The sequence below is a fragment of the Rhinopithecus roxellana genome, chromosome 13 (genome assembly GCF_007565055.1).
Source record: "Rhinopithecus roxellana isolate Shanxi Qingling chromosome 13, ASM756505v1, whole genome shotgun sequence".
Lineage (NCBI taxonomy): Eukaryota > Metazoa > Chordata > Mammalia > Primates > Cercopithecidae > Rhinopithecus > Rhinopithecus roxellana.
The window spans coordinates 42,701,905-42,773,993 of record NC_044561.1 but is presented as its reverse complement, the minus strand read 5'-3'; the positions used below and the strand labels follow the sequence as shown (position 1 = coordinate 42,773,993).

General features: G+C 41.9%; 1 long non-coding RNA gene across 1 annotated transcript; it reads left to right on the top strand.

Annotated features, from left to right (window-relative positions):
• Positions 1 to 52,233: 52,233 nt before the first annotated feature.
• On the top strand, positions 52,234 to 65,016 carry LOC115892691. Its single transcript, XR_004052583.1, has 4 exons — positions 52,234 to 52,345; positions 53,419 to 53,520; positions 62,446 to 62,592; positions 64,656 to 65,016. It is a non-coding gene; the product is annotated as an uncharacterized LOC115892691 (long non-coding RNA).
• Positions 65,017 to 72,089: the final 7,073 nt, after the last annotated feature.

Genomic DNA, 72,089 nt, shown 5'->3' with positions numbered 1-72,089 from the left:
AGGCAGTTCATAGCAGTTGCTCTCCTTTGGTTTGTGTCAAACTACACTGCCTGGTTGATCTTCTCTCCAATGATTTCTGTGCTATCTCTTTCTTTGAGTTTACACCTTCCCCACTCAGAAATGTATGTCAATCTAAAAGTCCAGTCCCAGCCACTTTCTGTATTGGTAATTTCATCATCTCCCAGGACTTCATCCATGACTTGTACCTGTGTGACCCTAACTACAGACCTGCCTTCTCTCCTGGTTCTGCTTACTCACTCCCCCTGCATCCCTCCGGCCACCTCCAACAGAGGAAACCTTCCCCATGACCACAAAGGAATTTCCCTTTGCTTTACTCATTTATTATTTAATATAGTGACTGTATTAGTTTCCTAGGACTACAAAAAAAAAAAAAAAAAAAAAATACCAGGAACTGGGTAGTTTCAAACAATAGAAATTTATTTCCTCACAGTTCTGAAGTCCAGAAGTCCAAAGTCACAGCGTCAGCAGGGCTGTGCTGACTCAGAGGGCTGTGGAGAGGGTCCCTGTCAGGCCTCCCAGCACCTGGTGTTGCCTGAGGTCCTTGGCTCCTTGGCATCCTTCACTTGCAGAAGTCTCACTCCATCCAGTCCCTCCCTCTACCGACATGTGACTTTCACCCTGTGTGTCTTTGCATTTCTTCTCCTTTTCTAATAAAGACAACAGTCCTATTGGATGAAGGGCCCACCTTATTTCAGTATGGCCTCGTGGTAACTTAAATGATTATATCTACCACAACCCTGTTTGCAAACAAGGTCACATTCTGAAGCTCCAGAAAGGACATTTTGGGGGGAAGCTATTTAACCCACTATGATTACAAATTCTTCCAATTCTTTTTTGGCCCTCTCTCACACAGATTTTATATCTTTCCATCTCCTGCTTGACACACAGTAGACAACTGATACATATATGCGCAATGAGATTCTTAAAAAAAAAAAGCGTTTGTAAAGGAAGGAAACAAAAAGCAGACAGTCCCATCAGGGTAGCCAGGAGTGCCGGTGCTCCAGGCCCTGTGTGTCCCTGCAGCCCTGTCCCCAGCGATGCCAGCGTCCAGCTGGCAGCCACACCACCAGCTGCTGCCGTCCCAGCTGCAAGTAGCCTGGTCTGTGTCAGACCGGGCTGGGGGCCAGTAGGGGACAGGATCCAGGCAGTCTTGGACCAAGCACAGGGCGGCAGGCAAGCTGCTTCACCTGCATTTCAGATCCTCACGTTCGGGTGCCCTGGCTTATTGGGCATCTTCAAGTCCTATGTTTCCTTCCTCAAAAGGAAAAGGGGGAAATTTGTTAATGGACAAATGACTCATCAATTTCCCAAATGATTAGTAGGCTGAAAACATGTGCATGAAAAAATTGTCTCAAAAGTTACCCTTGATTACAACATTAATTCCAAACTAACTGAATTTTTATTGGATAAACTGTCACCTATGGTTGAAACTTCAGCAGCTAGATTCTGTTTGCAAAGTTGTATTGACTGTCCAAGGCTCATGTATGGGGGAGGTAATGAGAGTATTTACAGACTATTTCAGTGTGTGTAGTTCCTGAAAATACAATGCTGATGCTGAAAATATCGGCTGTCCAGAATTGGGCTCTATGAGCTACAGAAAATCCACAGCACACACTGCTCTGCAGTAGAGTAGAGTCAAAATGTGCTTTGAAAAGAAGCTATAAGCAGATACAGTAAATAAGCAAAAATGCACAGATCCTGTGTGCTCTTAGGGATGGTTTCAGGGTTCTGCATGTCTTTCATTTTGCCAGCAGTGCACAGCAGGGCTCGGGTTTGCACTCAGAGGAGCCTGGCTTTGGGTCCCTACTGCACAGCTGTGAGAACTTCCATAGTTAAAGACCTCTCTGTGGACCTGGATACTGTGTTTTTATAAAGATGAAGAATGCCATAACTGCAGTTCCAGGCCAAGTGAGGTGCTCCATGAATTTGAACATAGCTAAGCAATTCCGGACCTCTCTAGGTGTGCATTTCTCTATAAAGCCTGTAGATAGTGTGGAGTCTGAAGCCAGTGTCCGGGTCCATACCCCATATTCAACCTGGACCAAGTTATGTAACCTTAAGTCAGTCATATAACCTTGCTGTGCCTCAGTTTCCTCAACTGTAAAATGGAAATAGGAATAAAAATAACATAGTAAGATTGTTAGGAGAATTAAATGAATGAATATAAAGTTCTTAGCACAGTGCTTGACATTAATGTTTGCCATTGTCCTGCTGCTGCTGCTGCTGCTGCTGCTGCTGCTGCTGCTGCTGCTGCTGCTGCTGCTGCTGCTGCTGCTTATTCTCTTCTGTCTAAAGTGTTTGTATCCCAGAAACCAGAAGGTCAGGATACCGTGGCTTCAAAACAAATAGGCCGTTGTTTGTGTGATGCTTGTTAGGAAGTAAAAGAAAAGTAATTCTATTTAAGAATTGCTGAAATGCAAGGTGTGCTGAAGAAGTCATGGGGAAATCATCCAAAGTCCTTCAATTTCAACATAAAAGCATTCGAATGCTATTGAACCAATAATCTGTAGGATTTTAAAAGAAACAACTCTTGACTTATTTTATTAAAATGTTTATTTTTCTTAAATAGCAAAAGTATGATATAAAATGACAATAAAGCAGAATGAAAGGATCTTATTTTTTGCCTTAACCATCACAGCTAAATCAGAGTATGTATTTGCAGTTTTAGAGGATCTGCAAAGGGACATTTGGAAGCCAGTTGAGACCTATGGGAAAAAAAACAAATATCCCCAGAAAAAAAAAAAAAAGCTTTCTGTGAAAAAAAAAAGGTTAGTATTTACATTAAAATACTTGCAGCACATTTCAATTATTGAATAGCTAACAATTCTGTGGCATGCACATGTCAGGTTATACCTAAAAACTTCTCAACAACCCTATTAAGTATTGACTTTTGTTGGCCCCACTTTACAGATGAGAACACTGAGGCAGAGAGAGCTTCAGAAAGTGACCCAAGGTCATTTCTCGAAATTCTCTCTCTCTAGAAGGTAGAGATTTTGCCTTTTCTTAAACTTTCTTTCAGTTTCCTATAGTACGTACATGCATAAGAGCCAACAAATACTGTCGACTGAATGATACACCACTCACCACAGTCAGAACCCTTGAAACTAGGGATTTATTTAAGCAAAAAAAAAAAAAAAAAAAAAAACATTTTCAAATAATATGATCCCAGACTTAACCTTCTGAATATTTGACATATTTAGGGCATTTTATTGTGATTCGAGGGCAATATGTTTTGTTTTTTGAAACAATATTGTATAACTAGAAAAAAATCAAAATAGGTGAAATTGTCAGGGACAAAAATAATTTCTTAATTTTAATTTTACTTCATAGAGTCCCTTCCCACCAACCTCAAGGATAACATTACCATTCCAGACACAAAGTAGAAGCTTAATACGTGTTTATGGAGTGAATCTTGAATGAGCAACTTTTCCGTCAGTGTGGTGTTACTTCCTTTTAAATTCTTCTTAATGCTTTAATAAGACCTTTTGCTTTTCTATATTTTTTTCTACCACTTTAAAATAAAATTTCACATCAGCCTCTCCTCCCAATGCAAAGAGTGCCTGTGTTGGCCAATCAGGGGCAGCCTGGGATTTCACAGCTGACATCTCCTACGTGATGCTGTTCTGAGGGAAATTGAAATTTCAGATTCCCAGTATTTATTATTCCCAAAACAAAAGCTGTCTTCTTTTATTTTCATGAAATGATTTTATTGTTGCAACCACCTACAGCTTTACACTGCAGCATTTGGTAAAAAGCAGGACAATGCAAGTCATGGCGATGCTGACATGCCGAGCCCTTGAGAGGCGCGTTACAGCCTTTCCTGATGCGCTGAATCCATAGCCACGCCATGATCCTCAGACTTTACTTTCAGTTTTTTATCTAAAGGGACATACGCATTTGGTGAGCACAGAGTGTCAGCGTGTCATGGATAGCTTTTGTGTGTGAGGGCATGTTGTTTCAAACAGTAATCAATATGCTTCACCAATTTGTGATGATGGATCTAAAAACGGTAGAATTTCTGTGTGGAGAAGCATCGGGGTGTCTTTTTGAGCTGGATGCTGGAGCCCTGGAAAGGTTACATGGGGGGAAGGGACAGCAGGAATGACCATTGCTGAGCCAATCAGATCACCTACACGTGTCCACATGAGGATGCAAATATCACCTAGATCAGCCTCCCATCTCTATCACTGGCTCTGATTTCTCATTGGAGAATTATTTTATAGACGAAGAAAGCACCCAGGTGTGAAAAGTCACCTGAGCAGGGAGTGGTGGTGCAGAGACTCCACCTGGGATTTTGTGGTGACTGTGTCTGCGCTAGTCCTGTGTTCAGTTGAAAATTTCTCCATTACTGTCATTGAAGCACTTATACTGGGTAAGGCAATGCTTTTAAAGTTGCATTTTTAGAAGTATATGACCTGTTTTAAAAAGGCACAAAAGAGATAGAGACACACCAGATATAACTTAAATTATAATCAGTAGGCTTATTATACTGAAGGAATTACAAAGACTAACAGGGTTCTTTTAACTATTTATCTGAAAGAAGTTCATTGAAAACTGTACTTCTCAAAATGATTCATTTTGAAATAAACTTATAACTGAGCTTTACTTCAATGTCAAATAGTTAAAATATAATGCAAATAATATGTTGTATATCTGGAAATGTTTACCTGTAGTTTCCAAAAAAAAAAAAAAAACCAACATATTTCTATATAAATATTGTCTTAGTCTGTTTGGGCTGCATTAATAAGTTACCATGGACTGGGTGGCTTATAAACCACAGAAATGTGTTTCTGATAGCTCTGGAGGCTGGGAATTCTAAGATCAAGGAGGTGGGTAGATTTGGTGTCTCATGAGGGTTCTCTTCCTGGTTCATAGACAGCTGCCTTCTCATTTTCTCACATGGTAGAAGAAGTGAACGGTGTCTCTGGGGTCTCTTTTTATAAGGGCCCTAACCTCATTCATGAGGGCTCCACTCTGCTGACCTAGTCACCTTCCAAAGGGTCTACCTCCCCATAGCATCACATTCGGGTTTAGGTTTCAACATATGAATTTTGGGAGGTGGGGAAATAGATCTTCTATATACATATTTTTTTTATAGATGGAAATATGCTTAGACCAATGTTTCTTGACTTTTTGGGGGGATCATGTACATGTTGAGTAAGTAATAAAAACTATGGGGCAGTGGATCTTCAGAAGAACACACCAGTGCTGAAAGCTGCAAGAGTCCAGGCCTTTTGTGCTTCCCTTCAACCTAGTGACTATCCGCATTCCCTCACCCCCCGTTCCCACTTGTCCTTATCCAGATTAACCAGGGATTCGTACTCCATTAAAATGCCTGATACAGATGTTGGATCGTGTCTTTCTTTTTTTCAACCTAACTTGCATTTTGAAACCTTCAGCCACACTCTTTTCTCTGATCCCTTATTTGTCCTGGTTTCCTCTGCTGCTTTTTATGCACACATTTTTTTTTCTTCCTATGCCCATTGCATTGTACCAGTATCTTTCACTACAATTGTTCTTGTACCAGGAAAAGTAAAGGGTTTTTATAAAAAGGCTTCATCAAGTCATTTTCAAACTGCAGATGATACTAGGAAAGAAAGGCCATACTGAGATTCCCCCCCGCTAATTAGATAGTGAAATTTTTAGTTCTCAGCATTGTTATCTGTTTGAATTGAAACCCTATCATTGAAAAAGCCAAATGAACTTGAAATTGAGGAGGGCCATTTCCCAAAAGGGAACGCAGCCAGGCTGAATCCCTCGGTGGAGAGCCAGGGTGCAGGAGGCCCGGATGCACGTGACTCGTTTCCACAGTTCTGATTTCCAAGCGAAGTAATTTGTTCTTTTAAAAAATTATTCTGGGATTCAAGACTTTAAAAAAAAATCTGTATTGCCAAATGCTTACCATGCATGCCGAAATATTGAAGAAAGGTATATCTCAGCCTTGCAGGTAATTTTGAAATGATCCACAAGGATTTATTCAAGGTCAGTAAATTCTGTGTTGGCACTTTCTATGTCAGTCTGTGCCCCACACTGTGTCCCCATCAAGTCAATTCCTCTGATGCTGAATCTACTCTATTCCTTGCCTCTAAGTAAAAAACAAAAAACAAAAACAACAACAAAAAACAAGCAAACGAAAGAACAGTATGAAAATCGAAGTCTTAAGCATTTCCTCTTTTACTGAATTCGACACCATTCCATTGCTAAGTGAAGAAAACCTGAACATCCTATTGCTGGCCATGCCTCCCAGGGTTCTCCAGTAAACGTTTTCCATGAAAGCCTGAAGTCCATTTTTGATGCAAAACATGCAGAACCTCTGGGCTCCATGAGGTCTGATGCATGACTTTGATAGGACTCTGCACATGCTTAGTTTATGGTCCTGAACATGTGTATTTTCCTGAATGTCTTGTTCTTTGTTTACTGGCTTTGACTTGTTGATGTAAAATGAATCTACATATGTTTCTCTCGTTTTATCAAAATGTTTAAGTGTCTTTAGTTTTATATTGAGATTTTAAAAACAAAGCTTTTCTTGCTGGTAAGGATATGGATAGTTACTTTCTTGTCAAGAAAAATGGTGAAACTGGAAAACTAATTTCACGTATTTAAAATACACATTTGTTGCATAGTTATCATTGATCAGTTTATAAATTTTACACCTTTTTGCTGGTGGGAAAATATATTCATAGTGACTTCTATTTTAAATTCTGGATCTAAGATGAAGCTGCTTTTTACTAATAGTGGCTATACAGTATATGTACCCTTGTAAAATGGTTGTGCAGAAGGAGAATAGGAAGGACTATAGATACGTGATTTAAGATATTTCTGTTTTGAAGGTTTAAATTTAGGAGGCAGCACAAGGGTCAAACATTGTAAACTCTGTGTGTAAAGCGAGGATATTCAAGGTGACAGGGATCAGAACCTCTATGAAGGTTCAGTAAAATTATTTGTGCACATCAGGTTATTATATAGGATGTAACAATGCAGTTTTATGGCAAGATTTGTTAATTCATAACTCTCATATATGATCCGGATTTAAAAACTGGAGGACACACTCATAACAATTTAGAATGCAGCTTTTCTTGTGATTTAAATTGGACTTATTTTTCTTTAGTCTCCAACCCTTTCTTAGAAGAATGATAGTGGAGCAGAAACTATAAATGAGGGACAGTTATTTGAACCTAGTTACAGAAACGAAGTTATTGGCATGGGGATTCTGTAGGAGGGACTCTACATTGGATGGAAATGAATAACTGGAAGAAGAAAGGAGAAGCAAATAGGCTCGAGTATACATTTCACTGTGTGAACCCATAATTCTCTCTGATGGCTGCATGATTAATTCAAAGATTTATTGATTTTTCCCTTCTCTACTCCAGCCTGCTGACCTGGTTTTGTTGACAGGTTTGTGTGGATCAAGCCAATCTGACAGATGAAAGTGTGCTACCATATTAGTCCCCATGGTCTGGAACAAATATTTTATACCGTATCTTTATCAACAGTAACCGAACACATGTGAGGCATCCGTCAACACTCCTTCCCATGCCATGCCATGAAATAGACTCAGGGATGCCAGCCCAACAGCAGAAGCAGCTGGGATTATTCATTTTAATGAATGTGCATTGTGTGTGTGTGTGTGCACATGTGCGTGCGTGTGTGTGTATGGTGAGGTGGGAGTGTGGAAGTTATGGCATTTTTATTCTTGGTAACAAATATTAACTGACAGCTTTTAAAAATACCTTTATGGGCCTGGCGCTGTGGCTCACGCCTGTAATCCCAGCACTTTGGGAGGCCAAGGCGGGTGGATCACGAAGTCAGGAGATCGAGACCATCCTGACTAACACGGTGAAACCCTGTCTCTACTAAAAATACGAAAAATTAGCCAGGCGTGGTGGCGGGCGCCTGTAGTCCCAGCTACTTGGGAGGCTGAGGCAGGAGAATGGCGGGAACCCGGGAGGTGGAACTTGCAGTGAGCGGAGATCACACCACTGCACTCCAGCCTGGGCGACAGAACGAGACTCTGTCTCAGAAAACAAAACAAAAAACAAAAACCTTTATGATACCTGAGATTTGCTTCAAAACAATCCATTGCTAGGGGTGAAGGTGTAGCCTGAATTGATAATTTCTGAAGCTGGGTGATGGTACGTGGAGGTTTATTATACTCATTGTATCCTTCATGTGTGTTTAAAATATTCTATAATGAAAAGTTGAGGAAAAACACCTATAAGACAAATCATACTTTTTATCTGAAACTTCAGATTACATGTTTAAACATGAGCAATTGGCACATCACTGAGCCAGGAATAGGCAGATTATGAATGTTGTATTTTAAAAATTAATGCTACAATAACTGAAGTATTTTCCTGTTATGAGCTCTAAATTCTGCCCAAAGACTAGAATCACAAATAAAATGGTCCTTTAAGACCAGTGAATCATCTCCAAGTTGAGTGTATTCCTTCTCAGCTAATAAAATGAGATATTTTTGACCAGCATTTCTCAAATTGTGTCCATGGAGAGATTAGGAGGATAGGGAAAAGATTATGTGGATTCTGGTTCAAAAAATTTTAGGAAATAATACATTAAACAATAGCAGCCCAGTTCCATGCAGCACAAATGTCAAAGTGATTGTGGACATTTTTTAAAACCAATTAAATCAGTTAATTTTTATTTTTATTTTCTCTTTTTACATGTATTAGTCCATTCTCACATCGCTGCAAAGAAATACCTGAGGCTGAGTAATTTATAAGGAAAAGAAATTTAACTGGCTCACGGTTCTGCAGTCTATAGAGGAAGCATGGTGCCATCATCTGCTTCTGGGGAGGCCTCAGGGAGCCTTTACTCATGGTGAAAGTCAAAGTTGGAGCAGAAAGTTCGCATGGTAAAAACAGGAGCGAGAGAGAGTGAGGGAGGAGCTGCACACTTAAACAACCAGGTCTCATGAGAACTTACCATCTGCAAAAATAATTGTGGATAGTGCTAAATCATTCATGAGAAATCCTCCCCCATGATCTAATCACATCCCCAGACCCCACCTCCAACATTAGGAGTTACAACTCTACATGACATTTGGGCAGTGACACAGATCCAAACCATATCACCAGACCACCCAGTGATATTCTATAGAATATAATTTAGAAAAAACTACTTTCCAAGGTAAGGCCACTAGAGGCGATTTGCATGAAATTGGAGTTGTTTTAAGCCTTGGGTTCAACAATTCAGGGTTAAATATGAGTTAGATGTTTTCATAGGACCAAACACCATTATAGGTCTGAATAAATCTGAAATTTCTACTTTTATAAAGTCTAATATGTAGATACACTGGATTTCCTTGGATTCTAATTCTATTTTTTGTATTTTGGGGGGGGGGGCATCATTTTTATCTTTACTACCGTAAAACAAGACACCATCACAGCCAACTCCAAATGGTCAGGTGTGAAGTGGAAGGAAAGATGGAACAAGAGGGAGCCAACCATGTGTAGGTGCTCAGGTGGAGGGAACTGTGGTTGGTGGAAGACCCCTAAGTGGAGTGAGCTTGGATAGGTAGCCGGACAAGGGAAGGGATGGGACAGGGCCAGCCTGCATATGAAAGGCCTTCTTGACTAAGGCTTTTGATTTTTATGCAGGAATAATGGCAAACTGTTGAATTCTGGGCTGGGGATTGATGTGCCCACTGTTGCTGTGTGGAGAACAGTATGGGGTGGAGAGCAGACATACCATTAGATGAGTAGTAGGAGGCTGATGGAGACTGACTTGAGTGGTAGACATCGGGACAGAAAAAGAGAACAGATGTGAGAGATGTTTGGGGAAGCTTTGATATGTTGGCTGAGAGATTAGGTGTGGGGATGGAGAAAGACAGTCATCAAGGATGATTCAGGTTTCTTAAGGAATTTAGTGCATGTTGGTACCATCAATAGGTGTAGAAACTCTATTATTTAAGGTTATCAATCAGAAATTGAATAGCATTAATAATAGACAAAGCCCTATAGGCACTCTGTTCTTGGTGTATGGGTGTGTGTGGGGGATGTCCTATGAGCCACTTAAGCTCACTGTAAATATCTTTCTGAAGTCTTCCTTGAATGTACTATTCTGGCCTCCTACCTTTGCTCAAGCTGTTTTCTTGTTTGTTTTGCCTTCAGCTTCATCTTACTCATGCTAAGTCAGACCCAGTCACTGACTTCACACATTTTTTTATTGGCTGATTTCCAGTTAAAAGGAAGTGAATAGTTTTGGCCTTTGTAGCAAAAAGGGACACAGGGACCTCTCTTTCCAGCTTCGTGACTTTATAAACTCTGGATATAGCAGTTGATGGTCGATTTCTCACAGTAACTATTAGGCACTGTAATTTTGCTAAATTTACTTAAGCTAAACTAAAGACCATCAAGAGCACCTTCTACGGACTGATACTGTGTCTGTCTCTAAAACTCATATATGTTGAAGTCCTAATCCGCAGTGTGACTGTATTTGGAAGTGAGGCACTTCAAGAAGTAATTAAGATTAAATGAGGGTATCAGGGCAGTCCCTAACCCAATAGGACTGGTGTCCTTATAAGAAGTGGGAGAGACACCAGAGAGCTTGCTCTTTCTCTCTCTGCCATGTGAGGACACAGTGAGAAGGTGGCTGTCTGCACGTTTGGAAGAGAGCCCTCACCAGAAACACAGTAGCTGGAAACTTGATTTCAGACTGGCCTCCAGAACTGTGAAAATATAACTTTCTGTTGTCTAAGGCATCCTCTCTGTGGTATTTGTTGCAGCAGTCTAAGATGACTTAATACAGCACCCTTTTTGCTCTTTCGTCTGACCGTGGTTTCTTGGAGAACTGCTGTCTTATGTTCTTCTTACTTCCAGTGGTCATTCAGTTTCCATACAGTTTCCATGTAGTCTAATGTCAATTCATCTTTATAAATTTAAACTATTTTTCCATTTTGCCCATAGTCATCCTTTTTTTTTTTTTTTTTTTTTTTTTTTTTTTTTAAGGAATCTTGCTCTGTTGCCTAGGCTGGAGTGCAGTAGTGCAATCTCGGCTCACTGCAACCTCCGCCTCCCGGGTTCACACAATTCTCCTGCCTTAGCCTCCCGAGTAGCTGGGACTACAGGTGCAGCGCCACCACGCCTGGCTAATTTTTGTATTTTTACTAGAGACTGGGGTGAGTTTCACTCTGTTGGCCAGGCTGGTCTCGATCTCCTGACCTCGTGATCCACCTGCCTCAGCCTCCCAAAGTGTTGGGATTACAGGCATGAGCCACTGTGCCAGGCCTCTTTATTCATGTTAGTGTATGAAGACTTTTTATTTGTTCAGGCTAGTCTGTTCACCTTTTCTTCCTTAGAAGAAATTCTCTGTTCTCCTTATAAGTTTTACAAGTGTTCAAACTTTGGATCATGTCTTTTTCTATCTTTGATCTCTTTCTAAATATCCCTTTATTTAAAACTGTGCATAAATTTTCCCTAAAATCATGTGGTGAGGAAAATGAACTTTTACATTTCTTCAGGAAAGTAAACCTGGTCAAAGACTACAGTTTGGAGAAACTTTAGACACTCATGTATGTGACTAGAATGTGGATGTGAATGGTGTCTTTTTAAGCTTGTCTCAGGCTTTCATATGGCAAAGTAGTATTTTTAAGTTCTTTTTAGGTCCTACCTTTACCTTAGGATGCATTTTCTCATAATCTGATAAAGATATTTTTGATTGGAGACTATTTTCTGTTGTACAAGTTACATGGCAAATGTCAATTTGGCTTTTCTGTTTGAGTTGATTGTGTTCTGATTAGGAATGCTAAGTCACCTATGCAAAAGCAACTGAGAACTAACTTAAAAACATTAATTATTGGGGAAATATTTGTACACCTATGTTCATAGCAGCAGCATTTGCAATCGTCAAAAGATAGGAACAGCCCAAATATCCATCACCCAATGAATGAGTGATGTAAATGTAGTACATACATTCCCTGGAGGATTTGTCAGTCTTGGAAAGAAAGGGAATTCTGACATATGCCACAACAATCTTGAGAATATTACACTAAGTGAAATAAGCATGTCACAAAAAGACAAATACTGTGTGATTCCACTTATATGAGGTACGTAAAGTAGTCAATTGTTTGTTTTTTTTTTTTTTGAGACGGAGTCTCACTCTGTCGCCAGGCTGGAGTGCAATGGCGCAATCTCGGCTCTCGGCAAGCTCTGCCTCGTGGGTTCAAGCGATTCCCCTGCCTCAGCCTCCTGAGTAGCTGGGACTACAGGTGCCTGCCACCACACCCAGCTAATTTTTTGTATTTTAGTAGCGATGGGACTTCACCATGTTGGCCAGGATGGTCTTGATAAGTAGTCAAATTTATAGAGGCAGAAAGTTAGAATGGTGGTTACCAGGGGCTAGAGGGAAAGAAAAATTGTTTAATAAGTACTGAGTTAACACTACTGAACTGTCCTCTAAAAATGGGTAAGATAGTAAGTTTTATGTCATGTGTACTTTACCACAAATAACTTAAAAAACATATTGCACCTCTTCTCTTAAAATAGCTGCATGGGAAAATTGATTTTATTTGTAAGTAAAGACCTAGATGAATTAACTTGAAATAGTACTATATTATGGCATTATATTTTATAAACAACTTCCAAAATCATAATCATAATTATTTTGTCCTCTTATGTTTTTAAAGGATGTGTTTGATGGTACTGAATTTCTGTTGGTTTAATTATAGCCATATGTTGAAAAAAGTCAAGCCTTAGAAAATGAGAAACAAGTATATTGTAGGCTTAAAAGTTATAATAACATGGCCAGGTGTAGTGGCTCACGCCTGTAATCCCAGCGCTTTGGGAGGCTGAGGCGGGCAGATTACCTGAGTCAGGAGTTCGAGACAAGTCTGGCCAACATGGTGAAACCCCGTCTCTACTAAAAATACAAAAACTAGCCAGGCCTGGTGGCGCACGCCTGTAATCCCAGCTACTTGGGAGGCTGAGGCAGGAGAATTGCTTGAGCCCGGGAGATGGAGATTGCAGTGAGCTGAGATTGAACTTCTGTACTCTGACAGAGCAAGACTCTATCTAAAAAAACAAAGCAAAAGAAAACAAAAATTATAACAACATTTGGGAAAATAGAATGATAGTAATTTTATTAGTCTTTATATTCTATAACACTGTGGTGACTGAACAATAGACAACTAGTACATAAGCTACAGGAAAGCAGAGATTTTGGTCTGTTCTGTTAATTTCTAGCTTAGTAGCTGGCACATAGCAGGAACTCCATGACTGTTCATTTAATGAGTACATGTTGAGGGTATTGAAGTACTGATTACTCTTTGGGCACATGGATTGTGGAAGTGTAGAAACCAGTCCACAGTTCTCCTAGATATAAGGAGCTTTCCCTGTGTCTCTTGATCACATAATTATTCATCAGTGAGCTCTCTGTTGCTTTTGTATCTCAGGGTAAATAATTTAAATAGATCATATAGGTAAGACACTGAAAATCTCTCCACTGAGAGGTGGAGAGATTTGTCCAGGGTCTCAAAATAAATCACTAACAAAATTTTCTCTGTTCAGGATGCTAAGTGATGCAAGAAATATTTAGTGACCACCTACTCTGTGAAGGCCTTGAGCTTGGCTTTGTGAATATAGCTATGAATAAGAGAAATACACAATCCCTGCACTCAAGGAATTTATAATCTGGTGTGTGTGTATGTGTGCTTGGCAGGGAGGTGATATAACTGCTTCCTGAACTCAATACAATCTTTTCATTACAGAGCCTGATTTTAGCCCCAATTTCTGTATCTTTTCTTTACTTTTGCCCAATCACTATCTTTTGACTGGACTATACTACTGAAAGGAAGTGAAGTCCTTTGGCATCTCTGGGTGGTCTGGAGTGATCTCATCTTCCAGGAAAGCTGTTTACACAGTTGTTAGTTTCTGAAAATAATACGACATGCAGCTCACTGAAATGCAATTTATTAATTCAACAGGCAAAGTTTTATCTTCTAATCTCCCAGAATAGTACTTAAACAGTTTAGTGCACATGAATCACCCGGGAACCTTGTTAAAGAAAGCAAATTCTGATTCGGTAGCTTGGTGTGGGGCCTAGGATTCTGCATTTCTAATGAGCTCCCAGTTGTCGCTGAATCTGCTGGTCCAGGGGTGGTATTGTCAGTGACAAGGCTGCAGGTTCTTAGCCCTATTTGTTCATTATAGTCCCCTAGGTGGATTTTTACAAATACCAATGCCCTTCGAGATTCGCTTTGATTGGTCTGGGCTTGGACTCCAGCATTCATATTTTGAAAAGCTTTCCAAGTGAGTTTTATGTTCTACCAGCACTGAAGACCACTTCCCTGCACACAAACAACTGGTGCTGCCTGTCATTGTGTGTAACTGAATCTACTGATGTGATTTGGTGCATATCAGTATCTTTTATAAATGCAAGGAAGGCTGGAGGCTGGGGAAACTGTCATATGACAGCACCCATTGTGGAGACTAGTGTACAGCAGTGTGTTTGCTGAATAAGTGAGGCAACCAGTCGTTTTCAGACACTGTAGATGATGGCTAGTGCCTGGATCCCAGTCCTGTTGCCTGGAGCTCTAGCAACAGTATTTTGTATTTCTAAACATGCTGACTATGGGATAGCAGACTTAATAGAAGGAGACTCGGGCCTTCTACTTCCAGATAAAAATTTAGAAAGGTATTAAAAAGAAGGCTACTGGGGAAATAAGTTTTGATCTATGATAGAGAGATAAGATAGTCAAAAACCAAACCAAAGAAATTCAATTCAGAGTGGAGAGGTGTATTAGTCTGTTCTCACACTGCTATGAAGAAATGCCTGAGACTGGGTAATTTATACAGAAAAGAGGTTTAATTGACTCACAGTTTCAAAGGCTGCAGAGGCCTCAGGAAACATAGAATCATGGCAGAAGGCAAACCAAACATGTCCTTCTTCACATGGCGGCAGGAGAGAGAAGTGCAAAGGGGGAAACAGCCACCCAGGAAAACAACACCCACGACAACCACCACTGGGGCTTTACCATACTTATAAAAATGAATCCTTCCCTCTGGAAGCCTCCAGCCTGACTGTAGGCAGAAGCAGCCATTGCCCATGCAAGGTGAGGAAGAACAGGTGTTGATGAACAGAGTGGACTCAGGTCATCATTGGTGAGGCAAAATTCTATCAGGGATGAAACTGTCAGCAATGGGACCATCTGGAACCCAAGCTCTGCCACTTTCTTGCTGTGTGATCTTGGGTAAGTTACTTAGCCCTTCTGTTCCTTGGTTTTCTCCTCTGGAAAATGATGAAAATGATACCACTCTGCTCATAGGGTGGTTTTAAAGGTTAAATGAGATACTGCATAGAAAATACTCATCTTAGGGTGGGGCATGCACAGTGCATGGGTGTAGCTATCATTGTCCTCATCATACTGTGTCCAGAATTGGTGGGTTTTTGGTCTCACTGACTTCAGGAATGAAGCCGTGGACCCTCGCAGTATTACAGTTCTTATGGTGTGTCTGCAGTTTGTTCCTTCTGATGTTCAAGTGTGTTGACAGTTTCTTCCTTCTGGAGGGTTCGTGGTCTCGCTGGATTCAGGAGTGAAGGTGCAGACCTTCACAGTGAGTGTTACAGCTCACAAAAGCAGTGCAGACCCAAAGAGTGAGCAGCCACAAGATTTACTGCAAAGAGCAAAAACACAAAGCTTCCACCTTCTCGGAGGGAACCAGAGTGGGTTGCTGCTGCTGGCTAGGGCAGTCTGCTTTTATTCCCTTATCTGACCCCACCCATATCCTGCTGATTGGTCCATTTTACATAGAGCTGATTGGTCCGTTTTGACAGGGTGGTGATTGGTGCATTTACAATCCCTGAGCTAGACACAGAGTGCTGATTGGTGCATTTACAATCCTCTAGCTAGACATAAAAGTTCTTCAAGTCCCCACCTGACTCAGGAGCCCAGCTGGCTTCCCCTAGTGGATGCTGCCTCAGGGCCACTGGGGGAGCTGCCTGCCAGTCCCCAGCCCCAGGCCTGCACTCCTCAGCCTTTGGGCTGTGGATGGGACCGGGTGCGGAGCAGGGAGTAGCGTGCCCCTCGGGGAGGCTCAGGCTGCTTGGAAGCCCATTGTGGGGGAGATCCGGCATGGTGGGCTGCAGGTCCTGAGCCCTGCCCCGCTGGGAGGCGGCTGAGGCTTGGTGAGAATTCCAGCGCAGTGAGGGTGCACAGTGCTGGGGGATCCGTTGCCCCCTCCACAGCTGCTGGCCCGGGTGCTAAGCCCCTCACTGCCTGGGCTGGCAGTGCCGGCTGGCTGTCCACCCGGAACTTGCACTGGCCTGCAATTGAGGCTTGCAGCCCCGGTTCCTGCCGGCGCCTCTCCCGTCACACCTCCCGCAAGCAGAGGGAGACGGCTTTGGCCTTGGCCAGCCCAGGGAGGGGCTCCCACAGTGCAGCGGCAGACTGAAGGGCTCCTCAAGTGTGGCCAGAGCTGACACCAAGGCCGAGGAGGTGCTGAGAGTGAGCGAGGGCTGCCAGCACTTTGTCACCTCTCAATACTTAGAATGCTTTTCTGTGGCCACCTATCATCAGTATGTGCATATCTTCATCAGCAGTGAAGAGGACAGAAGCTCCTTGGTCCCTTCCTGGCGTTTTGGAGATGTGGTATGGTTTCCTCAGATGTGGTATGGTTGCCATTAAATTGTTGGCAGTCCCCACTGAGAGGAGGGAGGCAGCCAACTCCATAGGCACCTGAGGAGTTGGCCCTCTAGCAGGTATGAGCCAGGAGAGACATCTGCCAAACTGAAGCTGGGGAAAAGCCTGAGCTGATTCCACACTCTAAGTCACCTTAGGGCCCGAAGAGCAGGTGGCATGAGATACTCAGGGAATGTTGTGGCAGTGTGCCTAACCATGGTTCTGTAATCTTCACACCCAAGGTCATGGCAGCCGACAATTTCTGTCTTCTGGGTAAGATGGGGGTGTATCTGTCCGTGGGCATTCTTTCACTGATTCATTCAAAGTGGATGGATTGGGCAGTGCCATGGACCAGACCCGGCACAGATCGGGTGCTCAAGGTGGAACAGTGAGCAATAGTGCCAGCTGTGTCTGTGCTCATGGGCTTATGGTCTTGGGGAAGACCTCAGGTAATCATGTAAATAATGATCTGCTTACAGTTGTGAGACCCACTGGAAATGAACAACAGGAGTGGGGGATGTACAGGGAATTTCAGGGGACCCGGCCTATCAGAGTTCAGGGAATTTATCCCCTGGACAATGACAAGTTGTGCTTTAGATTGGTTAAAAAAAAAAAAAAAAAAGTGTGGAGAGGACATTCCAGGCAAGGGGAACAGGTGCAGTGGGCACTTACAGAAGGCCAAGGGGACAGCCCTGTTCCACAACAGCCTGCTCAGAGTCCAGTTTGCTCCTTGCTCCTGATTGGAGATTTTTCACATACTGTCTCCCAGCAGAGCATTCTGTCCACAGGTATTGACAGTGCCTGGCTGATCTCTTCTTGTCATTCAAGTTGTAGTTCAGGAAGGATGTACCCAGAAGGCTGCTTTTGACCACTCACTCTGAATTTGCCACCTCCCCACGCCCAGCCTCTCTCTGTGTTTTCTTTGAAATTCTCCTGTTCCTTTATTCCTTTGCATACTATTTATAAAGAAAAGAGGTTTAATTGGCTCACACTTTTGCATGCTGTACAAACCCGGCACCAACATCTGCTCAGCTTCTGGTGAGGGTCTCAGGAAGCTTGCAATTATGGCGGAAGGTAAAGCAGGAGCACACACATCACATGGGGAAAGCAGGAACAAGAGAGAGAAGAGGAGTTTCCAGACTCTTAAACAACCAGCTCTCCTGTGAACTAACTGAGTGAGAACTCATTTATCACCAAGGGATGGGAGGTCCACCTCCAGGACCTAGTCACCTCCCACCAGACCCCGCCTCCAACACTGGGAACCACATTTCCACATGAGATTTGCAGGGGACAAACATCCAAGCCTTATCACATGTGTACCATTTGTTGCTCCTCCTCTGAACAAAAGTCCTCAAAATAGGTTCTTCATCACATCCACTGTTGTCCCTTATTTTCAGGACAGTGTCTGACAAGTAAGTAGTGGGCATTTCACATCTGTGGAGCAATGGACAGTGGTTCCCAGTCTGGCCAGATTTCCCTAACATAAAAGCATGAAACACTTCCTTTCACAGGTCAAATGCGTGGAATGAATTTGCAATGCAATTCTCGGCACAGCTGACTTTCCTTGTTGCTTCTGCTGGTTTTGGTCACTTTCCCTGAGGTGCTGTGCCATCAGGAGCAGGGGCCTCCTCTTTCCTCTCCTCTCTGTTCTCTCCAAGCGATCTGCAACTTCATCCCAGGGAGAAACAGGGCAGAGACCTTCTTCCTCGATTTCTGATATTGCAAGGTAGCAAACTCACACAGGCCTTGATAACAACAAATGAAGAGTGGCCAGATCTTTACAAATATGTTGAGAAAATACGATGGGAGTCCCAGTAGAGAGTCACCACTTACTCCTCCCATGCCAATACAGATCTCCCCACAGACTTTACCACTGGTTCTATATATATGCGATGCCAGTGGGAAGGTATTTCTCAGCTGTTAGAATAATCCGTTTCATTTATCCCAGGCTATGAATAAGGGGACATTTGTAGGAGAGGGGAGACACTTAGGAAGAAAAGACTGGCTTTGCGAATAGAAATATGTTATTTGTGCATATGTTGTAGCTTGACTAGACTTTGAGCAGACTGATATCTGAAAACATATTTACAAGCATGTTATAAACTCGTAATTCTAAAATATTGTGTTTTATTTATTTTGCATCTATAAACTGAGTTTTGAATTTGTGCAATAATTTGTATTATTCAGAACTCTTGACTGCAAGTGACAAGGAGGAACCAAAAAAAAAAAAAAAAAATTCTTATTGGCTCACAGAACTGAAAACTCCAGGAGTAACTGCCTTCAGGTGCAGAAGTATCAAGGTGTCCAAAAACTGACAGGAGCACCTCTCACCCTTGCTGTCAGTCTTACTGCTCTTGGAGTACTCTGGTTTAGATTGGCTCCTTGGCATACTTAGCACAGCAAATTGCACACCACCCCAGTGACAGTAGCTCAGTACAGCAGAAGGGAAGAGTCTTCTTTCTCCAAAATCCCTGAGAAGGGTCATGTCATACGCCCACCTGTGAACAAGTCACCATGTCTAGGGACATAGAGATGATGACCTTGGTCCCATGCCCCTGATGGATGGCTCCTCGAAGGAAAACACAAGTGCTCTTATTCTAAGAGGGAGAATTGGATGCCCAGAGACAAAGGCTATAGATCTGCATGATCCAGTGTTGAAGTGGTTGGAGGAGAGTGCCGGCAACATGGGCAATTTCACATTGTGTGCGACTGGCCTGTGCATATGGAGGTATTCAGTGACCTGGCCCTACACACTCCTGCTAAGAGGATACACACATACTCTCTTACACACATACATGTACACACACACCACACATACACACATACACCACACACACACACATTGACATACACTCACATGCTCATATGCCCCCCCCCCACCATGCAGACATACACTCACTTGCACATATGGCACACACACGCCACACACATACACTTATATGCATACATACCACACACACCACATGACATACACTTACACACATACGACACATACGCACTGCACATACTGGCATACACACACTCATATGCACACACACACGCGCGCATATCATTGACACCTATGAAAAGCACCTGCATACCCCAGAGCCCCTCAAGCTGGGCTTCTGATGATACCTCAGACACTCTCCCCTTTTTATTTTGTTTCCCATTTACTTCCTACCTTACTCTGTTCAGGCTGCTGTAATAAAGTTCGATGGACTGCGTTGCTTAAACTACAACAGCTCATTTCTCATGGCTCTGGAGGCTGGAAGTCTGAGATCCAGATGGCCACAGGGTGCTGGTGAGGGCCCTCTTCCTGGTGGCAGAAGCTGACTTCTCCTTCTTTCCTCGCTGGCAGGGAGTGGGGAAGGAAGTGAGTGGTTGCGTGGCTCCCCGAGGGCACTGATTCCATTCTGCCCCATCTCCCATAGCATCATGTTTGGGGAGCAGGGTTCCAGCATATGATTTTAGGGGGCACAAACATTCATTCCCTAACACTTCCATTCTCATTAATTGCCTTCAAAGAGAGCTAAGCTAATCCTAATGGTAACTTTGGGATAAAGCAAAACTTTGAGAAGACTACATCTGATATCCGTTATTCAATGCACACTTGTTGGGAGAAGAGTGTTAAGATTTGGAGTTTGCATCACTTATGGCCAAAATAGGACACTCCTGTATGTCTGCTCTTACATTTAAATACCACTCTCAATGTGAAGCATGGAACACCTGCTGTTTAAGAAAGAGCACATATTAAGACTGACATGTCTGTCATGATAATAATTTTGATAGGGGATTAAAAAGGAAAAAAAATTGACAGAACTGAAGGTGAAAGATAGCCAGGATTAGACCTTTCAGTATTAACAGTGAACTTTCTTTACATATTTCTTACCTAATCAATGCTTATAAATTCTAGTGTTTCTGGCTTTTCACAGTGTGTGTTTTTGTTGCTGTTGTTGTTTGTTTTGTTTTGTTTTCAATGTAATGTGCTTATTCCTCAGGCTTCAGGGTACCTCTGTAACACCCAGTGCTGATGCCCAGGGGCTGCCACGAGGCTGGGCATGTTACTTTATGCTCTAACCCTATGTGTTCAATAAGTACTTTGAAAAAAATAAGAATATCTTGCTAGGCATATTTTAAGTAATAAAAATCTCACTTTTAGGGTTTTCTTCCTTCAAATATTAATTTTCTATATTATTTACACTTACTTACCAAGCAGGGAACTTTTGTTCAAAGAAACAGGAGCAGTTTTAGAAGCTGAAGTTAAACACCTCTCTATTTTCATACTGCCTTTTGTCCCTTTGGGCAGGCCCCAAAGCAGACATTCTGCTTATAAAAGAGAGCTTAATGGCCTCCCTCCTTCTCTCCCTGCCTGAAGTCTTTCTAGAATTTGGAAATGTGTTCATTTTGTTAGGGTGATCTGTTCTCGTTAATGATTTTATCAATCTAAACGCCACTAAAAACAAAGAAGCAAATCAACACAATGCTAATAAAGTCTGCTTGTTTTTCTAATCCTAAGAAGATGCAATAAATTAACCTACATTTTTTATTTTAATTATAAAACCTTTCAAATAGGAATGTTGTCTCTCTTATCCTTACTCTCATTCTTGTGCCTGGTACAGAGCAGATATTTTGTGAGGGGTATTTTTGTTGTTGAATAATTGCATTTCAAATACACAGAAAAGGACAGAGAATTACAAAAACAAAAAACACAAAAGAAAACAAAAACCAGGTACTTAGGCCCAACGTAGAGTCAGATGTTTATGTTTTGCCACATTTCATTCATTCATTTTATCATAAGTATGAGTGTTATGAACATCTTGAAACCTTTGCAATGTATTTGTAAATCTGTAAACTATAGAAACTATCACAGTGTATTTTTTAAATGCATATAAATGATACCATGCATGCTGAGATTTTTCTGAGATTGCCTGTAAATCATTTCAATCAAAATCTCCCTACTTTTTTGTTACATAGTGGGAACTATGTAACAAAATGCTCTATTTTCAGAAGCCTCAAGCCCAAGGGTTAGTGAGCCTGGGGTATTCAAATGTCATCAGAGTCCAAAACAGGCCCTTGCTTGGGCTCAAACTAAACTGAGTTAAGAAATTAGCCTGGAAGGGAGAGAAGGTGATGTCAGACCTTAATAGGATAACATTGCCATGAGTTCTCCTTGCAGCAGAGGAGGCTGCTTTTCTTCAGCAGTTATTGAGATGTATGTTTCTTTTTTCACGAAGTTTCTGTTACTGTTGGTTGATTTTGACCACAAGTTGTTTTCTTGTTGCCTTGACTGTCGAGGACATGTAATGGCAGAGGGATTCTTAGGTCCACAGACAGTACGTGCTCTCAGCTTAGGCAAGCCTCAGGCCCTGTATGTGTTTCAGAATTTCTCACATTTTAGATAGCTATCTAAAAGGAAGTGTTAGCATACTCTGCATGTTTTCTGCACCCTTCCGGTGGAATGTGGGGCAGTGATGCTTCAAGATTTCTGCAGCAGAACTGTGGAATTTTTATTGTGGGCGGAATGAACAGGGCTCACATAGAACCTCATGTCCATTTGGGCCATGTTTTGGCAGCAGGTGAATCATGAAAATGCTTTTTCATTTTTGAGGTATTTTTGGATTGTGGGATTGCAGAAAAGGGATTGTAGATGGGTGTCGTTGTTGTTACAATATAAATTTCTATAACTTCTGGCCAGTTGATAGAATTATCCCTTGTTTTTCAATGTTGACTCCTATCCCTCCTTACCTCTTTCCCTCCTTCTTTGATTCCTTCCTTCCTTCCTTCCTTAGTCCTTTCTTTCTTTTCTCTTTTCTTTTCTTTTCTTTTCTTTTCTTTTCTTTTCTTTTCTTTCTTTTCTTTCTTTTCTTTCTCTTCTCTCTCTCTCTCTCTCTCTCTCTCTCTCTCTCTCTCTCTCTCTCTCTCTCTCTGTTTGGTCATTTCTTTAGGATTTGAAGATAGGGCACAGCATATGATCTTTAAGGACTCAGATTTTCAAGTTAAGCATATCTGTGGCCAAATTATCTTTCTGCTGCTCATTAACTGTGTGGCCGTTTTTCTGTGTAACTTCAGGAGTTTCAGTTTCCTGAGATAATCATATCTACCTCCTGTGGTTTTGGGAAGATACAGTAAGGTGATGAATGTCAAAACATTTAACACAGTCCTTAGCATATAACTAGCACTCGATAGATGCCCACTGCTATTATTGCTGTTGTTGTTACCATATACAGCACACGGCATTGGCTATTCTCTTTTAAGCAATGAATTTATTCATACTCAATTTCTTTAACATTTTTGAAATGCATCTGGTCTTTACTTACAAGTATGTTATTTGGCAACCTGTCTGAAAATATTATTCATTATGGTTGCTATCATCGGCTTTAGCTTTAAATGTTGCTTGAAGGCCCCTGGCACACAGCCATGCTTGACCATGTGCGGAACATGATGCTGTTCCCGTCAGGTACAGCCTAATAGGGGTGGATGGATGGATCAATCGATAGAGAGATAGATAGATAATAGACAGATAGGAAGATAGTTAGACAGGCAGATAGATGATAGATAGGCATATACATAGATAGATAGATAATTTATAGATACACAGAAGAAAAATAGATGATAGATAATAGATAGGCAGATAGATGAAAGATAGATACATAGATAAATAGGCATATACATAGATGGACAGATAATTGATAGAACACAGATGATAGATAGTAGGTAGATAATAGATAAACAGGAAACAGAATAGAGAGGGATGATAGATAACTAGAGCGAGAGAGAGATAAATGAGAGAGATGATAGATACTCATCTGATCACCAAGCAGCTGTGAACAGAGGATGCTCTGAAATGTGGGATTCTGTATTTGCTGTGAACAGGAGTACATCAGACAATCCTAGAGGAGGAAGGGAAGAATGCAGGGGGCCAAGGGTGTTTCTTTGCTAAGAAATCATAGCCTTGCCAGAGTTTAGTTGCCTCCGTTTTTATCAAATAGTTAGAAACACGACTGTTTTTTTGACCCTCGGAGGCATATCGGTGACATCTGCGGGGGCAGAGTTACTGATGATTGTCCATCTGTATGTTGCTGAGCCTTGCAATCCTGGTTATCCCAAGATGCCTCCCTTCTTCCAAAGAAGCACTTAAGAGCTCAAGTTGATTACTGCAGGGGCTTGAAGACGAAGCCTCATTTGCCCGGTTATCAGAACAGATGAGGTGTGCACACAGCCTTTGCAACTTTCCATTCATCTCAGGAACTAAAATGTGTATTAAGACTAATATCTTAAATTTATGATTTTATTTGATTATTCAGCAATTTGAATATTGTGGTTGATTACAAGTATATAATAAGCCTTTCTGTGATTGGCATTTTCATTTTTCTGGGTAAATAAAGTGCCTGTTGATCTCTTTTTATTTTTCTTCCCACCCCCACTCCCCCCATCCATTTTCTTTCCCTTGTGCTTCTCTGCACATACCGTGGGCATCCCAAGGGGACCTAGTCTTCTTGTTCATGTTTCAGACTTGAAAGTCGTATTCAAATGCAGCCATATTTTACAGATTGGAAATTTTGCTATAATTAAGCTTCATGAATATGAAGATTCTTGTAGAATTCCCAGGATGCTCCATGGTGAGGATTTGCAATGAAATTTCTTCTCAGCTCACCTGTGACCTATTAGAGTGTCAGTTTGGCTCAGTTTCAACATGGTATTTACTCTTAGGAAGTGCAAACCACATATTAGCTAATTTTTAAGCCATGATAGAAGCAGCCTGAGAGGCACATTTGTCCAGAGGGCTTGACAAAAAGCTAGAAGGTCAGTGTATTCACGGATCCGTCGAGGTTCAGAAATTAAATGATAATTTTGTAAACCAGGCAGGAAGTGACATTTGTGCAGTTGCCTTTGATATGTTTTCTTCTGCTGTGTTTGGTTTCTGCGTCTCTGCAGAATCTCAGAATGAGCCAGCCTCTAGCTGAAATGGTGCTGCTTCATCTTAAAATCTGTTTGTGACAGCTTATGGCAGGAGATCCCTTGGAACCCTTGTTCTCAGTGGGACCTTTCCTGGACTCCTATGTCTGCAATACAAATGTTAATTCTCAGCTGTGTTAATCCTCAATATCACTTAAAAGATACCCAAGGGAAACTTTACCTGGCCAATTTCTTTCCACAAAGGAGCATTTTCTGAATTGGAGATTACTGATTGCTGGTTGGCTCATTCTTACTTTATTTACTTTTGTAAATAGGTTATCATTTATAATTCAAAACTCAAAAAGCATATAGAAAAAATTGTAGTTTCACTCCAGTCCCTTACTCTCCATTCCCTGGTGTGCCTCCCCCACCCTCAGGTACTGATAGTTACTCATCAGTATCCATCCTTCCAGAAATTCTCTGTGTATACACAAACAAATAAGAATGTATCACTTTTACCACCAGTACTTTAGAAATCAGTTAAGCATGGGTACTCCTGCTGGGTACTCCCTGATCAAATTGCCACATTGTGGAAGATATCTTTCTGCATGTCAATTTTATTTCCGGAAAATAGTGGTGATGTTGCTTTAGGGTAAGTCACCAAGGGGTGTAGCTGCACCTGTGTCTGTGCAGCCCACTGGTATCCTGTTCTCAGCTGAAAATACAGCCCTGGAATTGGTCCATTTCACTTTTTCTTGCAGCTTGAAAGGCACTTGAACTAGCCCCCTAATGTTGCTTTTTACTCCTTTTACATTTTAAAAGGAGTTGTACCCTGGTTTATTTGCTTTTATTGCCTGTGAAAATGGCTTGGGTAATTAGACCAACGGAGAATCGCATCTTAAGGGCTAATTATTGATATATTCCTTGTGTCAGCTCAAAAGTAACCTCTGGGGATGGAAGATTAGACAGAGTATGCCTGCCTGTGAATATACACTGTCAATGCCTCTCTAGGCTTCAACACACACAAGGTCATGTAAGGCAACCTTACCTACCCCCTTAGGGTCCAGAAAGATATCCACCCAGGAGTAGAGTGTAAATATCACATCTATCAACTCACTCTTATGCCCAGAGGCTCATCCTTTCAAACATGCAAAACTTTCTGTAATGGAAAATCTGAAATACTTTAACAAGTTTAAAAAATCTTTATTGAGCACAGATTTTGATTTTTTAAAGTATTTTTGATAGACATACTATGGTTCGAGTCCCATACTTGCATTAAAGAGTTAAGGCAGAACATGGATTCATGCACAGTTGGCATTTCATATTTTTTGTCCAGTGAAGAAAAGAAAACCTTCTCAACTTTGATCTCCTTTAGCTTAAAATGAGATAAAATAAGATACATTCCAGCATCATGCCTTACTTAAACTGACCTGCTTGTCTTGATTTCTATTTCTTGCTTTCCTCGCCGTTGGCCTGAAATGAGTAGTTATGACCATATTTGTCTGTATGTCATATGTAATTAAACTCCAGTCTTTACACTGCCACCATCAAAGACAACGGGGAAGAAACATTTTATTATTGCAATTCATTGTCTTAAGGTGGAAGCTTCTGCAACAGTGACACAGAAGCATGATGGAGAAGGCACAACGATGATCCATCTTGATCTTTTAAGAGAGAAGAACATACCAGAATTGTGCAGACATAACTTTTTTTTTTGTATTGAAGCATCTTCTAGTGCATTTAAGCTTTTTTCTTGTCAACTTGAGGCTGGAGTGAAGAAATAACACACACAGCTTGTTTGAAAGCGCAGCTATTAACGAAGCAAGAGACAATAGTTTTCACTCGTGCACAACAGGGTGTGCGGTTTGCAAAAAGGGATGAACATTTTCACATTAGGATTTTGAAGGGGCTGGTGAGGAAACTAAAGATCATCAGCATTTGCATGTGAAAATAAAATGGAAACTCAAAGATTGAACGTAGCCTTCAAAAGGGGGTAGAAAGAACAAAATGAAATGAGAGTTGCTATGGTTTGAATGTATGTATCCCCCTAAATTCATATGGTGGAACCTAAAACCCAGTGTGACAGGATTGAGTGGTGGGGCCACTGAGGAAATGATTACGTCATGAGCACTCTGCTTCCATGGATGGGATTAGTGCTTTTTTTGTTTTGAGACAGGGTCTCCCTCTGTCACCCAAGCTGGAGTGCAGTGGTGTAGTCATGGCTCACTGCATCCTCCACCTGCAGGGCTCAAGCAATCCTCCGGCCTCAGCCTCCCAGGTAGCTGTGACTGCAGGTATGCACCACAACACCTGGCTAATTTTTGTATTTTTCGTAGAGATAGGGTCTTGTTATGCTGCCCACGCTGGCCTGGAGCTCCCAGATTCAAGGGATCCCCCCACCTTGGCCTTCCAAAGTGCTAGGATTACAGGCATGACCTACCATGCCAGGTGGATTAGTGGTCTTATAAAAGAGGTTGAATGGTGGCTCATGCCTATAATCATAGCACTTTGGAAAGTCAAAGCAGGAGAATCACTTGCACCCAGGAGTTCATGACCAGTATTGGCAACATGGCAAAATCCTGTCTCTACAAAAACTAAAAAAAAAACAAAAATTAGCCAGATGTGGTGGTGTGCACCTGTAGTTCTAGCCACTTGGGAGGCTGAGGTGGTGGGATGGCTTGATCCCAGGAGGTTGAGGCTGTAATGAGCCATGATTGTGCCACTGTGCTCCAGCCTGGGTGACAGTGAGACCCTCTCTCAAAAAAAAAAAAAAAAAAAAGAGAGATTGAAAGGAGCACAGTAGTGGCTTTTACCCTTCTCCCATGTGAGGGTGCAGCTGTAGGGTGACATTTTGGAAGCAGAGAGGAAGACTTCCCTAGACACCAAATCTGTGCCTGTATCTTGGACTTCCTAGCCTTTAGAACTGAGAGAAATAATTTTCTGTTATTTGTAAATTACCCGGTCTCTGGTATTTTATAGCAGCACATGTGGACTAAGACAAGCATGATATTTTAGGTTCCTTAGGCAGGGTAGAGAAGAAAGTCAGCATCCTAATATGTCTAGTTGCTGTCAAGATGGGTGCATGAGTGTGGCGCACCATGGACTGTGCACTGCAAGAAAGCAGGCTCCATTTTCTCTCTCCTATGGCTGCTTTGGAACCTCCCTAAGCTAGTGATTACCTAGTACAAACACCCATTTCCAGGCATATCTCCCTGTCTAGACTGAGAGCATCTCCACAGCTGAGGGGGTATCCTTAACCCCTGGTGGAGAATCTGGTAGTTAGTAAGTGTGGCAGGCAGAGTAATGGCCCCTAAAGATGTGCATGTCCTAATTTCTGGAATGTGAATATTTCACCTTACATGGCAAAAAGGATTTTGCAGATGTGATTAAGGATCTGGAGATGTGATTACCACAGATCACCTGGATGGGCCCAGTGTACTTCAAGGGTCATTATAAGTGAAAGTCAGAGTCAGGAGAGTCAAGTTCAGCATGATGAGATGTGAGGAAAACTCCGCCGGGCACTGCTGACTTTCAGGATGGAGGAAGCAGCCATGAACCAAGGAACAGGGATGGCCTCTAAGAGCTGGAAAATGCAAAACACACTTTCCCCTCGAGCCTTCAGAAGGAGCACGGTCCTGCCAACACCTTGATTTGAGTCCAGTGAGACTCATTTAGGATTTTGATCTCTAAACCATGAGGTAACAAATTTGTGTTATTTTATGCCACCAGGTTTGCAGTAATTTGTTACTGCAGCTGTAAAAATTTAATGCAGCAAACAATCAAAATGGAACAGCTTCTTGCTTCACATGTGCCATGTGCTGAGATCAAAGAGGTGCTGAGAAACTGCTGATACTGATTTTGCAGCAGCACCAGAAAGCGGAGAGCATGCTTCTAGGACTCAACCTAAAAATCCATTTCTATGCTCTTGATAAATGACTTCCATCTGCATATTTGGGTCCATTTCCCTGATAGTCAATATGATTTGTAAAGAAAAACAAAAATATTTTTACCAAACAGGAATATTGTATTGGTGATTGGATTAAAAAGCTAAAGCTAACAGTTTTTTATGTGTGTAATGGGTATGAGGTTGTTTTTGTTTGTTTTTTTGTTTTGTTTTTTGTTGTTGTTGTTGTTGTTGTTGTTTTTTTTTTTTTTTTTTTTTTTTTTGAGATGAGGTCTCACTCTGTCACCCAGGTTGGAAAACAGTTGCATGGTCTCGGCTCACTGCAACCTCCACCTCCCAGGTTCGAGCGATTCTCCTGCCTCACCCTCCCAAGTAGCTGGAATTATAGGCACCTGCCACCACGCCTGGCTAATTTTTGTAGTTTTGGTAGAGATGGGGTTTCACCATGTTGCCCAGGCTGGTGGTCTTGAACTCCTGACCTCGTGATCTGCCCGCCTCGGCCTCCCAAAGTGCTGGGATTACAGGCATGAGCCACTGCACCCGGTCAGGTATGAGTTAATACACAAAGATGGCATGGTTAGAATTAAAATTTTATTTTTGTATAGCTCAGCTGAATTTGTAGCATATACTGTGTGATGCCAAGTGGCAGAATCTCAATTTCATTTAATTCATGGTGATCACAGTCAATGCAGGGTCTTCTCCACTCTGTGTCTGGGCACCTTCCTCTGTGTTCAGGAGTGTAACTTGGGGCTCAGCGATCTCAGCAGACCAAGTAGAGAGGGTGTGGCCTTCTTTCCATCGCAGATACCAATTGACAGCCAGCATGTGCATCCACCAAGTTTCTATCACTGAGTCAGATTGCCTCTGACCTCTTGTGGTCTTAATTATTAATATAAAGCCTCTCCACAAAAGGCTCTTTCAACAACATCTGTGGCCTTATGAGACACCCTGAAAATGCCTGGCTGTGGACCACACCTCTCCAGAGTTAGAGGAACTGTCTGAGGCTGTTGTAGGACTGTCTACCTGGACACATCAAAGCAGAATTCTTTTTTCTACTGCTCCAAGACCATGTTGTTAACAGGAACATGTGAAAATGTTGGACTATGTTGGGGTTTCCTGAGACCACCTCTTAGGTTGATGATTTGCTGGAGGGACTCACAGAACTCTGAAAAGCTGTCGTTGTTAAGTTTATAGTTTATGACGGTGAAAGGATACAGATTAAAATCAGCAAAGGAAAAAGTGCATAGGAAGGAGCCCAGGAGAGACCAGGCACAGGCTTCCAATTGTCTTCCTGGAGACTTATAGGGACAGGGCTTAACTCTCCCAGTAAGAAGCTATGACAACACATACAGAGTATCGTCAACCAGGGAGCTCATGCAAGGCTTGATGTCCAGGGTTTTTATTAGGGTTAGTCACATAGAGTGCTCAGATGACTTGCCTTAACTCTTGAGTCTCCAACCCGCTCCTCCAGAGGTTGAACTGATGCAGTGTGGCCCAGGGTCCCAGAAGAATAAAAACAGACACTCGTCATAATCCAATTGTTGGCATAAACAATCTTGCCTGGCCCCAAGCCCTAAGCCTCAGGTCTCCAATGACACTTTTATCAGGCTGGAAATTTCAAGGGCTTAGAGGTTACTTCCTAGGAGTCAAAGACAAGTTCTTTCTTTAGAATGTGTGGGATTTGGACCCCCCAAGCCTGCTGGATTAACCCTTTTCTGCACACAGGCCTAGATTTCCTGGGCTCTCAGCTAAGCCTAAAGTCATGTGTGGTTTCCATTGTGTCTCCTCCCATTGGATGTGCCTCCTGTGGACAGGTCCTTGACTCAGGGCTTCTCTGCTATTAGCTATGGGCTCATTATTCAGTCTGGGTGGAAAAAATTGGTTCTGGCTGATCACATAACTTCTGGCATCTGTTGCTCATATCATCAACTAAATGTCCTAATGAACACAGAGATTAGGCTTTTGAAGCTCAAAGCAGGATTCTTCTAGCTAAAAGTTTTTTTTTTTTTTTAATTTCCAACTTTAATTTTAACTTCAGGGGCACATGTGCAGGATGTGCAGGTTTGTTACATAGGTAAACATGTACCATGGTGGTTTGCTGCACCCAGGTATTAAGCCCCGCATCCATCAGCTCTTCTTCCTGATCCTCTCCCTCCCTCCACCCCCACCCTTCAACAGGCCCTCAGTGTGTGTTGTTCCCCTCCATGTGTCCATGTGTACTCACCAGCTAAGAGTAACTTGACTTTCTCATTCCTTTATAATATTTTACCTTTTCCCCTGAGAAAAGAATACTACCAACTAAATGGGGAAGTATGGCCCTAGAGAACAGTGCTGAGGTCAGCAGGTGGGGCGAGCAGAAAAAAAAGGTGCGGGGCTGTCCTCTTTTGTGCTTGCCCCTTATTAAGGAGGAAATCCTTTCCCAGAAGTCACCAACAGATTTTTAAAAATGCCTTTATCTCATTGAAGTTGGGTCCCACTTAGACTAATTCCTGGCAGAAGAAACTGGTTTTGGTGTATTTGACTTAAAGCAAACATAATGTATTCCCTAAAAATGAGTGTATATCCATCAGAACAAAACCAAGATATTTCTTGAGCAATCGATCAACGGTGTTGGCCATACTATGCATGTAAGAGATATGACTCTGCAGCCTTTTTAAACTGCGGTGCAAGTGAGTTTCCAACAGGTCAGAGAGTGATAAAGTGGCAGTAGCTATACTCTAGGGACTCCACGGCACTCTTTAGGTTGGGAGAAACAAATGAGTTGCTTTTACAAGTGTAAATCAGAGAGATGGAAATTATTGATGGGATAATCAAGATGGGATATGAGCAGGTATTCCGAATATATTCAGTTTGCAAATGAGAATGAAGGCTTCCCAATCCTTAGAGCAGTTTATAAAGGTATATCAAAGCCTGCAGGAAACTAAGGAAGAATGTGGTAACTTTTGAACTGTATAGATGGCTCATAAGAAATATAAATGTTGAATAAACTTCTGCTGCTCTTAGCTGCCGCCTTCGTGGTTGTGCTCAGCAATTTGCCTGAAGACCCTCAAGCCTGGAGATCTTAAACGCTGTGATTCAAAACCCAAATCTAGCCAAGGCTGTCCATGTGTTAGATGCTTCTCTGCCCCGGGAGATAGGGCCTGGAGTTGGTCTGTGTGCCTGGAGCTCAGGAGGCAATGGCCTGAGCTGCAGATCTTCAGCTGTGCCCCTGCAAAGCTGCCCCAGAATGCTAGCCATGATGATGTTTCAGGCCAGATCTCAACTTTTCCTCAGATCATGGGTTATGCTCCAGATTTTGAACTGGACAGCTGGACAACTTTTAGGAACTCTCCGCTAGAACTGGGAAAACTCCTAAACCAAGCTCCTGCCTGACCCACTCTCCAGGCACCACCTTTCCCCACTTCTTTTTGTGTTTGTTTGTTTGTTTGTGGTGGAGTCTTGCTCTGTTGCCCAGGCTTGAGTGCAGTGGCGGGATCTCGGATCACTGCAACCTCCGCCTCCCGGGTTCAAGCAAGTCTTCTGCCTCAGCCTCCTGAGTAGCTGGGACTAAAGGCGCACACCACCACACCTGGCTAATTTTTTTTTGTATTTTAGTAGAGATGGGGTTTCACCATATTGGCCAGGCTGGTCTTAAACTCCTGACCTCATGATCCACCCATCTTGGCCTCCCAAAGTGCTGAGATTACAGGCGTGAGCCCGGCCTCCCCACTTCTTTATTAATGAAGACAGATGTTCTGGCTCAAGAGAGAAAAGGGAAAACTCCTCCTCCTCCTGCTTTTCTGTTCTATCTGGGCTCTGAAAGAACTGGATGACACCAGCCCACGTTGCTGAAGACAATCTTCTTTACTCAGTTTACTGATTCAAATGTTAATCTCTTCCAAAAACACTTTCACAGACACACCCAGAAATAATGTTTAGCCAGTTATCTGGGCATCTCTTAATCCAGTCAAGATGACACATAAAATTAACCCATCACAATGTCATTGATGAAAATTGCCTAAATACCTCCATCCTTGTCAAATTGATAACTATCTTGTCTAACCACTTAGTTAATGATAAGTGGAAATGTTGCCTCTAGAGTGTCATGCAAAATGTGACAGGTAGTAAATGCTTAGAGATGCTTGGATGAAATAAAGCCTTCTCCAAATGAAGAGGTTTTTGTTTTGGGCATTTGACCTTGGGAAGCAGTTCAATTAAAAAAAGAAAAAAAAAAAGCAGATCAAACAAACAAACAAAAAGTCCCCGTCAGTGATTTTGTAGCACCTGGTAAAATTGCATGTGATTGCTCACTTCTCCCCTGCTCCTCCACCCCTGCAATAAGCTTTGTTGTCTGGTTATATAGTCTCATGACCTCCTCTGTGCTGCTCATCTCACAGAGAGCGTGGAGCACCCTGGAAGTGGGACTCAAGGCCAGCAACCTTCTGCAATCTCCAGGTCTGTACCTGAAACAAACTCTACTCTCTCTTTCTCTTCAAGTTTCCTTGCAGAAGGCACTGCTGACAGAATAGGTGAGACAAAGTGTAGTGCAAAGAGGAGCTGGTGCCATCTAATCCAGAGAGACAACTACCTGGGCTGCAGTGCCCTGGGTTTACTGGCACAGCTGGGCTCAACTGAACCTTTCCTGCACAATGTCTCTATTTTGTGACCTCACTGTGGCACACTCACCTCTCAAAGTGCTTCTGAGACCTCCCCTAACGTGAACTATCTTGGCACGTGTTTTTCCACCCCTGCATATTATTGATTGTGTGTCACTGTTCTCATTGCCAGGGCATTACATTGGGATTTCTTTGTCAGAGCACATAAAGTGACATATCCAGAATAGGTATGCAGGCAACATAAAACAATGTGGCATCATCTGTTGCTAAAATATATATATATATTTTAAATTCTTCTTTAGTAGTTGGTAAGCAGAAATAGTCTAATCTTGAGACCATACATTATCTAACAGTGTTGGCCCATAGAGGCTGTGGTGGTGGTGTAGTCTTGGGAGTGGGGCTGTCTTGGAGGTGTACAGAGGTGGAGGTCCCAGATGGGATATGTACAATGCCTCCTACTGCTATGGAGTGGGCCAGAGGTGGCAGGGACAACCCAACAGAGTTGGGGGGCTGAGGGTAGCCTTCAGGAATTGGGGTTGGGGCCAAGACAATGTTCTTCTAAGTTCAGCCTTGCTGCAAAGTGCTGGCTTCTGGGTGATGCCCAGCCCAGACACCCTCTTTTGTAACCAGATGCAGTGGGCTGTCCTGATGACCGTTAGCTTAATGGGAGGTTAATAAAGTGTGTGAGGCTAAATCACAGTGACACAGGATTTTTTTCAGCCACTTTGCCAGCCAGAGACCTCCATGGCTGGTGATATCCCCTTGCCTGGGCCTCGCTCATTCCTGAGCCTGCCCCTGGAGGCACCCCCACCCACTCAGCTTGCTGTTCTATAGCTTGTACCCACGTTTGGTGGTTCCTGAACTCTTCTCCCGTGTCCAAGAGGAATGAGGATACACTGACAATTTGAAGGGTGAGGATAGGCAGAGAAGAATTGTATTGAGTGATGGAACAGCTATCAGTGGAGAGGGGACATGGGATGGTCCCCCAGCCCCTCAGTCGGGTGGTTTCTCTCCCGATGTGGCTGGGTCTGGGACTTTTTATGGACTTGGAATGGAGAGTGTGTGCTGATTGGTTTATGAGTGTGCAAAAAAGGTTAAAATGAAGACACCACTCAAAGGTAGGCACGACAGTGTAGAAAACTAATTAGGAAAGGGTAGGTATATGTAAAACAGGTGAAAGGTGGAGATCAATCAGAGAAAAGTGCATCAAAATGGAAAGACAGGTTCTCAATCCAGGACTTGTAGCTAGGCTTTACACTATCTTCAGCTTGAAGGTTGGGTTTCACTGGGGACTCACCACTGTCTGCCTAGGGATTTGTCTGTCTCCTGCCACTATCAACAGCTCAGCCGGGGACTTCAGCTTGGGACATCTGCCCAAACGAGAGATCACCCTGGCAATTCCTAACATCAGAAATGTGGGGACAGTTGGATAAACAATTGATGCTATAGCTTCAGAAACTTGCTGAGCTGTGTGTGTGTGTGTGTGTGTGTGTGTGTGTGTACAGGGATATGTATGAAATTAACGGAACATTTTTAATTACTAATTTATGTATTTGTGCAGGTTGTTGAATTATTTTAGTATCACCCCGGGAATACGTGCAGCACAGCAGTTATTGAATCTTTTCAGTTACTGAATCGTTTATTTTACTTTTTCAAAATGCTGCAAGTGTGTGAACTACAACTGCTTTCTTTCTCTGTTTATTTGTTTTCTTATCCCTCGGTGCATGTGCTGTTGCATGCACCAAGTTAATTCATTTTATTTCCCTAATGAATGTGAATCTCTCTCCCTCCCCCTGCGCAGCACATCATTGCCCACTCAGCGTCACTGTTTGGCACATTCAATGTGGAAGACACATGGGTGAGTCATTCTCAGCATCTGGACATTTAGAGGCAGCTGGATGCTGTTGGGTGTCTTATTTTTCCTGCAGATGTGAGGCATTATATAAAGCAGCCACATTTGTATTAATGTTGAAAGGTCCTAGGGTTTCTGCATTATGAAATGAAAAATAGCCGTCAGCTACTATTATCTGATGAGTTTTGAAGGTATGTAGTTCTAGAAGGAATATTTTGAATGGACATAATTTCTCAAATAATACATAGTTTTTATCCTAACTATACCAAAGATTTTGTCTTATAACTGTGGTAGCACTATTAAATTTTTGTCTATCCCTAGATATTTTGCTATTTTAGACAAGAGAACCTGACTTTGGAGTATGGTTTCTGTAATGGAATTTCTGAGTGGTCCATTATTTAAGAATCATAAAAACTTGCATAAAATTAGCCGTAATCCATCAAATCTTACATTATATTCTTAATCTGGGATTGATGTTTAATCAGATTTTTTACTGTTTTGTAACATTTAATAGGCTATTTATAATTATTTTCTCAACCATATCTGATGGAAAAATATATTACAGAAGAGTTTTTAACATTCCAGAAGTAAGGATATAAATATCGAAACAGTGCTCACCCACGCAGGAAGTAAGGCAAAGATTGTTGCTGTTATAATTTAGGAGCAAATTGATTGGTCTTTGTAAGCTATGATTAGCATAGACATCCTTATAACAGCACACGGTGAATGCCAGTCTTCTGAACTTTAACAACTCCTCCAATTCAGCCACCAATAAAGTGATGATAATAGGACTGAAAAACTTGTTCTCACAATAATTTGCATAGCCCCATGCATATTTGTGGCTTGAACTTTTCCTCCTCCAAAATCCCAGAGCGAAGTTTAAACAACTTTGTCTCTTTATGATGTTATAAATTCTTGGCAAGAATGTATAGAATGATAGCTGGGAGCAAACCAAAACTTTGGAAGAGATTATTGGCAGAAACCCTTGGAGACTGGACCGGTGCTATGTGTCCAAGTGGATGCAGTCATGCATGCGGGGCATGGAGGCTCTCAGCTCTGATGGGACCCGGGAGATGGTCCAGGGCCCCTAGAGGACCTGGAAGAGACAGGAAAGAAGAGTTGAGAGTGTTCCCTGGCAGCTGAGCAAGGCCAGTCAGCCTCACTGAAATTCAACTACATACCAGCTTTCTACTTAATATGTTAATTTTGTGTTACATTTTCTCCTGCAATCCTTTCTGCCAGCCACTCTGCTTGTACATACTTCATGTTGGAAGTCATTATTTCTGTCATCTCTAAATATTATATTTCATCCAAGGGAGAAAAGCTAGAATATTCCTAGAGAACAGAAACTAAGTTTGCAGGAAGTTCGGTGGGCAACACGATGGACTCCAGATTGATCAACGGCATGTTCTCTTTGCTAAAAAGAAATCAGCATTCATGGTAACAGGTGAACGGCCACTTCTTTTTGTTTTAGACGGAGTCTCACTCTGTTGCCAGGCTGGAGTGCAGTGGCGAGCTCTCGGCTGACTGCAACCTCCATCTCCCAGGTTCAAGCCTCCTGCCTCAGCCTCCCGAGTAGCTGGGACCACAGGTGCCCACCACTACACCCAGCTAATTTTTGTATTTTTAGTAGAGACAGGGTTTCACCATGTTGGCCAGGATGGTCTCAATCTCTTGACCTTGTGATCACCCACCTTGGCCTCCCAAGGTGCTGGGATTACAGCCAAGAGCCACTTGTTTCAGTGATTTTCAGGATTAAGTTCTAGGTCTTATGTTCCACCCTGTGGCTTTCTTTTCAATCCTAGTTTCAGGGCCTGTTCCCTTCATTGGCTCAAACTGCATGGTGGCACTTCATCTGCCCCCACCGCCTCCAAAAACGATACCTTTTCATTTAATGCAGTTAATTTTATAGGCTGAAGGCTCTAGGGTTCTAATACTTGTGTTGTTTTTCACTTTGCGCCCGTTATATTTTATGGAGGAAATATTTTTAATGTCCCAAGACAGTTTAAATAATTTATTATTTTGGAATACTCCCTGGACACAAGAAAATACTTTTTGCTCAATTTTTCCATTTTTCTAAATTGAAATGAATTTAGAAGTGAATATGGTAAAGTAATTGTATAATATGGGTCTAAAAAACCACCTGATTTTTTAGACCCATGACCCAATACCATTAAAACACATCACAGTGTTTTGTGAGTTACTGGAGTATTTACCTCAGATAGATAATTGGATAGTGCATTTCTAACATAAAACATGAAGAAGGGCACCGTGTATGCCTGCCTGATTGCTATGAGATTTAGGAATCTTCCTACATATTCTTCTCATACTACTGATAGATATAAGTCTTTAGCAAATAGTGAATGCCTTTTAAAAAAACTGAATTAAAGCATCACATGATTCTACAAATATGGATCAGTTCCAAATTTCACTCCTTTATGCTAATTCAATTAACAGCGTTCTACAATCCAGAATTTCATCTTTATGTAACATCATATCTAATAAAACATTTTTACTCTTGATTCATGATTTATACTGCTCTTTATCGGAGGCTTTACATTCAGTGACTGCATTTCTGTGGTTTTGAATGCCTGTGTAGCATATTCAGTCATCAAAACCATAAGAAACAGGGCTGATTGTTATTTCTATGCTCAAGAACATTTTCTGTAATTGCTGTGGTTTTCAGGACATCAGACTACCACCACAGAAAGAAGGGGAAACGAAATATTAGGGAGAAAGGATACAAGGAGAGGGTACGTTAATTATTCTTGAAAGAGCCCATCGTGCTCTTTCTAGGCTGTGCTAGGAAAGTGTCCTTGATTGGCAGTCCCCAGTATGTGTATTCTTCTGTGGCCAAAACCTGAAGCTGGAATAAAATAAAGCTTTTTTTTTTTTTTCTTGAATCTTTACTTGCAACATTTGATAGAAGAATATGAGTGCTTGGCTTTCGTTACTTGAAAATAATTTTTGAAATTGGGCAATTGTATTTTAAAACTATGTTTTCAAAAGAACGACTATATATCTCCTCAGATTTTAAGGATGGAAGGTTTTGACTCTGAGTTGTCCAGGTTCTTGGTGCACTGAGCAAAGAACTGAACAAAAGCCACAAACAATGCAACAAGAGAATGAAGCAGCGAAAGTAGTAGCGTAAGTCCAGATTTATTGAAGTGAAAGTACACTCCACAGAGTGGGAGCAGGCTCAAGCAAGCAGCTCAAGATCCCTGAATGCAATGTTCTTTAGGGTTTCTGTTAAGCTAAAAGAATTTGGTAACACCCCTAGGTGCCCTTTCGAGGCCTCCAATTAGTCACACCCTATGAAAGATTGGCCCACGACCAATCAAAGGCTGAAGTGAAGACTTGGCCCATAGTGGACCAGAGGCTGAGGTGGAAACTTCTGTCTTGTCATCACAGGAATGAGGATGTGGCCTGAGTGCTGTCTAATCTTTCCTAGAACTGGCTGAACCTGCTGTTTTCTTGCTTATGCCTTAACCGTTGGTTACCCTAAAGCCTATTCTCCTGCCTCATCATTGGTTAGCTATCCATTTTCTATTTTCACTTACTCTGATGAGGGTCCCAACTGCAGATAAACCACTTGACTCACCAAACACTGCTTGCTGTAGTGAGAAACATCATAAAGTTATCTGAGTTTGGCTTTGTACTCTTTTATTTGGAAGAGCTTGTTCACCCATCAACCCATCCATTCAGAAAGCATTTATTAAACACCTGCTGTGTTCTGGCTTTGCTCACTCTGCCAAGCTGTGAAATCAGTGTTTCTCTAGGCAGAGTTCTGAAGTCATCTACATTCTGAATCCCAGTCTTGGACCAACTGAATTAGAATGTCTGGGCTGAGGCTTGCGAAGTTGGGAGTTTAACAAGGTGTACCATGATTTTTATGCGTGGTGAGCCTACTGGTCTCGGTTGAGCAAATGTGGATGGAATGGAGTATGGATTAGTCTGCTCCCGCTGCCATAACGAAATACCACAGATTGGGTGACAAAAAAAACATAAATGTATTTTCACACATTCTGGAGGCTGGAAGTCCAAGACTAAGTGTTGGCATGTTTGGCTTCTCCAAGGCTTACAGATAGCTGCGTACTCATTGTGTGCTCACTTGGTGTTTCCTCTGTGCACACATCCCTGGTATCTCTCTGTGTGACCAACCTTCTTACAAGGACACCAGTCATTGGATTAGGGCTCACTTGAACAGCCTCATTCTAACTTGAAGACTCTGTCTTCAAATCTGACTCTGCTGAGACTGAGGGCTTCCATATATGAATTTTGTTGGTGAGACACCGTTCATCCAACAGCAAAGCAGAAGCATCTACTCTTGGCTGACACACCAAATTAGTTGAACCTCTGCCATCCCAAGCCAGGACTTTGTAGCCTACTCTGAAATGCTGGTGGGTGTCCTGTGGAGGTAGTTTCTCCCCTGAGAGCTTCTCAGTGCATAGTTAATGCTCTGAAGTCCTCCTGAGCAGCTCGTGAAACTGAATTTAAACCAGGGTTTTCTACAATAATTTGGCCATGATCCTCTGATGTTTGCAAAATTCCTATTCTCAAACAGGTTGCTCACTTGTAAAATATATTGCTTCTCCAAGCTAGAGAAAATAAAACAAGGAGAAGTCAGGCCCCTTACTGAAGGCCACACAAGTGTGATTTAGAGGTGAGATATTAATCTCTCTTACTCAGTTCAAGACAGTAGGAAAAACATTGTGTATTTACAGGCAGTAGCCATCAGGCAGATCTTATTCCTATAGATCTGAGCTGCACTTTGAAATTTTATCATATTACTCTCTACAGTTTCTTCATCTACCCACCCTGCCACTCATCCCTCTACTAGAAAACGTTTTTATTTTACTCCAGAGACTACACCAGGTGCCAAGAACCTGAAACACATGGCAGCCACAGCCTCTGCATCCCAGAGCCCCGAGTCCAGGCTCCATGCTCTTATCAAAGCAAATACAGATCCCATCACTGGGTCTCCTGGGAGGCCCTCTGCCCTGGTGATTCTCATTCTCATCACACATCAGAATCACAGGAGACTGTAATATTTGAGAGGCCAACGCAAGCCAATTGCTTGAACCTAGGAGTTCGAGACCAGCCTGGGCAATATGGCGGAACCCCAACTCTACTTTAAAAAAGAAAAAAAAAATTAGCTGGGCGTGGTGGCAAGCACCTGTGGTCCCAGCTACTTGGGAGGCTAAGGTGGGAGGATGGCTTGAGCCTGGGAGGTAAAGGTTGCAGTGAGTTGAAATCACACCACTGCACTCAAGTCTGGGTGACAGAGCAAGACCTTGTCTCAAAAATAAAATAATTTTAAAAAATGAAAATAGAATTACAGGAGAGCTTGTGAAGAGGCAGATCCCTAGGCTTCATTCCTCACCTCTGGAACCAAAAACTCCTGTGAGTGGGAGCAGAAAGATTTCTCTTTCTGGAAGCACTCTAGGTGATTCTGAGGCAGGTAGACTGGCAGCTGGAGTTCTAAACCGTGGCTCTTTCCGGTGTAATTTCTCGCTGCTCCTAGTGGGTGCTTTTGACTATGACTTGGGTCAGCCGCTCCCTCTTGGTTGTGCTGGATATGATCCTCCTGCCTCTGTTCCAGCCATGTCACCCTGCTATGCTCTCCTCTTCCAATGTTTCTTCATTCTTTAGACTAGCACCTGCCCCTCTTCATCAAGGAAACCTACGTCATGAGGAACACCAATACTGAAGTCTTCATCTCTGTGTTCCTTCAGGGCTATGGAGTCCAACAGTCAGGGTCCAGCTGTGCCAGTACAAGATGTATCACCCTGTACAAATATTTACCCTCTCTAAGCCTTGATTTTCCCATCCCATACCCATAACAGGAATACGTGAGTGTAATCTTTTTTTTTTTTTTTTTGAGATGGAGTCTCGCTCTGTCACCAGGCAGGAGTGCAATGGTGCGATCTCGGCTCACTGCAACCTCTACCTCCCGGGTTCAAATGATTCTCCTGCCTTGGTCTCCCGAGTAGCTGGGATTACAGGTACTGGCAACCATGCCCAGCTAATTTTTGTATTTTTAATAGATACGGGGTTTAACCATGTTGGCCAGGGTTGTCTCGAACTCCTGACCTCGTGATTCACCAGCCTCAGCCTCCCAATAGTGCTGGGATTACAGGCATGATGAGTGTAATCCTTAAAATACGTATTAACTTGGCTTTTATCAGTGTGTAGTAAGGCTCTCCATGTCAGAGTAAATAAATCCACCAAATAGGAATCAAATAAATTCTTATCTGAAAATCCAAGCCTTAAGATTAGGATATTCTAGAACTTCTCTTTTAGATATTTTCAATCACGTTGAATCTCTCGTGTTACATATTTAAGAGAAAGAGAAAAGAAAGCTTCGTTTGAAAGCCAGTTATCAAAAGAAAAAACTGGAACCAGCAAAGGCAAATTGGTTAGTTTTCACTCAAGTAACTGCTTGACTTAAATGTGATCTGGCAAATGGGCATTACTACAAGAAACAAAAGGCTTCTTTTGAGCTTCTAGAGAAAGATAAAGCATCCTGAATACTTAATCAAGATACCTTTTTCTGCAATTAGTGGAGGCCAGCTCATGTTTGTTTTCTCTCTCCCCTTTTTGTTGTCTAACACACGTGTAGCTGCTGCCGTAATGTAAATTTAAACGTCCATCATGCAGACCACACCCATGGGGCCACCAACATTCTAGAGTGGCTTGCTCTGTGCATCTCATTCACACTGCCATGCACTCTGTTTATGTCATTAGAAAAACCCTTGCATATTTACTAGAGGCAAGAGGCAAAATAAACTCTGGATTACATATGTAAAATTTCATGCAGCGTCATTCTCCTATGTATTACTAGGTTTGGGTATTTTACATGATGATAGAGTCTCTTTTTACACAAACAGTAGGGCTCCTATGCAGTTGTTCTCTTTCAAAATGAACACAATAGACTAGATAATATTGTCTGTTTATATTTCTTTCTGAAAGTAGGAATGCTTTCCTAAATTGCTTTCATGTACTGTGTAAAACATTGTAGAAGTTCTGAGGCTTATCTGACATCTCATTCTCCCCTGGTGCGTGTGTGCGTGCGTGTGTGTATGTGTGTGGTGTTTTTGTGTGTGTGGAGTGTGAGTGTGGCAGAGAGGAAAGGGGAGCTATTTGATTCTGTAATTCCTTTTCTGCCTTCTTCCTTTCTCTGTAAACATTGGATATTTATCCAAGTTACTAACGACAGATTGAGCCCTATGCAGATGAAATGTGTCTGTGACAGCTTCCACTATCCATATCTCTTGGGCCTGTTTTCCTGCGCTCCCAGAGCCTTCACCAGCATTCCAGAATCTCCATCCCCATGTCTTACTTATACACACATCAGTCATCAGTTATCCATTAGCTAAGCTGCCTTTCTTAATAGCTTTACACTGTTTGCTTTCTCTGGAACATTTTTGGTTAAAGTTTTATAATGCAGTTGCACACAAATGAAGACTCAGATGGCTGCTTCCTCCATCTCTTCCCCTCGTTTACAGGAAGCTGCGGATGGGGAGGTGGTGTCAGGGTTACCCACATGGTAAGGGCAGAGACAAGAGGGGACCCCAGTTTTCCATGCTGCACATGGTCATTGCTGGGGACTGAGGTTTGCACATCACTCTGCCCTGCTCTCCCTTCACTGAGGAGAAAGTCAGGGATGGAGCAAGCTGCAGCATCTTCTGAAAAAGAAAAGGTGGCCTTGTCTCCAGCTCTCCGCTCAAGTCCCACCTTCCCATAGTTTTCTGCCACTTCTCGACTTTCCTCTCTGCAGCTGTTTTGAGATGGGTTTTTTTCCAGCTGCACACTTGCCCCTGCTTTGCATCCTCATTCTGGTAGAAGCACAATCTAAAGCTCATTAAGGGAAGGAATCAATTCTGTGCATCACGCTAGCTCAGCAGATCACCACACAGGCAGTGCTATTAGCAAGTCGGTGCTTAACACATGGCACTTCCATGAATCAATATGGAGCCCGTGTAGAACAAGGCATGGTTTTTTCCTCCTCCCATTAAGAAAAACTGATGCCAGAAACAACTCATATATTTTCAAGTATGACTTTTATGAAAGGAAAAAGCATTTTTGTTTGCGAAATCGTGCTTCAATGCAGGACAGTTGTGAACTGTGATGGCTTTTATTTCTCTTGGGGCTGTAACTTTAAGGGTTTAGAATTTGGAACCACAGCCTAGCTAATCATGACACACACATACACATACACACACATGCACATACACACACACAAACACGCACACACAAAGTGTCACGAAGAACCATACAAATCACACATTATTTTACACATGAGGGCTCACTCTAAAATAGATACCACTTTTAATATTAACTAAAACCTGTGCTCATTGTATCATTCTCTATGTACTGATTTGTCATTCACATTTCTTTCAAAATCGTTCAAATTTCTAGCCCACAGCAGTTAAATATTAATAGTACTATCTACAAACATGATTGCACAAAATCCAAGTCTATTTTTCCCACTGGTGTTAACAAGACTGCTCACACTTTGTCAGGAACTAAAATTGTCACATAATCTTTTTTTTTTTTTTTTTTTTTTTTTTGAGACGGAGTCTGGCTCTGTCGTCCAGGCTGGAGTGCAGTAGCCGGATCTCAGCTCACTGCAAGCTCCGCCTCCCGGGTTTACGCCATTCTCCTGCCTCAGCCTCCCAAGTAGCTAGGACTACAGGCGCCCGCCTAGTCGCCCGGCTAGTTTTTTGTATTCTTTAGTAGAGACGGGGTTTCACCGTATTAGCCAGGGTGGTCTCGATCTCCTGACCTTGTGATCCGCCCATCTCGGCCTCCCAAAGTGCTGGGATTACAGGCTTGAGCCACCGCGCCTGGCCAAGTGTCACATAATCTTAAAACTAATGTCACATACTAAAAAGCTTCCGAGGGAAATTGTAGAAAGAACTCTCGACACCATTGTTCTACTGGACAACATACATAAAATTATTTTACAGTGATGGGAGAGAAATAGGCTCCTAGACCTAAAAGCCGCGAAGACAGTAGCAGTGCCGTGGTTTGGCATGACTCTCCTGTGGATCCCAGGGGCGGGTGGATTTCTGCTGTACTTTATCACCAGACACAAAATGGACCAAAATGGGTAAGTATGAGGGACACAGAGGCTGCTGTAAAAAAAAAAAAAAAAAATGCAGGATATTTATGGGTCTGTGATGACCCAAATGATGAGCAAACATGGGAATCCCCTGCTGAAAAGCTGTCACAGAACTGAAGCTTGTCTGGAAATATCTTGAGAATGCTGATATCATTTTAATAGGATCTAAAATGAGAATTCTATCAATATAAAATGAGGAGAAGGGCCTCCTTCTATTTTTAAAAAATACCCAACATTCATGTTTTTCATATTTTTCTAGCCTATAATTACTCTTAATCAAAGCACAACAAATAGTAAACAGTAAAAATGAAATAAATGTGGTGACAGTTTGCCAATAACGAGGAGAAAATGTCCCATCTGTCTAGCCGCGAGTAAAATGGGTGTAATTACTGCTCATTTTTCTCGTAATTGCTGAGTTATTAGTTTAAAGCTTACACACAACTGGTGAACAGTGAGTACTACCCATTCCGTAATTACAGCCCCAGCCTCGCCGTGCTTGAAATCAGGGAATGCAAGAGCTGAGGAAACGATCTGAATTAACCCTGACTGCTTGCAAAGAATTATGACTGTCTATTTAATTTGAATTTTATAAACTCCGAGTTCCTATGCTATCCAAATGTTAAACCAGAATGTTTGTAACTCCAGCTTGAATTATAATGTTTTTAAGCTATAGTCTTGCATCTGCTTCTAATGGTGAACGCATAAATTCATTTTTGATAGAAATAATCCATGCAGGCCGGGCGCGGTGGGTCAAGCCTGTAATCCCAGCACTTTGGGAGGCCGAGACGGGCGGATCACGAGGTCAGCAGATCGAGACCATCCTGGCTAACACGGTGAAACCCCATCTCTACTAAAAATACAAAAAACTAGCCGGGCGAGGTGGCGGGCGCCTGTAGTCCCAGCTACTCAGGAGGCTGAGGCAGGAGAATGGCGTAAACCCGGGAGGCGGAGCTTGCAGTGAGCTGAGATCCGGCCACTGCACTCCAGTCCGGGCGACAGAACGAGACTCCGCTTCAAAAAAAAAAAAAAAAAAAAAAAGAAATAATCCATGCAGACCACCACCCTTTGCATTGTATTTGTTCAAGTAATGCGTGGTCCATTGATATGCAGGGGTCCGTTAGCAGTTATGTTAACATCTCACTATCAGGGAAATTGCATTTGAAAGTTCAGGATTACACCTGGGTAGTCAACACCTGAGGTACACAGCAGGGCAAATTTAGAAAGAAAGAATCTCCCTTCATTGCTTGTTTATTACAAATCAAAGATTAAGGCACCTAGAGCTGTGGTTTATTTCTCCTTCCAGTATGCTCTTTTATCTCTGGGATTCACCGAAGAAAGACTAAGTTCTATAATGTTCTCACCAGGAAAATAAAGACTATAGCTACTTTTGCTTAAAATGCTGATATCACTTTAATAGGATCTAAAATGAGAATTCTATCAATATAAAACAGGAGCCAGGCGTGGTGACTCACGCCTGTAATCCCAGCACTTTGGGAGGTTGAGGTGGGTGGATCACCTGAGGTCAGGAGTTCGAGACCTGCCTGACCAATGTGGTGAAACCCCGTCTGTAAGGGGTTTTTTGTAAAAATACAAAAATTAGCCAGGCGTGGTGGTGCGCACCTGTAGTCCCAGCTACTTGAGAGGCTGAGACAGGAGAATTGCTTGAACCTGGGACGCAAAGGTTGCAGTGAGCCAAGATCATGCCATTGCACTCCAGCCTGGGTGACAGAGTGAGACTCTGTCTCCAAAAAAGAAAAAGAAAAAAAAATCTATATCTATATGTATGTATGAATGAAAAGGGCCTCCTTGTATTTTTGAAAAGTACCCAACCTTTATGTTTTTCATATTTTCACATTCTAGCAAGAGTAGATTTTCTGGGTTACTTCTCTTTGGAGTCCTGTCTTTGGTCTATACACAGAACTGTAACTCACCACAGACAGAGAAAGGGCTGAGACTTTCTGTAACTCACCCAGACAGAGAAAGCTGGGCTTCATTCTGCGTGGCTCCCTGGGATCTCAGCCGTTCCTAATGAACCTTTGATTTGCTGCCTGTCTCTGATCCGGGAATCCTGATGACAGGTACATGTATTTTGAGGGGTGTATCCTCAAGCTATGGAGTGGTTGTTGAATGAGATGTTGTGAAACAAAAGTCATGAGACCCTGGCCAAAATACTCAGACTAGCATGGTATTTTTTTTTTTTTTCCTAGCAAGTTATGTCATTTAAGTTACAGATATAGAAGTGGAGACAATGAAAATAGAGCATAGTATATTCATTTCCTTCCTCTGAGCCCGAGTGATGTCAAGGCATATTTTTCTATGTTAGAGGGACTACCCTGGAAAAAGGAATGGTTATGGTAAAATTGGGTATGGAATATTCACTGATACGAATCTCACACTTTCAGAAAAAGAGGAGATGAGGAAGGGCCTTAGTGATTATGAAATATAACCTAAGAATCAAAGTTATTTCCATTCCTCGCTGCAGAAGCAGTGAACCACCCCCCTCCCTTCCTCCCTCTCTCTTTTTTCTCTCTCTCTCTCTCTAATATTTAACCTCTTGGTTGAGATAAGCTGGTGAAAATCGTGGAAATGTATTTTAAAAATCTTTATTCTAAGCCCCCAAGAACCACAGTATCCCAGATTCCTTTGAGCTCCGCATAAATGTCTTTGCTTCGGGAACTACGTGCATATTATGCATAATCCTTTGGTTGTGCACGCCAGCTGGGCAGCAGAGATAGGCAGTGCTGGGGGCTTGCAGCTTTAAAACTGTGCCCAGGCCTCACTCAGAAGTAGGAAAATGAAATGAGCATTTGCATAATCTATCTCAAGTTACCCAGGTTTCTTTCAATCTTCTTATCACGTTTTTAAAAAATCTATTAAGAGAATATTAGAACAAAATGCATTTTTCTCTTCAGAGAATTCATTTTGCCTGCGTCTTTGGGTCCTATAGGGCTTTTCATTTGTTTTAGTTTTTTTTAAATGCCTTAAGACTTTTTTTTAGGAGTTTACTTTGTTCCTACTCTTCTCTATTTGAGTCAGCAGCACATATTTAGATCAATTCTTTTGACTTGGAAGTGCAGTTCTGAGCGATTATAAAATTTTTATCTGAAAAGGCCCTAAATGAATTGAAGTTGTGAAAATTGTGATAATTTATTTCCTGGAATTGAAATACAGAGAGAAACTAAAATACACATTACATTTTAATTCAGTGTTAATTTCTCCCATTTGCTTATAAAAGAAAACATGGTGCAGATCTTGTGTACTTGAAATAACTGTCCACACTTTCTCAATCCACAGTCACGAATCAGACACACACACCACACGCACACACACCTACCCACGCACACACCAGCATATACTGCTAAAGTAACAAGCCTTCTCTCCAGGCCTGTGCTGCCAAGGCTGGCTGGCCAGACTGCTTGCCTCCCTCTCTCCCTCTCTCTTTCTTTCTTAACTAGATTATTTTCATTAACTCTACTTTCTAAATCTTTCTTTACCTCTGTAGCAATTTGCAGCTGCATCATGTACTGACACGTGTTTCCTGAAGTTCCCCAGCAGGCACTGAGTTTTGAAATCCAGTAGTCTCCAGTGTCTGGCCTGCACACCAATATTTGATCCTGCTGTCCTGTCCTTTTCCCTCCTCCTGACATCCCTCCCTCTAGACTCTCTTCTGTGTCTCTTCCCTTTCTCTTCTTTATTTTCCCCTTTCTCTCCCGTTGATGGGATCTCCCTTCTTTCTTCTTCCTTGTCTGCCCTCTCTCTGTGTCCCTTCTTCCTTGAATGGTGACCTCTCTACAGACTGTTCCCAGATGCTGTCATTCTTTGATTCAACACTGAAGTACTAAGAGTTCATCTGTGCCTGGTGCTATTCCAGGGGCTGGAAGACAACAGAAAATTTTAAAAAGACAAAATTCCTATCTTGGCGAAACTTATATTCCAGTGGGAGCTGGCAGACAACTACTAAAATAAACATGTAACATGCTGTGTTTGATGAAAAGTGTTGTAGAGAAAAATAACTCAAGGAAGGGTGATAGAAAGTTGAGGCCGTTTAATGCTTTAAACAGGATGGTTGGTGAAGGTCTCTGAGAGGTGGACCTGGGTGCAAAGACACCCTCTCTTCTCACTCAGTTATTACCAAAACAGAAAAATCACCACATGCCCGTGCTGAAGACAATGCTGTAGATACACAGGCTTCAAATGAATACATTGAAGTTCACACATTTCTTTAACCTGGGATGTCCCAAATATTTCCTTTTAGATTTGTACATACTTTGTTTTACTGATAGCTTATTTGATACGTTAAGATACTATTACAGAGAACAGGAATTTCTAGGGCATATTGGGAAGGAAGAGCATGGCCATCCTATTGCATCTGAGCTGTGGGTCCCCATGCTGTCAGAGAGATGTGAAGAGATGAGGGAGAAGGATAAATGTTTGGAGGAAGGGTGTTGTAGGCAAACAGAACTGTAAGTGCACAAGTGGAAGCATAGTACCACTGCATGCTGATAGAAGCCATGGTAGTGAAGACCTGAGCAGGGAAACACAGCTCCATCACAAAGTCCCTCTGTGTGCAGGTAGAGGCTGATGCCAGCTCTATGCCTACTGCCAACCCCTGCCACCAACAGTCGTGGACAGAACAGGAGGAACAAAAGCCACAGAGCTGGTCTGAATCTCATTCCTCAAACATCTTTCCTCTTGTTGTTTTCAAACTTTCTGTGTTTTGAAAGTTCTGAAATATAACTCTTGTGCTTTTACTCCTCCATTAACCATTCATCAAATCATCTTTCAATAGAGATACTTAAGTTTTGTGTCTTTGAGATTCCTTTATATTGGGATATAAAGAAGCATATCCTACTGTACTTAGGAATAAATAGCTGCTAGGCTTTCTTTTTCTTTCTATTTATTAGGCTATGTTCCTGGGTCGAGAATAAGAAATAGTAAATCCTTTGTGTCCTCCCTCTGGGAGAAAAAAGACCACCTTATACAGCAACAACGCATGGTCTCTGTGGGGCCCATCATTCCCTGGGAGGCTTCAAATGAATACATTGAATCTAACAGGCTCCCTCCCTTTGGGAAAAGACAACCTTGTGTTTTCTGTGTATGGTTCATTCCAAGTTACACACATCCAAGCAACTTACACCATTGAACACACTCCCACAATTCACTCCAAGCATTTGTGTTTTGGCTCCATGCATTCCTATCAGATGGTTCTTAGCCTACAGTCCTGACAGAGGCCCATCTGACCAGCCATCTTATTCTCAATGTCTAGCTAACCCCTCCTTTCTTCTCACTCAGTTATTGCCAAAGTAGAAAAATCGCCATGTGCATGTACCAGCTGTAGATATACAGGCTTCAAATGAATACATTGAAGTTCACACATTTCTTTAATGTGGGATGTCCCAAATACTTCTTTTTAAATGTGTACATGCTTTGTTCTACTGATAGCTTATTTATTAAGATGCTGTTTACTGAGAGCAGCCATTTCTAGGACATACTGGGAATGAAGAGTATAGGCATCTTGTTTTATCTGAGCTGTGGGTCCCCACACTCGCAGAGAGATGTGAAAGTGGGTCTTGCTGTGAGACCTTGTGAAGTCACCACCTTCCTCTCAGGACCACCGCCATTTGATTATACGGTATGTGCATTCCTTCACGTGACCACGTGCCAGATGCAATAGAAAAAGTCATTTCAGACTGCCACTGTCTGCTTCCAAAACCCAAGTATCGCATTGGTTGGAATCGATGAAAGTAACTGTCACCCAGCCTTTGTGTCCTTTGGTGATGATGTATTAAATAGGAAAGAACCACAGGCTGAGAAGAATCAGTAAACAACCTAAAGGGGGTTTCAGATAGCAAATCAATATGGAACAATGGATGTAGACAATTACCAGGAAATGGATAATTAAGTTCCTTCCAAGCTCTTTTGCAAAATCTCTGAGAATAAAGTCCCTTAGGACAAATACAGAGGAAAAGTGATGCCAATGAAAACCTTAAGGGTATGATTGAGCGTTGGTGCTTAAAGTGATGGAGTATTTGTGGTATCATAGTGTGCAAATGGAACCCACAGCCTCTTGAAGGGATTCACGCGTGACCACGTCCGTCTTTCCATTCCGGTGGCACTGGGCTTCCTGTGGATGCAGCACAGTTAAGTGTAGTGTTCTTTCTAAAAGCACCGCACAGGTGCTTTTCAGTCAAGGTGGAATGAAAACCACTGGCTTAGGAATAAAGAGTGGGTGAGACCTCTTGCATTTTCCAGCTCAGCAGTTTCAGTGCTGTCATATGATCTTGTTTTCCCAGTAAGCAAAATGTGTTATTTTATCTTGGGCTCAGTGTTGGATATACTGAAAATGATGATAATAACCAGCAGTTACTATGGAGCACATACTGTGTCCCAGGAACTGTTTCACACTTTATATGTTTTACCTCCTTACTGAGTGTATACGTGTAAAACAGTTCTTTATTATGTGAACAGAACAACTCCCCAATATATGTGATAGTTGGGTGTCTTTTAATACATTTGTGTGTGTGTGTGTGTATGTGTGTGTGTGTGTGTGTGTGTGTGTATGTGTGTGTATATATATATATATATATATATATATATATATATATAAAAACAACTGTCCTCTCACCCCCCCATCCAACCCAATTTCCTTTTATTCTTGTAAACGACTTTCTCTACCTCTTCATTTATTTACAGAATGACAAGTATTCATAAAGCCAGGTATAGGCAAATTCCGTCAGTTGGCTACAATAACTGGATTCGTCTTGGGGGTAGTTTTATTTATTACTTTGCTCTCCTATTTCTGACAGGCTCATGAATCCCTGAGCACTGGGGTCAGCATAGGCGTCAGCAGCCTTGGAAGCCAGCACAGCTCTTTGGAAGCCCCATGCCCAGGGCACTACCCTTGCAAACTCAGACCTGTAAAGGGATGCCCTCTTCAGCTGCGTGAACTCATGCTGTTCAAATGCACCTTCTCACAGAACCTGTGTAGTAGCGCTGAGAGGCAGACTTTGTCAGAATTGTACCCACATTTTACTAGGAAAGTACCAAGATGCAGAGAGTGTGAAGAACTTGCCTATGGTGGCAAGGATAGTGTCAAAGCCATGGCCTCTGTCACCATCACCCTTTATTTTTCCTTCTGCACTACAAGCCCAAGTATCCTGATATGACTGGGAAGCCTTATGGGGAGTGGGGTGCCCCACAGAGATCATGTGTGTTGCTGTATAACTTCCTAGTTTGGGACGGAGATAAAATTGATGACTTCTTTGGCCTTCCCAGTCCTGAAATTCTATCATCCAGATTCATTTCAGTAAACATGGAACACTGCCTAAATGTGCTGGAGTGAGCGGAGTAGTTGTCTGTTTCCATGACTGATTTCAGTGTCTTAACTCCTTCTCACCAGTTCCATGACTGTGGGGCATGAGGGACAGGACAAAAGTGTAGACCCAATACTAGGAAGTTATGTTGGGTTGCAGGAGTGCTCTGAGTCAGCGGGAGGAAAACGGTGAATCACCCATGCAAGCCTAGAATCCCACCCAAAACCATGCCCATAAATCAGACACATTTTATTTTAAAGAAATAACGAAAGTGGTTGCATGAGGCAAGATGTGGGAGTGAAAGACTGGGCCTGATGGTGAAACCTAGGGAAGGGAACGTGAGCTGGTAGAGCAGTTCAGCAGCTGGCTCAATTATCAAGCGGTGAGATTTGCTGGCAAGAGTCAAATAAGGAACAAGAAGACAAATGACATGGGACAGAGAGAGCTCCACTGTGGCCGAGCTGACCCGCAGATTGGTGGAACAGAGGAGGGGAGCTGTTGAGCTGTGCGGAGGGGCCACGTGTAAGATAATACGAAGTGACTTGGCCGAAATGTGTAAACAGAAGGTTCGACACTGGCATACACAATTTCTGCTACATAACTTGGTGTCCTTAATGGCCATAACTGCTGAAAAGCACAGAGAGAAAGTGGATGTTATCTAATTTGGAAAATGATAATACTTTTATTCTCCAGATTGACGACATAGATGTTCCAACCCCCAGGGTCTTCCTCTCCTTGGCGCCTTGACCTACGTTCTTTAAGTGGTGACTTTGTTTCATAGCCAACCTCTGAGCCCATTCTTTCTTCCCCCAACTCCCTCAAAACTCAAATTACATTGTAATGATCTGTCCTGCCTTTGGGTGACATTCTACCATGTTCATCTGAGACTCTCTCCAGCATTTTTGTTTGTGTCCAGGCTTCCAGGAAAGCTGATGGGGTCTAGATGCACTTTTTATATCCCCCCAATGACAAGTATAGTAGTGAAGGCCAAATGCTCAGTGAACAGTAACTCTCTGCCTTATATCCAGGTGGGTGATGGATCAACACTGAACTTTTCTTTTTTTTTTTTTTTTTTTTTTAAGAATATATTACTTTGGCTGGGTGCAGTGGCTCACACCTGTAATCCCAGCACATTGGAAGGCCGAGCAGGGAAGAATCAGTTGAGGTCAGGAGTTCAAGACCAGCCTCGGCCAACATGGTGAAACCCTGTCTTTACTAAAAATACAAAAAGTAGCTGGGCATGGTGTCGTGCACCTGTCATCCCAGCTCCTCAGGAGACTGAGGCATGAGAATCGCTTGAAGTCAGGAGGTGGAGACTGCAGTGAGCTGAGATCACACCACTGTACTCCAGCCTGGGCAATAGAGTGAGACTCTGTATCCAAAAAAAAAAGAGAATATATTGCTTTGTTGTGGTAAAATATACATAACATAAAATCCACAATTTGAACCATTTTTAAGTGTTGACTATACACCATTTAAACCAACAAAAATGTTTGCAAATTTGGGTTTTATCCAACAATGCATGCATATCATGTAGATTTTATTCTTACCCCACCTCTGTATGAACCTTCTGCCTCTGCTTCTGTCAAATGTGTCTGTTCCTTAGTTTTGGACATACTTTGTGCTTCTCTTTCCTTTTCACTTCTGCTTTCCCGGCCAACACACCTTCCTGTTGGGCTCCATGGTAGACACCCATTAGCATTTACTCCTTGCCTCCCAGGGAATCTAGGTCATAAAGGGCACCCTCTTTGTTTAGAGCACTAAATAGTAATTATAACATCTATGTTGTCTATATTGTCGTTTACCTCTTCTATTAACTATTCACATGCTACCAGATAACTGCTTTTATTAATCTCTATGTATATGTCAAGTTCTATAGTAGATGCCAGGACTCCAATAGTAAATATGAATATGATGATTAATATTAAATATGATTTGTCTCCTTTTCTCCTGGGAAGTTTTATACTCTGGACAAAGGGCAGACATTGAACACTGTATCAATCAGAATAGGCTATGTTGTAGTAGGCTAACAACCTTCAGCACCTTCAAACAACAAAGGCTAATTAATTTCTCGCTTACTCCATTCGCCCGGGTGGCCCAGCTGGGACTTTCATGGTCCTTACTCGTGGACCTTCCACACTGAGGGAGCAGGCTGCATCTGGGGAATTTTGGATCTCAGGAGCACTGAGAAAAAGAGAACACAGTTAAGTCCCAAACTAGCTCTTAAAACTCTTTCCTCACTTCTTCTCTTGTTTCCTTGGCAAAAACAAGTGACACGGCCAGTTCTGACTTCAACAGTTGATGGATGTGTGATCTTCCCCCAAGGAGTCTGGGTATCATTTAACTGGATATACAGGCTATACACTCAAATGCACAATTACACGTTTTTATGAGACTCAAAACCCTTTCAAAGTAAATTCTGTTACTTCTATTTGAATTTGGTTTTGAATTTTCTAAAATTGAAAGGTTCAAAGAAATGTATAAGGATAATCTTGTCCAATCCCAAATTGTTTGACCCGTGACTCTCAATCTCTGGGCCTCTGCATAAGAGTAGAGATTAAATTATTTTACATTATAGGAAGTAGAAAAAACATCCTAAGTACTTGCTATAGACTAAGTAATATCACACACACCACACCACACACACACACACACACACACACACACACACACACACACACACACAAAGATAGATATATAGGACTGGGTGCAGTGGCCAGGGAGGCCAAGGCTGGCAGATCGCTTGAGGCCAGGAGTTTGAGACCAACCTGGGCAACATGTCAAAATCCCGTCTCTACAAAAAAATAAATAAATAAATAAAATAAATAAATAAATAAAAAATACAACAATTAGCCACATGGTGGTGCATACGTGTAGTTGCAGCTACTCAGTAGGCTAAGTTGAGAGGATCACTTGAGCCCAGGAGGTAGAGGTTGCAGTGAGCTGAGATTGCACCACTGCTCTCTAGCCTGGGTGACAGAATAAGACCCTGTCTCATAAAACAAAAGATAGATAGATAGATAGATAGATAGATAGATAGATAGATAGATAGATAGTTAGATACGTAGAGGAAGAAAAGAAAGAAAAAAAAAGAGGAAGAAAGAAAGGAAAAGAAAATAAAAGATGCTAAGCACTTACTCCACGGACCATTCTAAATGTTTTTCATGTATTAACTCAAGAGTCAACAAACTTTTTCTGTAAAGGAACAGACACTATATATTTTAGGTTTTGTGGGCCGTGAGATCTAGGTTATTACTACATAACTCTGCCACTGCAGTGCAAAAGTGGCCACAGACAATACATAAACAAATGATTTTGGCTGTGTTCCAATACAAATTTATTTACAAAAACAGTGAGCTGGTTTGACCTTTGTTTTAACTTAGTTTATTCTGATGACAACCCTACTGTTATCTCCATTTCATAGATAAAGAGGCCTGTAGACGTACAGTAATTTGTAGAAGTGCAGTTGAGGCTTGTAGAGGTGCAATCATTTGTCAAAGTTCTCTCATCTGGTAAGTCGGGGAACCAGGCTTTGACAAAGGCAAGTTGGCTCCAGGGTTCATGATCCCAACTGTTACGATTCATTACTTCTCTAATAATGCTACTCTGCTGAATTCAGTTAAGCTATCGAACTATGGATCAGAAAAAGAGGGTTGGGCTTCCAAGATATTTGGTCATTTTATGGATGATCTTTTCTGTCTAAACAAAGACAAAAGACACAAATTATTTGTGGTTTCATTGTGCTGGGGTTGTGTGATTTATTGAGCCACACTAAATACACAAGATGGTATACAAAGTGGTAAAATGCACCATCTGAATCATTCTTGGCATACACTGACACCCAACTTTGGGGTTCTTCAAGTTTCCTTCTGCTGCCTCCCCAGCAGGGTAGAAAAGAAGACAAAAACACAGCAGAGAAAATCTGTCCAAGAATGGGGAAGAGTAGTTACGGCATGCTTAGGTGGTGGGCAACAGCTGATTTAAAGTTAGTAAATCTGAATCCAAATAATGGTTCAATTTCTCTATGCAACCATGCATAAATACCTGTGCTTCTTCCAAAGCCAAGCTTTCAGGTCTGAATCATGGAGACAATGTATCTACTTACAGATGCACTGTGGATGATAAAGTAGTTTAAGTAAGCGCAAGTGTTGGCTAAATTACAACATCTTATAGACGTATGTAAAGTCGTCGCTATTACTGTTGTCCTCAGAGTAAGGGTTTTGCTTTTGTTGTATTTCAAGGTGACTTAAGTATGGTTGACTGCATATAGAAAAGGAAGAGTCCAAACCTATACTGACTGTAATTGAGTCTTTAAATTGCATATTTAAAGAAAATGACTAGCTTTTAAAATCCCAAGTGATTTTAGAGAAGACTCACAGAATTGTTCAGACTTTCTGCAACATATTTACTCACATAGTTGGGATAGAAGAAGTTGGATTTGCACTTGTGGTTTTCATAGAGTGGACAGTGTTTCTTGCCTATTCCACATGTTCTAATGCTGTGTAATTTTTCAGATTTGGCTCACTCGGCTATCATGATCTCCCAACCTACATCTGTTATCGATTTTTTGTGTCCTTTCCTAGTTCTTTGCATTCACTTCTCTTTGGCACAGGTTATTAGAGTTACTTGTCCATTCATTCAACTAACATGTGGCTGTCTATTGTGGAGAGGCAGTGTACTAGATGTTAGGGACACAAAGCTCATGAAGTAGATATGGCTTCTGTCCTCAGTTGGTGTATCTCTCAGTTAGAATCTGTTACTTGGGGGGCAACTGGAGCTCTTTCTCCCTTCCTACTCGTCTAAGAATATGCAAACCAGGTCCCCAGTTAATTTAAGTTGTTTTCTTGATGTTTAAAGAAAACATTCATAAACTCAAGAGGCTTTCTTATGAATCAAGTTTTCAAGTTTTATAGCATTTGCTTTGTACTACTTGTTTTGACCCCATTGAGAAGTTTTATTTCTTCTGTTCTCCTGATTCTTTACCATTTTAGCAGCAAATATGTCCTTAGCATCCACTGTGTGATTGATGCTTTGGAAATACTATGGAAAACTTGGTAGCAATGAACCCCCTGCCTTTAAGGAGCTTATATTCTATTTTAGATTAGGGAAGCAGGAAGGTCTCTCTCTGCGTCCAACAGAATGAGAACGAACGAGCCACATAAGTGGTGTCAAAGAGGAATGCAAAAAGACAGCATGGCTGGAGCTGAGTGAAACTAAAAAGAAAACAAGGTTGGCAAGAGATGTGATTCAGATCACCAGAGGCTGGGAGACAATGGAGAGCATTTTGATTTTATTCTAATTTCAATGGAAAGTCACCAAAGAATTCTAAGAAGGAGTATAACATGGGGTTTGACACAGTGGGTGAAGAAGATCACACTTGCTACTAGAGATGAGGAGTACACTGCAGAGGGGAAAGTATGGGTGCAGATGAGGAGTACACTGTAGAGGCGAAAGTATGGGATCAGATAGGGGGTTATTTCAGGTGTCTACATAAGGGATGATGGTGACCTCAACTGGAAGTAGAGCTGAGTGGAGAGATGTGAGATACATTTTCAGATAGCAGGAACAGGACCTGCTGATGGGTGTGTTGACATGAGCTGAGGGCAGGGATGAGGCAGGAAGATGATAAAATCAAGAATATTCCTGGGTTGAGCAACACTCTACTGTCCACTCCCTGTGGTGCAATTTGGCATTTCTCAACTCTACCTTCCCTCCTAAAAGTCATGAATCAGTAATTTTTTTTTTTGAGACAGAGTCTCGCTCTGTCGCCCAGGCTGGAGTGCAGTGGTGTGATCTCGGCTCACTGCAAGCTCGGCCTTCTGGGTTCATACCATTCTCCTGCCTCAGCCTGCCAAGTAGCTGGGACTACAGGCTCCTGCCACCATGCCTGGCTAATTTTTTGTGTTTTTAGTAGAGATGGGATTTCACCATGTTAGCCAGGATGGTCTCGATCTCCTGAGCTCATGATCTGCCCGCCTCGGCCTCCCAAAATGCTGGGATTACAGGCGTGAGCCACCGTGCCCGGCCCTCAGGAATCAGTCTTATAATAATATTATTTTGGGTTCTGTATCTGTTGAATTCCATAAACATCTCTCATTTTTTTCTGGTTACTCACTCATCTATCAGAAATTGTGTAAAGTCCATATTTTTTCAAATTTGGACCCGAAAATACTAAAGATTTAAACTACTAATAAACATGTACTTAATTTCAAAAAGAGACTACTAGACGTAGGTGAATAGGGTTTCCCATTTCCTGAGAGGAGGAAGACGTGAGGAAGATTACGTGGGGAAAATTGAGAGGAAAATTGGGCAGCAGTAAAGGAGAATGCCAGCTAAAGGGAATTTGGTTTTGTTGCAGTTATTTGTTTATGAGTCTTTTGTAAAGATGAGATACAGTCAAGCATGTCTGCACACTGAGTACAATGATTCAATGGAGAATAAGATATCGTGGTGCAGATACAAGAAAGATGAAAGAACAGAAGGAATGACATCCTTGAGAAGGCCACAGAGTGGGGGCTCCCAGCTCCTGCAGCAGGATCTGCCTTGAGTGGGTGACTGGGGTGGGTGCAGGGCAGAGAGAGATTCTAACTGAGCAAGTTTAGGATGAGGACTTGCACTCCAGAAAAGACTGGAGAAGGCCCTGAGAGAGCTTTTAGGAGGGAAGCCAGAGATGAGAAACGTAGAATCTCATCCGAGGCAGTGAAAAAGGAGCCTGCTAGACACAGGATGGTGGGCCTTTGTTGAGTGACTCTTCCATATGAGGAAAGTGCCTGGATAGCTGGTTTCTGGAGAATTTAAGTATTACTGTATTATACATTATAATGCATCTTTATATAATGTTTCTCTCTTATTCCCCAAGATATTTCATTTTCTTTTGGAAAATGTGGACAGTTAGTCTCCATGTATATCTCTGTGGTTTCTAGCTCTTTCTAAGAGCTTTTTGCTTTTGTTTTTGAGACAGAGTCTTGCTCTGTCACCCAGGTTGGTGTGTCATGGCGTGATCTCCACTCACCGCAACCTCTGCCTCCTGGGTTCAAGTGATTCTCCTGCCTCAGCCTTCCAAGTAGCTGGGATTACAGGTGTCTGCCACCACGCCCGGCAATTTTTTTTTTTTTTTGTATTTTTAGTAGAGACGGGGTTTCACCATGTTGGCAAGGCTGGTCTTGAACTCCTGACCTCGTGATCTGTCCGCCTCAGCCTCCCAGAGTGCTGGGATTACAGGCGTGAGCCACCGCACCTGGCCCCTGGTTTCTGACTCTTGTATTAATTTTGTTTTGAGCTGAGTATCAATTGACCTTCATAATCATCTCTCATTTTTTCAGGTTCCTCATTCCTGTTTCAGAAATCGTTCATAAATGTTCATTATTTTCACATTCAGACACCTAAATAACAATGATTTAAACGTTTAACTTCAAAATGTATATACTATTTGCCTTTTTATGGTGAGAATATATTTGTATAATACCTATTTATGTCAGCACAGCAACTAACATAATAAATATACTCTTAGATTGTAAAAGCTCACTTTATATAATCAGAGTATTTTCTCTATGTTTCTTATAAAATAACTGGTATGAATAAGCTATTTGGAATATCATTCAATTACTTACACCTCATTTCTTTCAAAATGTATTGGAGATATTTCCCAATTTGCAGGTGCCTGGAAGGTTGGAGTGATGAGTGTGTGTTTGTGTGGACGTGTGTTTGGATGTGTATGCACACAAAGATTTCCTCTTCCCTAATCTAATCTGTCTTTTTTTCTTTAAGAAAATGCTAAGAGCAATTTTCTTAGCTCTTCTGGTAGGTTATTTAGGAACTCAGAAGTGCTGGGCAATGGCTTTCATCTCCTGTCGGGCTTCATTCTTTTCTTTGGGGGAATGTTAAGCATTCCAGAAGACTCTCCTCCCAAGCACCAAGCATCATTCACATGGTCATGCTGTCCAGGTGCCTCTCACCCCACCTGGAGATGAGGCTGTTCTGTTTTCCTACTTTGGTAATCCCCGCCTCTGTTCTAAGGGCCTGGCCAAAACATGGAAAGTCTTACTTTTTTTTTTGATCCGATCTTACAACAGTGCTGGTATATGTACATTGCATGAGGGAGTTCTTAAACAAAAAAATTTAAAAAAAGATTTTTCTGTCTCTGAGCTTTTTTCATCTATTTCCTCCTTCTGTCATATTGCCAGAAGCTAATTGAGAGTCAGTTATGTTTTATTTTAACCCAGTGATACAAGCAATGATGAGTTCTCATGTTAGTAAAATGGGAAAAGGAGATGTGGAGAGGCTGAGGGGCAAAATGAGAATCGGCACAAAAATCTAATTGACACAGCGTTTTGCGAGAGGCAAGAATGTCCCTGTTAGGCAGGAAGCCCTGGGTAAGATAACCTGGAATGCGTGTATATGATGAGAACACAGGGCAAAAAACCGTTCTCAAGGCTTATCGCCACCTGAAGATTGAAAGACAAAGCTGAGTGAACTCATTGCAAAAAATCTTGTGTGCCTGGAAACATTCTGAAAGGGGCCCCTCCCTTGGGCTATAAGATCAATGGTGAATATCATCATCAAATCAGATAAGGGTAAACTTTTACAGCTCCCAGTTCCCAGTGACTATACCTTAAAGAACAAAACAAAACAAAAATACCACTATCTGTAGGCAAGTGTTTGCTCTTGACCACATATTTACATATGAAAGTCTATTCTGGGGAAGGACAGTGAGGAAGATGGAAAAATCAATGAAAAGCTCCCTCTTGGAATTTGTAGACGCCTTTCTTTCAAAGGCGAGCCCCTCCGCACCGATTTGTTTGCAGAGACCTACACAGGCCCCATATTTATTTAGTTCCTATTTAAAAAGAAGCTTTCCTCCTGCCTTAGAAGAAGCTCATTACAGACAGACTTCACCTTTCTGTTGCAAAAGATGTTTCCTTGAAATGAAAATATAATGAGTGTTAGATCAGTAGCATGTAGCTGCCAGGCTATCTCTTTGATCCAGTTCAGAATGCATTTGTTAAAAAGCCGCTTTATTGATTTTTTTAGCTGCTTTTTGCTGTGTTTGGATCATTTGTACATATGCACATCACAATTTTTGCTACATCAAAGTGCTTAGTAAGTTCACTGCACTCAGGAAATAGCATACAAAACAGAGGAACTTGGCTCTAAAAAGATTTCTGCCACTTAACCTCCAATATGAAAGTTGTTTTTAATGCTTTTTTTTTTTTTTTTTTCTGAATAGCTTCAAAATATTTTATGCAGTCTTCATTGAGTAAGCCAGGGCTCCGCTTCAGATCTCCTTTGAAAATGATACATTCTGGAAAAGGAAGGATTTGATAGAACGAGTAAATGCATCTCACATCCATTCTGCTGGACAGGAGTCATTTTACTTCAATTAATTATTTGATTGACTCAATTTGCGGGTGGCAGTAGCTTCCAGGAAAGTGTTGACAATATTTGATGTATGTGAGGATAGCTATTAATTTAGTAATAAGTAGAAATTTACTAGGTAACTAATGTGATGTTTCTTTATTAGGTCCAATTATATGACAAAGAATGAGCACATTATAACCTTTAATGCTGATTTCTTTTTTTTTGTATCGTGTACATACAAATCAGTGTTAAGTGCTTTTAATTCTGAACAGATATTTCCTGGGGGCAGACTTGGAGCCAGCTCAGAGGAAAGCATGACTGGGAAGACAGAGCTGAGTTTGCTCCACTTTTGGTCTCAAGCCAAAAGCGCTGACTGTGGTCAAGTGTGGGCTGCCTAGAGGAGCTGTCCAGTCCAGCCTCCAACTAGACCCCTCGTGCTGCTGGTATTCGGGTGGGCTGTACCTCCTGCAGATGGACAAATGAACATGCATTAAAGATTTTATTTAACTCATTCAGTGAGGGAGCTAGGAAAATGTTATAACCAGTTGAAATGGGGGTCAAAACCAGCATTTATTTGTCAGCAATAGTGAAATGAATATGCAAATAGAGTCAAAACTGGTTTTCCATGGGAATGGTGTCAGTGGGGAGGGAAATCAATTAAACCCCTATGAGGGGCGGAATTTGTGGTGTTCATCAGTTACCTACAACCTACAGGTTTGTAATGTAGCTCAAAGACAGTGAAAACTTAGAATGTGGTAACCTCTAGAGTCTAGAAATTGTGGTGTTTTCCACTGAAGCACACCTTTTCTTGTACACCTCCAACAGTGGGCAGATGCTCAAATCCTTTTCTTTTTGTCTTTAAAGTCAGGAAAGTAGCTGACTTCAGGGGTCAGGTGAAAGTCAAGGGGTAAGAAAATAGGAGGCAGGTGATAACTGTGGGCTTCCAGTAATATTCTAGTAAGTGTAAAGGAAACATGACCTAAAATAGCAATGCATCAATTGAGTATTTAAAAGTCTTTTGTCTTTTAGAAATTGTCATTGTGTTGGTAGTTGCTATAAAAAGTAGTTTTCCCCGTTCCTGAATTTTATCTTTTATTTTCTCTATTTTTTCCCTCCCTCCCTCCCTCCCTCCCTCCCTCCCTCCCTCCCTTCCTTCCTTCCTTCCTTCCTTCCTTCCTTCCTTCCTTCCTTCCTTCCTTCCTTCCTTCCTCCTTCTTTCTTTCTTCCTTCCCTTTCCTTCCCGTCTTCTTTCCTTTCTTTCCTTTCCTTTCTTTCTTTCTCCCTCCCCTTCCCTCCCCTTCCATGACCTCCTTCAGTGCCAGTCCACATTTTCGTTTTGATCCATCCCTTTGCACACTGGACTCTCAAAAACAGCAATTCCTAACTGCTCAATTGAATTTGCCATTTGGGGCCATCTCTGTGCATTGCCTCTAAATAAATTTACCAAGTCCCCTTGGTGCAAAATTGAGATACAGATGAATGGATGCTACCTAAGAGAGGAACGGGGACACCTGGGTCTGGTGGAACAATGTCCCGAAAGGACTACATGACTTCGGCAAACACCCCTCTTTTCTGGGTGCCATCCCATCTGGTCCCCAGGCAGAAGTCAGAGGGTGCTTAGCAGCCATGGCCTGGCCTGACTGCAAAGAGCATCCAGTCAGCATCGTTTCATACACTGGAGCTTTGAACCAGTGATCCTCAAGCCTCTCCGGTCAGGTCACTGGGAATTTATACTTTCCTAAAATGCCCATTTTCTTGCTGTTTGTGTCAGAATGAAATCTCACCTCGTGTGATAGTAGTCATGAAACCCAAAGGCACAATGTGGAGAGGAGTTCACGAGAATGCCTGGTATGAGGACAGCACCCCAAATCACTCTTTATGAGCTTACCTCAAAAGCTCAGGCTCCACTTATCCCATGGTAGTTTTCTTGTTTTTGTTTTTCTATTTATAAAGATACAATTTACATGTAATAAAATTTATTATTTTTAATGTGTATTTCTTCTTTTGAACATATGCTTACAGTCATACCACAATCAGATAACATTTCTGTGGGACCCCCAAACTTTCCTGCCCCTTTTTTGTCATTTTTATCCCCGGTCTCCCAACTTTAGTAACCACTGTTGTGATTTCTATCTCTATATTTTGCTTTTTCTAGAATGTCATATAAATGGAATCCTAGAAATGCAACCTTTTGAGTCTGGCTTCTTTCACTTATAATGCATCTGAGATCCATCAATGTCGTCACTCACATCAGTGCTCGCTGAGTCGTATTCTCTTGTATAAATGCACCACGGTTTATTTTCTCACCTACTGAAAGTGAGGTTGTTGGGTTGTTTTTAGTTATGGGATATCATGAATACAACCAGTAGAAACATTCATTTACAGATTTTGTATGTGAACACAGTGTAGTGTTTCTGAGTTGGATGGTAAATAAATGTTAATTTTATAAAAAGCTGTCAAATTGTTTTCCAAAATAGCTAATCCATTTGGAATTCTCACTAGCAATATATGAGAGTTCCAGTTGTTCCATCATATTCTCACCATCATTCAGTATTGCCTCTGTCCCTTTCTCGCTTACTCTTCTCTTTTTCCATTATATTCTCATCATTATTTGGTATTGCCTGCTTGCCTGACTTCCTCCCTCCCTCCCTCTCTCTCCCCCTTCCCTTCCCCTTCCTTTTTCCTTCCTTCCTTTCTTTCCCTCCCCTTACCCCTCCTCCTCCCCTCCCCTGCCCCCTCCCCCTCCCCTCCCCTTCCCCCTCCCCTCCCGCTCCCCTCCTCCTCCCTCCTTTCTTCTTTCTTTCCCTCTCTCCCTCCCTCCCCACTTTCCTTCCTCCCTTCCTACTTTCCTTCCTTCCTTCTTCGTTTCCTTTCCTTCCTTTCCTCCTTTCCTTCTTTTTTTTTTTTCTTTCTTTCCTCCTTTCTTGCCATTCTACTATATTTCATAGTGTTATCTCATATGGTTTAAATGATATTACCTTAATAATTAATATGTTGAGGGTTTTTTTTTTTTTACATGCTTAACATCTTCTCTCCAAGTATCTGTTCAAATCTTTTGACTGGGCTGTCTTTCAAAAGCTTTCCAATTCAAATTCCATCTTTCCAAAAATATGAATTCATTAAGTCTAGAAAGTATCAATTGGCATATTTACAATGCCTGTGGATGCAATGGCAAAACAAACTCCTAGAATAGATTATTCTGTAGTTCCTTAATATGTAGATATTAAACCAGTAATCAGCTCAAGCCATAGTGGATTCACTAAGAATAAATAATGTAAAGGGACCCATTTCCTTTCTTTTTCATGAATTAACTTAATTTTATATTAGAATAGTTTAATGGATATATTTTATTTCATGCTTGTGAACAAAATGGAGAAATATGAACTATGTAACAATAAGTAAATTATATTTTGTTGAAAAAATATTACCCCAACATATTAATCTTTTTGAATCTGTCAAGCTGGAGAAATATTCCTTAGTAATTAAATTCAAAATAATGTAATCATCAAAAATATTCCAATTAAGTCAATAATAATTTATAAATATTATTAAATGTGTATATTTTATTCTTATTTTAGAAATATTACATATTATGATAAATCTGTTATAGTTTCATGGGAGAAGGATCCTCTGACATTCATCTCGGAATGCTATACTTCACTTAAAGTTTACCTCCTTTTGTTGTATTAACCCCACTTCATGAGATGCTATTTATTCTACTGTTTTAAAATGTGTATGTCTCACTTTAATGGTGTTGCTTTTGTTTTTTTTTAAAAATTGCTTATCTTTACATTTGAGATTTCCTTTCACCCTGTGGGTTTAAGTGGCATACTGCTTGCTTCAGCCTGTTTTGAGTAATTCTGAGGTAGAAGCAGGACAGATTGCCAGGCCTGACATGCCAGTGGCTGCAAAGTCTCTCCCCTTTTTCCTGGGTCTTGGTAGACACTTGAGTTTCTGCCGTGTTGTCCCTTCCACCTCCAGGTGCTGTTCCTGCCTGTGTTCTGCGGCCAAGTGCCCTGTGATTGCTGTAAGAGGGATGAATGAGGACTGGAGGTGGGGATGCAGCAAACTGACCAGTTGCCACCTCTCCATTCTCCCAGTCATCTCTCTGATCATTGTCTCTGCACTAGCTCACAGTCCGGAAGCTTGGAGAGCCTCTTTTGTTTCTCCACTTTTTTTTTTTTCCTCTGAGCTCTCTGTAAAAGCATGTTTTGGGTTGTGCTCTCTTCTTTCAATTAATTTATATCTACCCTCTGTCTTTTAGGAACTTATTATATTATTTGACAAAACACAGATATGCAGAAAAATCCTAGGCCTAATAAACCCAGATGTTCCGGGTGCAGATTCACGCTTCTCTCTCATGAAACTCCCCTTCCCAGACCATCAGGGTGAAAGCAGGGAGGCAGCTGCTGTGAGGACAGCACTGTCATTGCAGCACTAGAGGCCATTCCACACACCGCACCCACTGCCACGGCAACAAGCACCCCTCCTGTGTCATGCAGCACTAGAGGCCATTCCACACACCGCACCCACTGCCACGGCAACAAGCACCCCTCCTGCCCTTCTGCCCTCCCCTTTTAGAGGATATCATGTGGAAGTTCCATAAAGGCAAAGACCACGGAGAGTTCATCAGTGATTTTACCTGGTAACGTTTTAAAATTTATTAATTTTATTCACTCTTCGTTTGGATTTTCTGAAAACGGAGTACACAATTCGATAGGCATCAAGCAGCCTGTTGATTTCATGTGCACTAACTAGCAATTTTCTTCTTATCAGAGATGCTTATTGAAACATGAGCCTTTCATTTCTTAATGCAATGCCGCCTTTTTAATCAGTCCTGCACAGCTCTTAATTCAGGAGCAAGACTGTCAGTAAACAAAGTTCTCCTTAGAAAGCAGACCTGACAATTCCTATTGTTCGTCAGGCTTCACCTTCACCAAGGCAGCCATGTTGACAAAAGTCCCAAGTGTGTTGTAAAGCAGATGGGTGCCGGTGTTTTGCCTGCTTCACATTGGAACACCCGTCCTCTGTCTGGCATTGCTCTGCAATAGGAATTTTGGTGGGAAGGAAGAAGTTGCAGAATCTGAGTCAGCAGAGTCTCTATTTCTAGATGGGCTTGTAGCTATTCTGTGAACACCTGACCCAGCTTCTTCTAAGTCAGTGCTCCTCAACTGAGCACAAATTTGACCCTAGAAGTCATATGGCAATATCAGCAGACAGTTTCAACCATAACGACTGGGAGGGAGCTGCTGGCATCTAGTGTGTAAGGACCAGGGGTGCTGCTAAACATACTCTGATGCATAGAATGTTCCCACGAAAAACAATTCTCTGGCTCCAAATGTCTACAGCGCCAAGCCTGAGAAACCCTAGTCTCAGTTACAGTACCTGGGAGCCAGTGGATCTCCAGTGTCCTGCGTTGGTCTTAGAAGAACTGGGAGGGGGCAGGCTGCGGCCTCTGGTGTTCTGTGATGGCAGCAGCAACATCCACTCAAGACTGCTTCTGTGCCTGGCCTTTGTTCTGGGTGTTGGCTTCTGCCTGGCTGTCTTAGAATCTATTTCTGGTGCCTCAGACCATTCTTAAGTTCTGTGTCTCACTAGAAGGGCTCACAGGGCTCAGTGACACTCAGGACTATGGTTCATTACAGTGAAAAAACATGCAGTGGCATCAGTAAGGAAAACAAATGCACCAGGCAGTGGCCTCCAAAATCTTCCTGTGGATTTGCACAAGACACATTCATTCCTCCAGCCATGAACTTCAGTGATGTAAGCCAAGTGTCTAAGCCCAGGGAGGGCAGCTTGGGTCTCAGAGGCTAGAGCTTTTATCGGGGGCTGGTCACATAGGCACCTATTTCCAGGAGGAAAGCTGGTGACCACCATAAATCATGCTTTTGACTTGGTACGAACCACCTAGATAAGCTTGGGCAGCAGGTGTCAGGACCCCGGGTGTATAAAACAAACTTATTCATTAGCAGCACAGGGAGGATTGCAGGGCCAAAGTTTTCAGGAGCTGACCGAGGGTCAGTTAGGCCTTCCTGAAGAGATGCGAGACTCCGGCACTGTCAGGCAGTAGCTCTTTCCTGCACACTATAGTTGTCAAGACCTTTCCAGTCATTCTGTGCTTTCTTTAGTAACCTTTCAGTGAAGCCCTATCTGCTAAAGTCAGACAAATTCGGTTATTTCTGCTTCCAACCAAGAAGAGGAGCTGACTCATACACAATGTAATTCAAAAATAATAACCGAGGCCCCTTGTGTTGTTTGCATTGATCTTGTATGCATGCGTGTGTGTGTGTTTGATTTGATTTCAGAACATTATCATTTCTATCAGAAAGTGGGCTTTCTTGAAGACTTCATGACAGCCACGCATGAGTCCATGGGCTGGTGTGGTAGGGAAGCACATTATCTGCCTGTGGCGTTTAATGATATGCATTTAAAATATTTTTTCTTTTTTTAATAGCACCAAAGACCCAGGACACATGCAAAGACTGCCCATATCACATTTTTGACCTTTGTTGGTATAGAGCTGTCTGCCCAGGAAAGACTTTAGCTCCATCTGTCTGCCTGTTATTACACATTCCAGGTCACTTAATACCTCAAGCTTAGCTGTGGTCTGAAGTACCCTGCTTTTCTTAGGTTTGAAATGAATGTAGCTCATGCAAGTAAGATGTGTCATAGTCTCTTAGGAAGCAATATCGCCACTCAAAATAAAGAAAGATCTCGGAAAGAAACAGTACGAATTTGTTGGGGAGTATTTAGCCATGTTGTCTGGCTTTCTTACTCACCACATGTTTTGTTTTTCAAAGCAATTAAAGATAATGATGAAGAGATCACTCTTAAAGTGCTCGTTTTTTACTTTTCAGACTTATTAGAAAGCAGAATTTTAAAAATATATATATAGAAGCTGACAAAAATTATTCATAGTCATCACTTAGAGAAAATGAGAAAATTGTTAATATTTTGGTATATAATGTTCCCATCAATTTTCTTTTCTTTCTTTTTTTTTTTGAGACGGAGTCTCGCTCTGTTACCCAGTCACCCAGACTGGAGTGCAATAGCATGATCTCGGCTCACTGCAACCTCCACCTCCTGAGTTCAAGCAATTCTCCTGGGTTTACAGGTGCGTGCCACCACGCCCAGCTAATTTTTGTATTTTTAGTAGAGACGGGGTTTCACCATGTTGGTCAGGCTGGTCTCGAACTCTTGACCTCAGGTGATTTGCTCACCTCAGCCTCTGAAAGTGCTGGGGTTACAGGCATGAGCCACCACGCCCGGCACCCATCTACTTTTAAGACGTGTGTGTGTGTGCACATACATACATATATACCTAATGTATATAAAATATATAATAAAAACACATACATATGTATATATGTGGCAGAAGTATGTGTGTATATAGAAATGCATGCACAGGTAGTAATAATTTATGCAGCAATTTATGCATAATGTATATCATTTAATCCTGTTGATGTTCTTCTGAAACATGTGCTTGTTTCATTGACACTGCATTGACCTGCAATATTCTTCTGCATCATGGAAGAATGTAGAATGGCCGCATGGTATTCCATCTCATCTCACACTATAGTTAGCACTTCTGTTATTGGACGTACAACTGTTTCCATTTATTTGCAGTCACATGTCAGGTTGTGATAAACATCTTTAATCAAATCTATGTGCACGTATAATTTTCCCTCCAGACTATATCTTGGTGGTGGAATTTCTGAACCAAAGAGTGAGCACATTTTTCAAACAATTGAAACTCATGGCCAGTTATCCTCCATAAAAGTTGTTCCAAATTTCACACAATGGGCCTTTTTTCCCACGAACTTGCCAATCTTAATGGTTTGTAATTTTAAAAAAATCTCAACAGTTTGGTTTGTAAGTAGCTTTTCATTATAATTAAAACAACCTTGATTGTTAAGGAAGAGCCAGAAACCCTTTAAACCGAACCTCACTGGCATTTTTTGTTTGTTTTAAATCAGGATGTCAGCCTGTTTAAATTGACCAAGTACATGAAAAGGAAAACAAAACAAACATTTCTTGACTCTAAAAGACCTTTAGGGTGGTCTACAGCCTGCATGTCTCCGACTTCCATGACTGAGGCCTGGGTCTGCACTCAGCAGGACAGGCCACCTTAGGCTGGGCCCCTGGGGGCCATGCCAGGATTGGGACTGGGGTGGGGCTGGTTGACAGGAGTCTTCTCAAATTATCTGAGAATCTCACGGGGGAATATATGTGGGTGTGCTTTTTTCCTTTGGCGGGACGGATTAGGAGGACTCAGAGTTTTCTTTCTTGTGCAAGGATAACAATTTGGTCCCCAGATTTTGATTATCTCATACTCACTCCTTTCCTAATTATCCCGTATTTGTTAAATACAAGATAATAGATTCTGACAAGCAATCAGCAAATGGGCACCAAGTGATGTGCTTCATTTTAATTGGCTTTCCCTTTTTTTCCTTCTCTGCTAAATTATAGCCCATCAGCATGAGATTCCCTGTGGTGAGCAGCTAATAATATGCCCAGGTGCAGCCAATTTTACTTCCTAAAGAAGAAATAGTAGCTACATATTCCCCGAATGTGAAGTGGAAAAGTGGGCTGTAATAGCTCTTCTCAGCAGTGCTGCATGCTAGGGCACGTTTTACATCCGGATCTCTATTCTAACCATGTTTTTTAAATGCAATGGCAATTAATTTGCATTATATTGATGAATTAATGAGGCACAGTACAGAAGGTTTTCTTAGAGACTTCTGAGAAATCTCTTGTTTAATTTTGCCTTAGATGTTACAATTTTAAAAAAATCTTTTTTTAAGAATTAGGAATACAAAACCACTGTAGATAAACACAAATGAAAATATCACTGTTAAATGAACCAGTGAAACAACATTCCATAATATGTATTTTCCAAAGTGGTGCTAGGATGTGGCTTTGCTTTGGTGCACAAACCCTAGACAAATGTACCTAATGGAATGTCACTTAGGTTATTGGGAACACTTTTCCCTATTTGCCATTAATAATATTTGTTCCTACTTAAAACATTTTAGTGACTTTTAATTAGCTACAGTGAGGTGAGAGTGCATGTTTTAATTTTTATCTAACTTTATTTTTAAGCCACTTGACCATGATGTGCAGTTTTCAGATAAACCCAAATATTCTTTCTGAGGCTAAATCAATAGAGATTTTCATCATCACATACTACACACAATCTGTCACAGCCATCTATCTGTTACTCTCTCAGTCAAGTGGCCGCCAATACTCTCGAGCCAACTTGAAACCATATGGGAAAGACAATAAAGGAACAAGGATTCCTGTCTTAATTCTTGAACATGGAAAGGAAAAAGGAAGGAGGAGAAAAGAGAAATGGAGAAAACAGCAATCTCCCTTCCCTACCAAGACAGGGAGGGTTTTCTGTGTGGCCTCTCAGTGTGTCTTCACGCAGCCACTGCCTTCCATATTACTGCCCTATTGTGGTTCGGTTACTATTGTCCACACATGTCCATCTTGCCTTGTCCATCTCCACACTTCAGCCAAAGGGATTATCAAAACCCTTTGATAATGTGTAACAGACATCCTCATGCTGTGTAACAAACATCCTCTAAAAACTGCCGTTGGCTATGTTCATAAACATGAGATTTGGACAGGACTCAGTGGAGCAACTCCCCTCTGCTCCAGGATGCCTAGGAACTCTGCTGGGTAGACACCAATGGCCAGTAGACAGAAATCTCTTTCTCCTTGGGGGCAAATCTGACTTAGGGATTTGTAGAGGCCATGGTCATTCATAAGCTGATACTTGCTTCTCTTCAGCTGATCGCCAAGTGTCCCATCCACATGCTGTCTCTAGCATGGTGCTCTCTGGGGAGTCAGACTTCAGGGCTTCAAGAGAATGTTTTCCCAAAGACTGGGGTGGACTGCAAGGCTTCTAATGACCTGAACTTGGAGATCTCGGGACCTCGCATCCACCAGATTCTCTTGGTCAAGTAGGTCACTAGGACCAGTCAGAATTCAAAGAGAGAGAAGAATTAGATTTCAAATCTCAATGAGCAGAGCAGCAAAGAACTTGAAGAGATTTAATTTCTATAAAAACATGTTGGATCATGTCACCCTCTAAGCATATAACATTCAAAGGCTTCCCATTGCTTTTCAGATAGAATCCAGCACTCACCCCAAACAGCCTGCATGTTGCTGCTGACCAGCCTCATCTCGGAGTGTGCTAAGTATCTCAAATCCACCAATCCTTTATTTCCCTAACTATGGTGGTTGTCCCACCTCGTGCTCCTCTCTTTGCGCCCTGTTTAAGCTAAAGCCAAGCTATCTTCCAAGTCTCTGTTTAGTAGGGGCGACCTCCACTGACCCATGGGTGCAGTCAAGCTTCCCTGTCATATCCTGTCTTAGCATCCAGAATTCTCAAATAATGAGTTGTGTGCTTTAGTACATGCTTCAGTGAAGTCCCGTGTGGGCAAGGACATAGTATGTGGTTCGGAGCTATTTGCATAGCACCTAGAAAACTGTCCTACACACAGTTGGCACTTAATAAATATTTACTAATGAGTCAACATTACATTAACCAACCTTAGGAAAGAGTGCTTACCTGTGCATCTCAAATGACACCGACTGTGAAATAATAGTCTCCTGAGACATGCTGGATCTGCAGCATCCAGTTGGGTAGCCATGGCCACGCACAGGGTTGGGCAAAGCACGGTCTGTCTGAATTGAGGGTGCCATAAAATACATACCCTTTTTCAAAGACATGGTGTAACAACAAAGGGTATCAATTGTATCATTGATATTTCATATGAATTACATGTGGACATGATAATAGTTTTAATACACTGTGTTACCTATTATTAACAATATAATTAAAATTGAAAACTAGGCCGGGCATGGTGGCTGAAGCCTGTAATCCCAGCACTTTGTGAGGCTGAGGCCGGCGAATCATGAGGTCAAGAGATTGAGGCCATCCTGGCCAGCATGGTAAAACCGAGTTTCTATTAAAAATACAAAAATTAGCTGTGCGTGGAGGTGTGCACCTGTGGTTTCAGCTACTTAGGAGGCTGAGGCAGGAGAATCACTTGCACCTGGGAGGCAGAGGTTGCAGTGAGTCAAGATTGTGCCACTACTCCAGCCTGGGTGACACAGCGAGTCTCCATCTCAAGAAAAAAAAAAAAGAAAGTAATTTCACCTGTTTCTTTTTTTTTTTTTTTTACATTTTTATATGACTTTTTGAAAATCTGAAACCACATACGCAGTTTGCATGTTATATTTTGCGGGACAAAGCTGCTCTAAAGAGAAGGTTCTAGGTTGAAATGTACTTGGAGAAACTCTGCAAGCACTCTCACTCTTTAGAATGTTTGCAATGAACATATCAAAGGCCCTGAGAAGTCCTGCAGCAAAACTGCTGTTAACTTTAAGCCAGTGTGTTTCAAA